Source organism: Adiantum capillus-veneris, chromosome 10 (genome assembly GCF_014529385.1).
Source record: "Adiantum capillus-veneris isolate H3 chromosome 10, ASM1452938v2, whole genome shotgun sequence".
NCBI lineage: Eukaryota > Viridiplantae > Streptophyta > Polypodiopsida > Polypodiales > Pteridaceae > Adiantum > Adiantum capillus-veneris.
Genome location: NC_140940.1, coordinates 133276559 through 133348647, shown reverse-complemented (window position 1 = coordinate 133348647; position 72089 = coordinate 133276559). Strand labels below are relative to the sequence as shown.

At 42.2% G+C, this 72089-nt stretch overlaps 1 long non-coding RNA gene and 1 other non-coding gene across 2 annotated transcripts; one reads left to right on the top strand and one right to left on the bottom strand.

Annotated features, from left to right (window-relative positions):
* The first annotated feature begins 20280 nt into the window (after nucleotides 1-20280).
* On the top strand, nucleotides 20281-20382 carry LOC147449689 (U6 spliceosomal RNA). Its single transcript, XR_015189571.1, has one exon. It is a non-coding gene; the product is annotated as a U6 spliceosomal RNA (small nuclear RNA).
* Nucleotides 20383-24849: 4467 nt separating this feature from the next.
* On the bottom strand, nucleotides 24850-47489 carry LOC147449688 (uncharacterized). Its single transcript, XR_015189453.1, has 3 exons — nucleotides 47206-47489; nucleotides 46365-47034; nucleotides 24850-25863 (listed from the first exon to the last, which is right to left on the bottom strand). It is a non-coding gene; the product is annotated as an uncharacterized LOC147449688 (long non-coding RNA).
* Nucleotides 47490-72089: the final 24600 nt, after the last annotated feature.

Below are 72089 nucleotides of genomic sequence, written 5' to 3'. Positions count from 1 at the left end.
GCGGTAGGGACTCCAGTCCATAGAATAAGAAAGATTCAGCAAGAGGTTGCAATCCTCTCAGATAGAAAGAAAAAGATTTCTCTCTTGGTCTAAAGATCAGAACCGGGAGAGATTGAGAAATTGGATTTTATCTCTCTACCCGGTTTATGTGCTTGTAACAGAACGAATTTCCCCATTAATAAAGATTCTCTTTGTGGGGGGGGGGGGGTGGGGGCGGGGGGGGGACCAACCCATCTTCTGGTCCCCAATGCGTTTCCAGATTCTTGAATATTTATCTCATGTGCAAAGCTAAATTTTATTTAAATTGTGCATTTATTTGAATACAAGCACTTCTTGTCCTCTGACAATGGTATCAGAGCAAGGTCCTCTAACTTTTCCTACAAAGAGGGACGATTCTTGGCAAACTCTAATGGCAGGACAAGGAGAAGAGCTTGCTCTTCTCAAGAAGTAGATGGTGGAAATGCAAGCAGCACTTTCCCGACCTCAAGTCAAACAGTTCCTCAACACCCCGGCAAAGGGTAAGGAGAAAGTTGCAGAACTAGAGCCCGCTCGTTATTCTATTGAACCAGAGAAAGAGACGGAGATAGGAACTTCTCAAACTCATGAATTCTCTTTCATGAACGACCAAGAAGGACCATATCTTTCCTCTCCGAACCATTCAATTGGGAGTAGAAGGGAAGAAGAACCAAAGAAACCCGAAGAACCTCCGCAACGAAAGGAGAAATTAGCCATCCCTGTGCATAAGGACTCACATACAATTTCAAAAGCAGGAAGCTCACACCATCATCACCATTCGAAGAAGAAGAAGTAAACGTCAATTAAGGCAGGCAATAAAGACATTAAGTTTGATTATCACAATGGCCGGCGTGACATCCACAAAGCCTTAACTTTTATTCGGCAATTTGAAGTCGCCTTTACACAAGGTAATTTCAAAGAACGCTCGAAGTTACTACATGTTAGTATATACTTAAAAGATACAGCGAGCAATTGGTGGCCAACTATGATCCTCAAAGGACGGCAACTGAAGACTTGGAAAGACTTCAAAACGCAATTCTATCGTTAGTTTCTTCCCCTAGATTTCCAGAAGAACATGAAGAAGGAATGGGATTGGCTCTCCCAGAAAGAGCACGAGTTTGGAAGTACATACGTTGACAAATTCTGAGAAGTCCTTCTCAAGGTGACTCCCTTTATGAAAATCTCTGATGAGGAGAAGATGCGAAAGTTTGAAGCCAGTCTTCAGACTCCTCTTCAGAGAAGCATGAAACTATATCCTCATAATACTTTGCAAATTATGATGGAGTCAACATCGATTGCTGAAGGACTCCACTCAAAGGGGACTCCTCGGAAACAGGAGTATAGCACCTATCACGCCAAGCAAAGGGCGAACTCTACTCAAGGCGAGGCTTCTTCTTGCAAGCGGCCTCAGTAGCAAAACCATAAGCATGAAAATAAGCCAAAGGGGGGCAAGAAAAGAAAGTTCCTCTCTCCCTCTCAGATAAAGGCTTATATGGAGGAAGGCAAGTGCTTTACTGTGGCAAGAAGGGCCATAGAAAGCTAGATTGCCCTCAACTGAAGAAAGAGCCTCCTCCTCCTCCATCGAACTCGGTACCTGATGTCCAAGGCAACACTTGTGAAGACAAAGGAAAGTGGCAATGTCTGAAGGGTTGGGGAAGTCTGAATGGACAGCGTGTGCTCATTTTATATGATCGATCGAGGCTTCACCGACAATTTTATCTCTCTACATATGGCAGGAAAGCTTGATCTCACTCCTGATCGCCTCTGTACTCCAATCAATGCAAGATCAGCCTTTGAAGGCTTAACAACAAATTCTACTCGAATCCAGGGAGAACTCAACTTACGAATTGAAAAATATATGGATAAGGAATCATTCCTTTTAGCTACAATATAGGGATGTGATGTCATTCTCGGCGTGCCTTGGCATTACCGAATGCATCCACACCCAGACTATATAAATAAGAAATTGACCTTTCAGCTTAAACGTCAACAGTATGATGTAATTGCAGATGCAGGTGACTGGCTAATTCCTATGATCAGTCATATTACTGCTAAAAGAGAAATAAAGAAGTGTGTTTCTGCTTATGTGATTTTTGCAAAAGAGAGAGATGTGTCCAACACTGAGTCTATAACTAAAGTAGATAAACACGCTGATTTTGCAAGATTTCTCGCGTGAAATCTCGTCAAAATCAAAGGGCAAGTTTCCCTACAAGTGCGGGAGCTTAAGGGCTTCGTAGAGAAGCGGAGCACGAAACAGAGAATTACAGCCTGCTGTGTTTTTACGCAGGTTTAGGGTTTTGGTCCCTTTTGATGCCTAAATACTGCAGAAGCTTCTAGAAAGCAAGGGGAGCACAATACAGATGTTTGGGGGCATTGTAGAGACTAAAAACAGAAATTTCAGCGCGCTGTAATTTCTCACCAGGTTTGGAAAAGTGCTCGTTTAAGTGAGAAAAGACACCTAATAGTTGGGAATTTTGTCCAAGATATCATTTGTTGCAGTTATGCTGCCGAAAATGGGCCAGAAAGGTAAATTTTCAGCCCAATTGTTTCGGGAATTTGTAGCATTTGTACATGTACTTTCCTATCTAAGCAAGAAAGGTAAATTTTCAGCCCAATTGTTTCGGGAATTTGTAGCATTTGTACATGTACTTTCCTATCTAAGCAATAATAAAGAAATACCGCAAGGGGTGCCGGTCTTTGGAACCAACTGGGTGTCAATTGTTTTGATCAAGGACTTTTAGCTACTAGATTTATCTTGTGTTCTGTCAAGTGGTGAATTCCTAACTACAGGTAAAGTTAGACAACAAATTTTGGGTGAAAGGTTTGGAATTACCGCCCTTTAGTAGTTCTACAGGCCGGTTTGATGATGCATTTGCCTCAGCATAAGGTACGGTCACTTGTACTACTAGTTGTGTAATAAGAAGTACATAATGCTTCGGCACAGAGTGCGGGGCCCTTAGGTGCGGTCACTTATACTATTGGTGCAATAAGAAGTAAGTAAATAGTCCTTCGGCAGCAACTAGTCCAAAACGACTATCCCGTCAAGGCGGCTGATGAGAGCTATGAAGAATAAACCAATGAGGCGGGAAATACTCCCAAGTGATTTGCCCAGCAGTAAACCGGAAGAAGAGCTGAGATCTAGCCCAACGGCGAATGAAAGCATGTTGTCTCTCCTGACTACTGGCGACCGCGGGACGGTGGCAAGGAATCCGAGAGCGGAGAGCGGAGAGTGTGAATAAGATCCATCCAAATCTGAGAAAGGGTTTCCTGTAGAGTGGCGGGCGCATCACCCAGAGCATGAAGGCAGCGAGCCTTCCAAGGGTGCCATAAAGGGAGACTGACCAATACTGAGAAGACCTCATCTCTGTGTTGTGCATCGCCCTGCCTTGCAATAGCTGGAAACATAGAAAGAACACCGCGGTAGCCAGTACCAATGAGCATGAAGACCGGATCAGAATCCTGCCCATCAAAGAATAAATGAGGTCCTAGATCTGGTAGCAACCACAATATTGAGCCCCAAGTCAAGAATCCATGGTGCACACCAGCTCAAGAAAGTAAGTATGCAATGGCTGTCCAAGCCCTGTGAGCAACGGGACAAGTCCACAGACAGTGAGCAGGCGACTCTGGCACTGGAGGGGAACAGCAAATGCAAGAGGCATCATCTCCAGGAAGACCTGCCCACGTACCCACACGTAAACTAGCATGAGCCAAAAGCCAGAGAAAGTAAACCACCCACCAAATGGCAGACCAAAAGCGCAAGAGGAAAGCATTGAGATAGACCACAGTGTAGCCGATATCGCAGCCGAGTAGGGATATCGCATTCATTCATAAGGGTCTCTCTCTCTCTCTCTCTCTCTCTCTCTCTCTCTCTCTCATTCATAAGAGTCAAGGAACCATACTCCATGAAGGTTGTGATAATTGAAACTTAAGTATGCATGTGATGAGTGGTGGTGCCTGGTGCAACGTGAATGGACCCGAGGGTGGCCAACCCCAAAAAAAGAAAAACCTAAAGAAGGTGCATAGAGGGCCTCATCTCATACTCGAAACAAAAAAACTCTCATTGATTGTGCTCTTCTTGCCATGCCCTCTAAACTACTCTACTGTATCACCGGTCCCATCACGTTTAGTACTTACGTCTTCTGCATCTCCTATACTAGGTCAAGTCTATTTTGCTCACACCTCTCTATCTGATACACCTTTCCCATCCTTTGTAGGCTTCCATATCGTACTTTGGAATTTATTGGAAGTAGGCCATTTGGCTCCAAAAGTACAAACTCGACAATCCTTCTAATCAGTGTTCGAGAAAAATCATTTTTCCAAACATACAAAATTCCCTTTCTTGTATTTTTCAATAGGAAATTTTAGAAAATTAGGTCTATTTTTCGAGTTTTCACACTAATTTTCTCTATTTTGGGGCGGAATTTCTCCTTTTCCCCTTGCCTTCAACCAACATTTTTGAAATTGAAAACAACACGATATTAACATTTTTCCCGAACACTCCTTTTAATCTAATAAGAAGAATAAAATTTCCGAGCACAAACTCATAATACCCAAAGCGCCAGATAGAAACATGTGTAAGGTTCACGCTTGCAACATGACTTAAACTTTTGCTCACCTTCTCCTTATTAGCTCACAGAAAACCAGCTTCTTGGCATACAGCAAACAAACCCACAATCACAATTTATCCAGCAGCTGGCAAATTCTTAATACATCAACTCCCCGATTCAAGTGGGCACTATCTCGAGAGATAACATCGAGCTGCCAAATTGGGGGTGTGAAAATCTGGGGTTTTATAAGTAGATTGGACTAAGTCTTTCAGCTCAACAAGTATAACATGTTGCCACAGTGTTAAGGGTTAACATTACGCATGCCTCTCGTGATCAAATATATGTGAGAGGTAAAGCTTCACTCACAGGCTTTGAAGGCATGGCCGTGACTCCATGTCGATATAGAGCTGCCATCAGCAACAAACAAGGTAAACAACTTTCTCTAAAAATAGGGGAGAGAGATTGGGAGTTAACATACCGTGAACCCCAACTGCAAAGATCAGGAAGAGAAATCGAAACACAGAGATAGCGGGTGAGGTGCTTCTATACAACACCATTGCGACGGTCACGGTTTGATTAGTGAAAAGTATAGAAGGAAAGAGAAAGAAAGTGTGTGTGTGTGTGTGTGCGTGTTGGGGTGGGGGGGGGGTGGCTCGTCACTATATGGCACGGTTCTAGCCAGGGGGGATCTAAGGCCCAGATTTGGCGGCGCGAGGCGGATTTAATCTCCATTGTTGGATCATGTAGTGAACTGGAGGTGAACTCGGGGTGAACTAGGGGTGAACTCGGGGCAACAATGGGGCCCCAAGTTCACTCCTAGTTCACCCCCCCTAGTTCACCCGCCTCGCGGGGTGTGGGTCGAACCTGGGACGTCTCGGTTGCCACACGAATGCCCTAACACCACGCTAGCGCGCGTCACAGTCCATGTTGGCATGGCACATGATCATATCCTAGTTTAGGCGCCCCTAGTTCACCCCGAGTTCACCCACCCCTAGCTTACCCGCCCCTAGTTCACCGTTAGTTCACCCTCAGTTCACCCACCCCTAGTTCACTGTGTGATCAGACGGCGGAGATTAAAGCCGCCTTGCCCCCCAAATTTGGGCCCTAGATCCCCTCTGACCCGGAGCCGTGCCATAGAGTGACGAGGGGGGGGGGGGGGAGGGTGGGGGTCGTCTATAAAAGGTCGCTTATGTCACACGGGCGGCTTCAGGACTAAGTAACACCTATATTTAAGAGGGGGAGGCAATGGGATCAAAGACGGAGAAGCCCACGTGCGAAAGCCGAGAAGATCACAGCCCCAAAAATCAAATAAAAAACTAAACCTGGACAGCCTGGGAAATGCATTTTATTTTATAATATAATGTTGTAAAAAGGGGCGTGAGTACACAATGCGTGCGCGGGTGAAGTGGTTAGCCTATGCGACCCTAAACTCGGACGGCCAGGTCTTGGGTTCAAATCGCCCCGTCGTGCCTCGTTTTTTCCCGCTAGCTATGTTTAATGCGCCTCGCCTTTTTGACGGCGTGCCTCGTTTTTCCTGTTGGTCGGGTTTAGTGCGCCTTGAGATCCCGCCCCACAGTCCCAACCGTCGATCCCATTATTCCACCGTGCATTTAATATGGGTGTCATTTAGTCCCAAGGCACGACCGAAGTTCGGTGACCAGCTTCGTTTCCTGGAGATTGTCATTGATGAATAGCCTGTAGGAGATCGCAGGTGCTTCCAACCTTCATCTCTTTGGAAGTCGGTCTATAATAAAAGAGTGGGTTTTAAAGTTCAAACGTTCTCCTTGGACAGGCTTGGACAATCCTTGACCCCTAATCACTACTACTACTACTACTACTACTACTAGATAGATTCCCCCCTCGGGCGCCGACCCTGAGGGGGGAAACAAACAAATCTGCATACCTCGAATCACATAAACCATAATCCAAGCTGTACACGAGCAGAGAGAGAAAGAGAGCGTGATAGAACGAGAGAGCACGTGCAGGCGCACCTCCTAGAGCGGAGTGCTACGCCAGCACGGCGAGAGAGAAGAGGGGAGATGAGAGAAGAAGTACATAGACACTGGGTGCAATCTCCCCCCGTGCAAGAGTGACCATTTCCCTCTTGCACGTATTTAATTTATAGATTTCTTGAATGGTCAAAATGAGTACAAACTGGCCGGTCGGTCATAAATGGCCAAAGCTCATAAAAGAGCACTTGAATAATAAAATGTACAATATATATACTTCCATTCGCATAGGACTAGCTTGGGCTAGTCTTTTCCACCTGTCAGCTGCAATAAGTAATAAAATATCAATTCTATAACATCTGATCATTTGCTGCAAGGCGTTGATTCGCAATGTCTAATTCTTGTTGCAGCAAGAATACTTGTTGCTCCAAGGTCGGTGCCGGGAGAGGTGAATCGGTGGTCCAATCGGAAGGGTTACTGGCGCCGTTTGTCTCCATCACGAGGGAGAGAATTAAGACTTAGAGTGATCAACTGAAAATCGTGATTCAAAGGTGAGGATGGCACGTACGAGATTAATGTCGTCTTCTTGGAGTGTATGTGTGTGTGCGCGTCTCTTGCTTAGAGATGGTGAAGAGAGAAAAAAAACAAACGTTGTGTGTGATGGTCTGTCAGTTTTTGTCCCCAAAAAACAAAACTGAATCTCTGTGTGTGCGTTTCCCTTGAACAAGCCCTCTGAAAAAAAAATCCGATGTCTCTTTGAAAAGCAACTTTTCCCATAGTAACTAATGGTGGGGGATAAACTTTAACTTAACTCTTTTTCTTTGCAAGCTGCACCTCGGATCTCTACAAAAAGTAAAGGTCAAGGATATTATGGCAAGGGCGTATCATAAAGTGATGGTTTGAGTGGTTGTTAATCAAGGCTCAACTATGCATGGAGGAAAGGAAAAGTGGGCAGTCAGAGTTGCCTTGGATGAGTTGTAACGGATGGAGGGCATGTTTCATGCAAGCTAAACAAGCAGCGGCTGCTCTTTTTTTTTCCTCCTATTTGTGGGGGTGATGTGTGGTTGAGGTCTGCACTCACTATTGCAATTTGGTGGTTTTGCTCATAGTCGACTGCTACAGCTTTGTTGTTATTGCCATTGCTACTTTTGCGTTTTTGTCGAGATGACAATTGTTGCTATTTTGCGTCATCTGCAGTATGTTACGACCGATGCAACCCAATTCGCTCATGAGCCATGCTGTAAAGCCCAAGCCCAAGAGCCTTTGCATGTTGCAGGCTAGAGAAAAAAAAGAAAAATTAGACCGCCATTGACAAGTGTGTTTCCCCTCCTCCTCTCTTTTTTTTTTTTTTTTGTTTGTTTGTGGTTTTCAAGTACACGAAGAGCAGCTCGACAATATCTCCTTCCAGCTTATTGTGCTATTAAATTCTATTATCTTCTTTTTCAGAGTCACATTTCCTTTACGCAGGCTTCTCTTGAGATAGTTTCCTACAATGTTAAAATCCTCTTCTTCTTCTAATGCACCTTAACAAATATTAAAAGAAATTGTAGTTTCTAAGTGCTCATATTTATCTAATCTACTTTATCAGATCTCTTCATATACACATCTTTATCTACATCACAAGTTCAAATACAATCTCATGTTTTATTAAAAAAAACTATACCAAGGCTACTTCACGGCTACTCACAGACCATCCATCAAAAAGGCTCATATATAAAGGTAGAGAACTTAGCTTGAACTTCCAAAATTCGCATAGATGTTCGAGATATGCTCTCATATCCATTCTAGTCGTCATCATTGCAAGCCCAAGAGCATAGAAATCTGGCTCTGATACCACTGCTACAAACGGAGGCGAGGAAAGCCCTGCAAAATACTAAAAATTACATCGTGCAAGCCAAAATCCGTATACTTGGCAAATAACGCGAACACCATAGCCGTTGAGAGAGAGAGAGAGAGAGAGAGAGAGAGAGAGAGAGAGAGAGAGAAACGACACAAGTAATGGGTGCAATTTCCCCCCGTGCAAGAGTGAGCATGTCCCTCTTGCATGTATTTAATTTATAGAAAAGTTCATGCTCAGAAATGAGTTACATCCAATTCACACTTGGGCATAAAATAGTCCTCGCTCATAAAGAGCTCAATGTAACAATTAATAGCGGTCTACATCTCAACTTATAACTAAACCATAAATACTAAGGCTTGCCACAGAAAATCCAATGGTGGCAGTTTTATTCCGAAACTGCTATCGCCTTATTGTCCAGCACGTGCCAATCACCGATCTGCTCACACAACACCCAACAAGTGATCATATTCCACAATTCAAATCAACATTGCAATACTTCATCAAAATATCAAATATTTCACAAATATCATCAAAATATCAATTCCATTACACCATGGACATGGTAAGCTCCCCCCATTCAGGTGCAACGTTGCCTTCATCAACCATCGCAGGTGCGTGCGTGTGTCCCTTGCTCTGCTCTTTCTTCGACCAGCACTACCCCTTGTGTGAAACACAAGAAGCACGAACACTGAAATCACATAAGGCTGCGTCAGAGAGCGAGAAAGAGAGAGAGCGCACTGGAATTGTAGAGGAGACTCGAGACTATGAAAGAGACAGAGAGAGAAGTGAGTCGGTGCAACACTACTATCCTCTACAATTCCAGAAAAAGCCGACTTGCCTCAAATAGCATTTGCAGAGAAATCGGCTGCCACCTTCTTTCTATTCTTGACACACACACAAAAAACTGTCACTCCAAAAAAAGCATCTTCATTTGATTCCAAACAAAACCCAAATCGTGCAACCCTACTCACAAGAAGTTTTGGACAAATTCTCACAATACTTCCCACTTTGTGACTTACCACAACATCATGAGCTTCGTATGCGGCACCTCTCGAGCGGAAGCTCATGATGTTATGCACTGCATGAAAAACAGTGAGAAAAACTCCATTTTCCTACACGAGAAAATGTTTAAGTCTTCTTGTGTAAGCACTAAGGCTGTGTGTTTAGACGAAGGCAATGGAAGAGTATGCAATCGAAGACTATTTCTAGGTGGATGTAAGACCATGAAGCTCTTTCATCCACCCTAATGTTCACACAGGTAGAAGGTAGGACGGACAGCATAGCTTGCATGGTGACTAATAATTGGTGTGTGTAGTACATTTGTAGGCGGAAGGACTTGTGGCAAGGGGGAGGGGGTTGAAAGAAGCATAGGGGGGTTGGAAGAGAAAGAGACTTTTTGTATCGTGACTATGAGGAGACGCTAACATTTTCCTCCGCTTATTGTGAACAACAACCTCCACATGGGCCTTTGTCATTGGATAATTGCATGATGCCAACAAGGCTTGAATCCTCCTCCTGAGTCCTCACCCCTAAGAGGCACATGCCTTTACCACTTTCCCCGCACACTATTCATCATGAATAGGTGCTCGGATCTATGGTGGGATGAACCAAACCCCTAAGAGGCACATGCCTTTACAACTTTCCCCACACGCTATTCATCATGAATAGGTGCTCGGATCTATGCTGGGATGAACCAAAGCTGTAGTCTTGTTGGCCTCGTGGCTCTATATCATGTGTGCAGAATGTGTGAGCACTTGGTTGTGAAAAGAGCTAGGTGTTCATCTATGCACTCCATGTGTCCATGTCATCAATGACATAATATGGTCCCTAAAAACCAGGGGGTCTGAATGAAGCATGAGCAGTGGGATATGCGGCCCTTGTTACTAATTGACACCTCCATTTGGGAGGTGGGATCAATGGCTCACGATCACCGGTTGATCGTGACCGTTGGATTGCCTACAGAATGCAAAAGATTCCCACTTTTTCGAATCCGGGACTTGAACCCACTACCCTCTCCCCCACGGGATTGACTCTAACCACTAGGTTAACGCGCGCTCGTTGGAAGGTGTGTGTAGGATAAGTTTATAGATCACTGTCATAATAATCAATATCTAATTCTCCTAAATGATTTTCTCATATTAAACTGATCATTTAATGTGGGAAGTGCCAGGGGAGAAAAAGCTAGAATATTGGTTAAGCTAGTAGACCGGCCACACTAGGGATCCAAAGGGGGGGCCATATGCAAAAGAGCCATGTGCAACAATGGGCTAAAAAGACCCTAAGGTTCAGCCCATTAAGACTTCCAAAATGCTAAGGTTCCAAAATTCAAAGGTTGTGTCCAAAGGTCAACCTTAAGGGAATTGGATGCTTTGTGTGTGTACAAAAAAGTCTTTGCAATCCCTACTTGGGAGGGGGTGAGCCTTGCATGTAGGGGATGAGAGAGAAAGCCACACACACACACACACACAAGCTCCCTTTACACAAAGGGAATGAGGGACACATGTCAGCTCCCTAGCCCAGATGCCCACAAGGTGTACCCAATTCCTATTGGATGGCCTTGGAGGTGGACCAATGAGAATTAGGCTAGAGTAAATCTGGTTTAATTAATTTAAAAACACTTAATAAAAGAACCAATGAGAATTAAGTCCTCTAGAAGACTATTGGACAGTCTCTAAAGGGGATCGCGGAGCACCTCAGACGGAGAGTGAGAGTGAGAGAGAGAGAGAGAGAGAGAGAGAGAGAGAGAGAGAGAGAGAGAGAAGGAGACACACACGATGTGGGTGGGGAGACATAAAAGAGTGAGCAGCCCCCTATACACTTATGCTATGTATAAGGTATACAAGTCAGTGGGCGCCCAGACTCTGGGCGGCCGGGCAAGGCACAGACGCCTATACCCCAACAACCTCCCACTTAAAGGCGACTGTGCTTTTAAGCAAGGGAACCTAGTCTAAAGACTACAAAAGGTGAGAGAAAACCGCTCTCAACCGATGCCCACTAGCTGGCTGTGATCGTGTGCATCCGGCTGTCCTGCTCCTGTGTAAGTCCATACACCACCAGACGTACCGCACACGTACTGCAAGTATGTATGCAATACCTGCATATCTCCCTCGTGCACTATGCCATTATCAGTCAACAAACGACTGACAACCCCAACTGCAAATGCTCCCACTACAGCTGCGATATCCGGTCTCAAGATCAGCATCTCATACATGAGACCACCGAATGCCGATGCAATGCTAGCGGGCCCTGCTAGCTCTACGGAGCATGCATCAACATATATATCCCTGGCAATAGGCATCTCTGACTGACAAGGCGTGTCAGCCACATGCATCTCCTGACTGTCCACAACAGACGCATCAACCTATCGTGCAACCTCATAGCAAACCAACTGCTCTAGGTGTCTGCTGGAAGACATATCCTGCACAACTATATCCCCATGCTCACTGTCGATCATAGAAAGGAATGATTGCATAATCGCCGATGTCTCACTTATGCTCTGTCCACTCACAAAATTGAGTTTGAACTCTGTTTGAGCAAGTTATGGCTAATTTAGGCTTTTCTTGGCAATTTTCCGCTTTTGACTTGTTTTGGGTCAATTGTGATCCAAATGGGATGAAACTTGAAATATAACCTCTAGACAGCTATTACAATGGATCTGTGTTGGAAAAGTATCAAAATATGTCCAAAATTAGGTCAAAGACATCATACGCGTATGATGTCTTTTTCATCAATTTGGGTCAAGACTTGATATTTATGCTTTCTACAGTGTTTGTAACAATCTTATCAGGTCAGATATAAAAAATAAGCAGTGGATGTGCTAAAAGACATTATACGCTGAGAGCGGATTTTTTGAGATGGGGCTCAACTTAAGGCTCCCACCAGACAACCACTCCGTGAGACCCTACACACGCATATTTCTTAGGGGCACCACCCTCTTTTATGGAGAAAGAAGGAAACCAAAATAAACCATATACAACACACACACACACACACTCACACCTTCCTTATGTCCTCTGCAATCATCCATTGCAAACATGACCACTCAATCTGCTGTGACTCACTAGAGCTCTCATGCTCTAACTGCGTATGCATAGACTCTTGCACAATGTCCTCCTGCCGTGACTCACTAGAGCAAGACCGCTCTACCTGTCTATCCTGCATAGAAGTATCTCGGACAACTGACTCTCTTCTTTGCTCAGTCACTAGAAAAGCATGCATGTCTGACTCTTTCACCTCTCTGTGTGACTGCTCAAGTCGTGCCCCAACTGTGTGCACAATGAGCTCACTACTCTGCACTCCATGCAAAGCATCCTGCAACCCACAAGCAAAAGAGACTCGCCTGCTCTCTCGCTGTCTACCTGGCTGCATGATCACAGAGACAACACCGTCTCTCGCGTGATCCACATGCAATGGGTAACCTGTACCACTCCTGGCACCTCTCGCAATCACTAGCGAACCCAAATGCATCACAAAATCTCGCTCTCGTAGCGAAATCTGACATCCACTATCCCGTAACTGTTTGACTGAGATTAAATCCTGTCTCAGATCTGGCACATAACGCACATGACGCAGGGTAAATCTCATACCACTGGGCAAGGACAAACATACATCTCTTGCACCCTCAATGTCATACACAACACCATCAGCCATGTTTACACAATCAAGTCTCCCACTAGAAAACGTGCTAAACCACTCACGATGCGACGTGACATGGAAAGTAGCATTTGAATCTAGTAACCAATGTGAAGACAATGTGCAATCCGATATGCAATCCGTAGACATAAGATCGTCTGAAGACAAGCTAGATGTAAATGTGACATCGTCGTCACAAGCATACTCAGTAATCACCGTACTGATCTCACTAGCATACTCCGACACTACATGTGCCTCAACTGTCAAAGCAACTGAGTCCATGGCATCACTACATACATCTCTGAGACTGCCATGTCTCCTACGATGTCGCATACGATGAAAACAGCGCCGTCTAACGTGTCCAGAATGACCACAATACCAACATATCACCTGTCGGCGTACTCGTGAATGTACATGTCTCACACGAGTCCTTGATGACTCAGATCTATCATACATATCATGTAATCTGCACCAAAGTGCTCTCGAAGTAGTCTCATACATAACAAGAGCATATACAGATTCCGCAAGGTGCAAAGAGAGTGTAGATAGTGCCATCTCCTCTAGCTCCTGCCACTGATCTTCAGACATGTTTGAAGGTCTACCTGCATCACCACTCAATGGTCGATGCAACCCTCGCTGTGTCAATGCATCAAGCATACACTCTCTCCATGCTACAAAGTATGACCCATCAAACATGCACATTTCAGAGAGATCATAATCTGAGTGATCACCTGTCTCTACCATGAGCACAATGTAGCAAACTAGAAAGAAAAACCACCTCACCAACAACACCTGGAAACTGTCTACAAATATAGCCAGAAACACAATGTAAAACCTGTGAAACACACTCCAAAATAGAGCTCCCGCAATGTCAATACAAGCCTCACCTGCTATAGTATCACACTGCAATCTGTGAGCTAATGACCAAGCCCACATTGTGCGGTATCGATGCATACACATGCACAAATCTCCCACCTGCAGAGAACACCGCACGCAAATGCTGAGTGCAACCCGCAATCTCTGCCTAGATCGCATAAATGATGCGCATAAAACTCCTGGGAAAATTTCGCCAGAGTTTCGTCAGTAAAACGGCCACAAAACAAGTAACCAAACTGACTGCACTCTCAAAACCATGAGCAACCAAAGCGCATCAAACCGTACTCCAAATGCATGCACCAAATCTCCACACTTTGCATACATCATTGCAAACACCTGCAAATCTAGTACACAAATATCTGCTCTACCTGTGACTGCCAAAAAACATGCTCGAGGCATACATTGCCGAGCTCAAAATGCAATCACATTAGTCTCCCTGAGCATCAAACCACATAAGGCATACATCGTATCCTCCCACCTGTGAGGAAACTTGCAGCAAATATCACTCTCACATCTGAGAGCAAACCATGTGTGGAATCCTCGACACACAAGAAACAACTGCTGCTGCAGAAAATTCAGCGTTCAGAATTTTAAAATTCTGATATGACGAGCGCGTCCGGAGCGTTCCAAAACCCCAAGGTAGACTCCTGGATCACATGTATCCGAGTCCGGGTGTGAAAGCTATGCCAAAAACCTCCGTTTCGACCCACAAACGCAGCATAAACTTCCAAAAGAGGGCTGAAAAATGCAGCTCCTCAACCGTAGCTTGAATGAAGTTTTTGATGGCTCGAATGGCTTCGAAAGGGGGGTAAACCGCAAGGACGCCTGGTGGAAACGCTCTCGGAAAGCTGAATTTGCCGATGCCGAAGTCGAAACCCTGTTTGCACTCTTGAAAGTACGTGCGCGTGGACGCGATTTCGGGAATGAAACTGACTCTCCGTTGTCGTCGTGACTGTGCACACACGCGCTCCCTCCGCACCAACGCTCTGATACCAATTGAAGGGGATCGGGGAGCACCTCAAACAAAGAGTGAGAGAGAGAGAGAGAGAGAGAGAGAGAGAGAGAGAGAGAGAGAGAGAGAGAGAGAGAGAGAGAGAGAGAGAGAGAGAGAAGGAGACACACACGATGTGGGTGGGGAGACACAAAAGAGTGAGCAGCCCCCTATACACTTATGCTATGTATAAGGTATACAAGTCAGTGGGCGCCCAGACTCTGGGCGGCCGGGCAAGGCACAGACGCCTATACCCCAACAGTCTCCCAAAGGGTCCAATGAGCATTCAGGAGCCCAATGGCTTGCCTGATTCCTATTGGCTAGGAGGCAAAGGGGTCCAATGAGAGTTTAGTTGAATTATTAAAGTACCTAAAGCTCTCGCAAAAGGGAAAAGGGGGACACATGTCAGAAGGCTATCGTTTATGCTGCTTAATAGTCATTGGCTTGACCTAGGGAGGTCCAATGAGGGTAGAGCAAGAGCAAATAGCAAGAGGGCTCGCCCAAGAGAGAGAGGGGGCTGATTTTTGCAAGGCATTATCACTCACACAATCTCATGTGTGAAGAAAGAGAAGACTATCTCTTCCCAAGCTTTAATAGAGAGCTCATCACCTACTCCAAGCTTGTGAGATAGAAGCCTACATCGACACACTCTTGACATGTGGATGCAAATCCAACCAAGAGCCAAGCTTCAATGCATGCTCATCTCCTCTACCAAGCTAATTACTAAGCTAAGCTATGCTAATATGCGTGATTATGTGAGGAGATGTACATCTTTCTCGTAAGATACTCCTTCTTCCTCTCAATCTACTCTCATACCCTGCTAGCTCTCACCATCTTCGAAGGTGTGTGAGGTCTTGGGTCTAAGACCGGGGATAATTAATGTTGTGTTTGCTAAGTGTTTTGCTTAGTGCATGAAGCTTTCATCTTCATTGCACTAGCTAGTCTTGAAGGAACACAAAGAATTATATTGTACAATGTCTCTCTTGATGGGAGAAACCATAATACAAAGCCTTTTGGAGGGGGACCGGCTCCATGAAAATCCGGTCCTCAATTGTTGTCAATAGCTTAATTTCTCTCTCTTTTGAAAGTATTGTTTATGCTATCTAACTAGGTGTTATGCTTTTTGTTGCTCTCTCCACCCAAACACTCTTGTAATTCTCATTAGGAATCTATTCTAATGAAATGCCCACTATGTTCATGCTAATTTCCGCTACACACAAGTTTTTAGCCCATTAAATGTTACAATCACGGCGTTGCGGACAAGTTTACACCTAGTTCACACCTAGTTCCCACCGAGTTCGCACTGAGTTCACACCAAGTTTGGTGTGGTGTGCAGGCCTTCCCCAGTTCACATGTAGTTCACACTGTGTTCACGTCGAGTTCACACCGAGTTCACACCAAATTTTGTGTGGTGTACATATCTCCGAGTTCACGCTTAGTTCACACCTAGTTCAAATGTCGATCAAACGCCCGGATTGCACCCGCCTTGCGGCGCCACCTCCCTGGGGAGGTGTCATTTAGTGACGAGGATATGTAACCGTAAACAAAATCATGAATCACGTGTGGTTATTCAATGTGTCTAGAAATAATTATAGACATTGATGCGTCTATGCATACACAAGTTTACATATTGAATCAAATGTGGATTTCCGACAATTGAGATGGAGAGCACTTTGCATGGATGGAGCATATGGCTAGTTTGAAACTCAAACCTCTCATCAAGGCGTGTTTTCAAGTACCTCGATGTCTACTTCCTTGTGCCTGTTTTTCTCCCTTCAACTAGGTTTTCCAGATTGCTCCAAATTGGATAAAATACAACTTAGTAACTATAGGGATCAACATTCTTTTTGAAGATAAACCTTTTTTTAATCTTCCCTCCCTCTCTCTCTCTCACACACACACATGCGCACATACACACTCACACAACACGAATGCATGTGTGGATGTTAGTTGGCAAGGGTAAGGAAGATATGTATGTTCTACTACATGACTATTAGAAGAGCTACAATTATAATACTCCACAAAATAACTCTACCCGTTTTAGTACATGTGGACTCTCGTATGGAAGCTAACCTCTTCAACCACCACTTCTCTTGTGAGATCCCAACCTAGAACATTGGCGACTTTGATAGTTAAGACTTTCCATCACACTCAAATTCCATTAACGACGCCTTGTCCCTATGCAGAGAGTAAGGATACGAGCAACAAAGGAGAAGAAAGTCCTTATGTTACATGGACATGGTCTACAAGGCCTTACTTGTGCGATCGGTAACCCAAAGGTTATGTCGGAGTTAGAAGATTGGAATTGACCTAAAACAAACACTTGCCTTGAATTATAGACTAGGTGCCGTTTTCCCCATGTTTAAGAGACACGGTCACCTTCTATAACACTTGGCTAGCCTTGAATCTAGTCTCTTTCCTAACTAACTTTTATGCATTTCATGTTTGTGAAAAGTACCCAACTAATTGCATCCACCCATCCATAAGATGGTGCCGTCAAGGCCTCCATCCTCCCCCTTTCCACCGCACAACTCACCTAATAACTGGTTGTTTAATTACTACCACATTATTTCACATACACAAACATTGTTCCTTGTTTAGTTATGACACGAGTTCGTTAAAAAAGCCCTTCATGGATCACCAAGATAATTGATCAATCAAGTTTTAAAGAAATAGTCCCTATTATAATCAATAAATTCAATACAAGACTCTTGCCTCTAACCACGGACTTCTTATGCTTAACCAGCAGAGCCTTTGCAAAGGTTTTTCTTTCGCTGCCCGCGAAGTGCACAAAATTTTCCAAATTGCTAATTGTAGGGGGCATCTCGCTACTCGCGAGGCATCTCGCGAATCGGGAGGCATCCCATTACCCACAAGGCATCTCGCTAACTGCAAGGCATCCCGCTATCCGCGAAGCATCTCGTTAACTACAATATTTCTTGCTATCCGTGAGTTCCATTCATCATACATTCAATAAATTTCTCATCAGATAATTTCTTCAAACAGAATCAAACTGTTTCTATTACTAAATCAACAGCATTTGATCAAGCAATCCTTTGTATATTCTAAGAAAAATTATGCTTATATCTTGTGATACTAATCACATTTTCTTAGGCAATTTATGGAAAATTCTAAGCTTAACCCCACTTAAGTCACTTCACATAATAATGTAAAATTATAAATTTAGTTACCGGATTAACATGAGGTTCGATTGTGACTCATGTTGGAGAATTGTTGGCTTCAACTTCTCCTAGCGATGAAACCTCCAATTGAACGTTGGTAGGAGTGAAGGATGCTTTCTTGTACACCATCTTCGATGGTGGGGACCAAGAATCCGTGTTACTCTCTTTGGGGCCATCGTTGATTGATTGAGGATGGGTGGAAATAATACGGGAATTGGGATTACAAAACTCCGTCATGGATTCTCTTAATCGCCGCCTTGGTGCGAGAGAGTTGAGAGAATAGTTATGAAGAGGTCGCATACGTAGAGTAGAAAGAGAGCGTTTCCACCATGAAAAGAGAGAAGATTCTTGCTTCCCTTCTTGCCGAGAGAGTGGAAAGAGAGCAAGAGAACTCTATAACTGAGGGACAAGCACGGAGATGATCATGGAGATAGAGAGAGCTTGTGAGAGAGAGAGAGACAGCACTTCAAAAGAGTTTCTACCTCTCTGTCAAAGTTTTTGTCTCTATGTAAGAGAGTTTTGACTCTGTGTAACTGAATCTGAGAGTGAGGGGGTCTTTATATAGGCCGCCAGGGTGGAGGGGAGATGCTAAAAATAGCGAATAGCTAAAGAAGACGAGTTCGCACATGTTCACCAAAAAAAAAAACACTTGGCTAGCCTTGAATCTAATCTCTTTCCTAACTAACTTTTATGCATTTCATGTTTGTGGAAAGTACCCGACTATTCAGGTCCACCCATCCATAGGATGGTGCCGTCAGGGCCTCCATCCTCCCATGTTTTACCCAACAACTCACCCAATAGCTGGCTGTTTAATTACTACCACGTTGTTATATATACACAAATGTTGTTCCTTGACTATTTATGTCACGAGTTTGTTAAAACAACCCTTCAAGCATCACCAAGACAATTGATCAATCAAGTTCTAACAAGATAGTCCCTATTATAATCAATAAATTCAATACAAAACTCTTGTCGCTAACCACGGACTTCCTGTGCTTAACCAACAGAGCCTTTGCAAAGGTTTTTCTTTTGCTATCCGTGAATTGCTAACTGTAGGGGCCATCTCGCTACTCGTGAGACATCTTGCTAACCGCAAGAAATCCCGCTATTCGTGAAGCATCCCGCTACTCACTAATCGCAAAGTTTCTCGCTATCGGTGAGTTCCATTCATCATACATTCAATAACTTTCTGATCATATAATTTCTTTAAACAGAATCAAACTGTTTCTATTACTAAATCAACAGCATTTGGTCAAGCAATCCTTTGTGTATTCTAAGAAAAACATTTGCTTATATATTGTGATACTAATAATATTTTCTTAGGCAATTTATCAAAAATTCTAGGCTGAACCCACTAAGTCACTATGCATAACAATGTGGAAATATAAATTTAATTATTGAATTAACATGAGGTTTGATTGTGACTCACATTGGAGGATTGTCGGCTTCAGCTTCTCCCACGATGAAACCTCCAGTTGAACGTTGGTAGGAGCAAAGAGAGTGTTTCCACCATGAAAAGAGAAGAGATTCTTGCTTCTCTTCTTGCCGAGAGAGTGGCAAGAGAGTAAGAGAGCTCTATAACTAAGGGACAAGCACGGAGATGATCATGGAGATAGAGAGAGCTTGTGAGAGAGAGAGAACTTCAAAAGAGTTTCTACCTCTTTGTCAAAGGTTTTTGTCTTTGTGTAAGAGAGTTTTGACTCTGTGTGTCTGAAGTTGAGAGTGAGGGGGTCTTTATATAGGCTATCAGGGTAGGGGAGAGGTGCTAAAAATAGCGAACAGCTTAAGAAGACAAATTCACACATGTTCACCTCCCAAAAAAAAGCTTGGTTAGCCTTGAACTCTTTTCTAACTAACTTTTATGCATTTCATGTTTGTGAAAAGCACTTGCCTAATCGGGTCCACCCATCCATAGGATGGTGCCGTCAAGGCCTCCATCCTCCCACTTTCCACCCCACAACTCACCCAATAACTGGTTGTTTAATTACTACCACGTTGTTTTACATACACAAACGTTGTTCCTTGATTATTTATGTCACAAGTTTGTTAAAACAGTCCTTCAAGCATCACCAAGACAATTGATCAATCAAGTTCTAACAAAATAGTCCCTATTATAATCAATAAATTTGATACAAGACTCTTGCCGCTAACCATGGACTTCCTCTGCTTAACCAGTAGAGCCTTTGCAAAGGTTTTTCTTTCACTACCCATGGAGTGCACAAACTTTGCCAAATTGCTAACCTCAGGGGCCATTCAAAGACATTTGATAAAATTGGAACGATACGGAGAAGATTAGCATGGCCCCTGCGTAAGGATGACACACACAAATCGAGAAATGATCCAAATTTTTATCAAATGTCCCTTTAGGGATAGCTAATAGTAATTTTTTGGGCATTCGGACATGAATCCCAATGCGCGATTTCGAAATCTCTTGTTTAAGAGAGTTGCATGCTTACTTTGAGGAAAGAAGAAGAGAGAACTCTATTCTCGGTCCTCTCTCTTTTTGCTTTTCCAAAAATTGCTCCTACTTTTCTTAAAATTGGTTGAAAGCCTCTCTAGCTTTCTCTTTGGTCAACTCTTATCCCAAATCATAGTCTAATATTAATTTACTCTTTAACCTTAGCAATATAAATGTCTCACATTAAACTATTGATCCAGGATATACAAAACACCGTAATTACAAATTTTGGAGTCCGATTAATCTGCTGTAAAATCCTAGAGTGTGTCTAAAGATTTCAGTGAGTCATTATGAAACATATCACCCAGGTCAAATAATCTTCATATCATGTCATACCATGTTGCACCATAATTTTGGGCCTTACGATGCCTCTTTTTTATTATCCTTTGCCTTGATGTAAAACGGTATCCAATTTCCAATCCAATTGTTCTGTTAGAAACCTCTATAACTTCACCAAATTGTGAACTTTAAATACTTTTGAAAAATACATGAACGATTCTATTGATAAAGGTTAGGCATGTTACACCTCTGCCCTATTTACTTTTAAAAATCTACTACATATGTCCACAATAGTACTCTTTGGTAGAAGTAACCTGTAAAAATTATTTGTTGGAGATTTCCACCAATCCATAGATGTAGTTGGCTACATCTAGTCTGTGAATCTATCATGTTAATTCTCATTAAAGAACTTGAAAAAGCATGTCGACACATATTTCATGCCAGGGATTCTTGAATCCAAAGCCAAGTCAGAATGCCCACCTAAATGTCAAAATGGGGCAAAGGTTTCCTTAGAGTCTATCATCTATTTAATAAAGCAAATCCCATTGCAATATCAATTTTAATTTTAATACAAGAAAGGGTGTCATCAACCTCCTTGCATTGGACTTCTCAATACATAAATCCATAGCTTTGTCAATTACATTGCCATTGCCTTGCCTCTTTTCTCAAGACATCCACTTTTTGATTGAGCATTGCCTCATCAAATCTTGTACAAGCTTAGCCATTGCATAGCTATGTGCCATCATTTGATACCAATTTGTACATCATGTTCCTTGTACTTTTGATTTTAGTTTGTAAAAAACTCCCTTAATTTTGCAAAGGATTATAGCTTTAGAGACGTTGGAGAGGGGGAATGGGGGAACACACCCGGCACAAACAAACGAGCCTCTCTATAGCTTAGGGCATTCACAACACCCCTATCCTCTTGGAAAACACCTTCAAACACACAACTCACACTAGCAGACCATCGCCTGCTCGATTGCCACTGCTCACACACTCCAAAAAACCACCACACGACGCACACATGTTGCCACGGCCTGTCTCCACCCTTACACACACTCACAACAACTCAATCTCACTCTCTCATACAACACACCGTTGATCCGGGGGGGCACACACTTCCACACAGCCGACACCGAGGAGAACCATGAAAGCAAGAGAAAGAGAAGGGGGGAAGGGGAAACAATAGCGAGGCGAGGCAATGACGACTCGATTGCACTCCACAAAACACCTTTACAAACTCACACTGCCATCACCATGGCCATTTACACAAGAAAGATGCAAAGGGCTTGACAAGAACACTCCTCTGTCCAAAAGCTCCACTTTGCAGGCTTCCAACGGGCTCCATAAGCCAAGAAAAAGCCCCTAATTTGATCATTTTTTGACTTTTATAGGGTGGGGGGTTCAATTTGGGAAATTGCTATCTAATTGGTCCATATGGCACCCATTTTTGGTATCTCTTGGGAAGAGGGGCACCGCCTTATTCCATCTGCTCTCTTCTTCTCTTTTGCACTTGGGGGGGGGGAGGGGGGGGGGCATTAGCGACGTCGCTATTGCCTCCTAGCATTTTTTATCTCTTTATTTTTTTATTTTTTACCCTATGGCCTCAACCTTATACTTATTTTTTTATTTTTTATCCTCTGGCCTCAACCTTATACTTCTCTTGCTTTGAACCGACTTTTCTCTCTCCTCTTTGGTCCGCCCAGCGTTTGCTTTGCTCTTGCTCCTTTGGTTTTTTGTCTGGCCACTTGGCCTTGCTTGGCTTTGCACACCTTGGAGACCTCCGGATTTTCCTTCTCTCTCTCTCTCTCTCTCTCTCTCTCTCTCTCTCTCTCTCTCTCTCTCTCTCTCTCTCTCTCTCTCTCTCTCTCTCTCTCTCTCTCCATGCTTCATCTCCGCGGGATCCTTCCCTTACCTGAGGGGGGAGGCAATAGCGATATCGCTATTGCCCCCCCTCTCTCCTTTAAAATCTCAGGGCCGCGGGACCACCCCTCAGTCGGACGGCCACGTCATCAACGGACAGCGCGTTACTGTGCCTCCTCACCGCCACACCGGCCAAAACACCACTGTTGACGCCGGCAGAGCCGCCTTCGGCCACCGCAACAACCACGCAGAGCCGGCGGCGTTGAATGCCATAGCCAACAAGCGCAAGGAACTCCTACTCCTTTCGACACCCCCTAATGGCGCCCCTTTGCGGACTTATACCCCATGGAATTGCGCTCCTCAACTGCATGTGGGTTTATTTTTGAGCCATGTGGCAGCACCGGCTTGATCGGCCTCAAAGGACTTGAAATTCTAAGCTTTCCTCCTCCACAAAAAATCTCCCCCATCTCATTTTTTCCCCTCAACTTGCCCTGTTTGCAGTACACCACATAATGATCCAATCACCGAATCGCAAAGCGGTGTAGAGTCCCCACTTTATCGGTCACTGCCCCGTGCCAACACCACTATATTCCAACTCCCCGGAGTCCGCTATCCACGGCCATGAAAAACTTAAAAAATCATCTGCAATTGTCCACTGTCCAAATGCTCCCAACTTCGTTTCGCTGTATCTGACCGACGGAATATCCGATTGACGTGCAGTCGACTTCGACTAGCTCCACATAGTGCACACTACCTTCGAGAACCTTGGCGAAGCCGCAAAACTGCCAAACAGCACATCCTCCAATGCGGTCAAGTGGGCTCAGACCCGGCCCCCGGAAAATCTTATAATGACCATATCTTGCTATCCAGAGCTCCGATTCGCATTCCGAGAAGACAAACATGCTCCACAACTCGAGTACTACACACATATCGACTCACACTTGCCTAAGCCACCTGTCTCCAATTTTCCTGTCCGTCGGGGATCTGCTACACACTTCAACTTTAAACCGCAATATCTTGAGCAGTCTGGACCGGCTCCGTTGGATGATCCGTCTGGACCGGCTTCTAGAGAACACTGAACACCACATTCTAGCACATAAAACCCACATCTCGGACACAGAAGGCCACCAACCTGCTTGGCTCTTTGCAGCACACCTTTGGCCTAAAAAACCGCTTCAAGCATACACCTCCGCTATCCTTTGGTTGCCTAGGGCTTTGGTACCTTCCCTAGCCTTCTGCTCTGCACTCACATGATGCCTCTGCTTGGCATTGACCATCTCCTAGCTCTGACCAACTTTGGCCGCACCAACGTGGTCTATATTAGCCTATTCAAGAACCTATTGAGCCTCACCTAATTCGAGTACTATCTGAGAAATCATTCAAACATTACAAGACTGAGTATGCTTTTATACAATGTCCAATGCATGACCAATTTTATTTTTTTAATGTTGAGCAACAAACTTGCCAACATCCCTGATATAGTTTTGGGGCCCACAACAAAATTTCAACCGTATCAATAGTGGATTAGTATCCTCCCCTTTAATAAATGCAAGCAAAAGTAAAAGAATTCAAAGGATGCTTCGAAAGGTTATTTTAACAATCAAGGATCTATTGAACCCTAGTTCATAGTTGTCAGCTAGATCTGCATCAATCAGATCAATTAACACAGGGCAATGATCATATAAGGTCATCATGACATCACTTGTCTATGTCCCAAAGAAGACCACCATTGGGTTTGCAATGGGTGGAATCTATCCAATCTAAGACTAAGATTGAATGTGTGTAGAAGAATGGTCGAGATACCCATCTGAGGTTGTCACGTGCTCACGTGCTTGTTTACTCACAATCTTCTATACTTGTACTTCCGTCGACCCTTGCTTGCTCCACTATTCTCCAAGCACTGCTATTGACGGTGACGCTCCCATTGTCAAATATTATATGGATATTCTAAGCTATTGTAGCAAGCGCTATTGAATCTATATTGTTGGGGCTAAAATGCCAATATTGCACTACTTGCTCCACAACACATAGCGGGGCCAGAACCAAATGGATCTCCTCACCAAGCTCTTGAGGCTCTCAATTATGAGCTCCACCTCCTATGTCCTAGCCGCAACCTCTGGCTCTAATACCACATGTAGGGCAAAGCTATGGTGGTGATAGCGCATAGAAGACGTGGAGAAAGGAGGGAGAGCAAAAGATAAGATTGGACACAAAACAGACACACAAAAATAGGAGTTTCAATTAGGTTTTCCTTATGCCTTTATAGGCATTACAACATGTTCACACCATGTGAGATTGCCCAAGTTTGGGCTGACCGCAACAGTAAAGAGGCAGACTAAAAACCTATTCGATTCGCAAACAACAAAAGGGGCCTTAGCTAGGATTCAATCACAATAAGATCCTCCCTCTCATCAATAACTATCTCTTCCCTCTTTATTTTTTGTTCCCTCTTTTTATCCTCCTACAACTGCTCTTTAGTGACATCCTCAACCCCCACTTCAAGCTCCTTGGGCTTTCTCCATGGAGGAATGTTGAGGATGTTGTAGGTCTTCATATCATTCATAGACATAGGTTCCAACATTTTGTTGAATCTATACCTGAGTCTCCTCAATATTATTAAGTCCTTATCCATTAGTTAGTGTCACTCCATGAGCATGGGTTGCACATATGTAGGCATCTTGGAAGAGCTCAATGAGGAAATCTGCAGCAACCTCCCGAATACAAGCAAGGACTCTCCTTGTCCATCTCATATCAATCTTGCATTCCTCTATAACCTCCCTGCAAAGCTCTGAAGAGGTAATCTTGGGAAAGCCAAGTTGAGAACCTTCATGGTCTTGAGATTTCTCTAAGGCATCTTACACCCTGGCTGAACTTCCTTTTGGTAACAAGACGCTTGAGTTGCATAGAAGATTTTCTATTGTGAGGCTTCTTTTGACCTTCATGTTGTGTGGAAGGCTTCTCATCATGAACTAGAGGGGGTGTAGGAGGCTTTTCGTTCTTCATTGGAGAAGGATTTTGATCCTTGGCTTTAGGAGGCTTCTTTTTCTTATCCGGAGGAGATGGATTTGGAGGTGGCTTTTTGCTTAGAGGTTGTCTCTTGCCTTTTCCACTTGGTGTCTTCTTATTCTAGGCTTGCTTTTGTTGTTTTTCAAACTCTTCTTTGGAAAAATTCTTTGCTCTCTGCTTTGTTCTTGTCAAGCTCTAGCCATAATAACCACAATTGAAAGAAACCTACATTGATTCACAAAATAAATTTGATGCACACTCACATGTTCTCTCTCTCTCTCTCTCTCTCTCTCTCTCTCTCTCTCTCTCTCTCTCTCTCTCTCTCTCTCTCTCTCTCTCTCTCTCTCTCTCTCTCTCTCTCTCAACCCCGCCCCCCCTTCACTCTCCTTCTCTCCCCCCCCCCTCCCCTAGGGGTTCACCCCCTAGCGTCTCTTTTATATCTGATATAGACTAATCATTTTAAAAACATAAAAATATTTTAAACGTAGTTAAGGATGCACTGATATTTTGAACCCTTTAGCATTTTTTTAATAGATATTCTAGTATCTTAATCAAAAAATTATGCCTTGGGTTCACCCCGTATGCAATTTTAGAGTAGCCCTTCCTTGAATTTTGTTCACAGGGTGAACCCCTTTGGGGTCACCCCTAACATATTTTGTCTTGATTCAAGACTATATTGTGAATGCAATCCTTGGACCTGGAGAGAGAGAGAGAGAGAGAGAGAGAGAGAGAGAGAGAGAGAGAGAGAGAGAGAGAGAGAGAGAGAGAGAGAGAGAGAGTTTGTGTGTGTGATCATGTGGTAGACTACGAGGGTACCATGAGCTATCCTATGAGGGCTCTATCGTATGACGGGACCTTTAAGGTACCAAGTGTACAATGACATCACCTCGTTTTCACTCCTTTTCTATACCTACAAAAAGATAGCACAAGTAAATAAACAAACCAATTAGGTAACAAAGGGATTAATAGGCAAGTGAATTACCTCTCAAACATTTACTTGAAAGCAAAATGTTGTGGGCAATTCAACCTCATTATTTTGGAGGTTCAATCTCAATTGTTGCGCCTGCACATGCTCCTTATGTAACCACACATCAATGTCTTGTATGGGGTTCTTAATGAAATCCTCCATGGGGTGGTGAGCTACCCACCAGCATAGTGCTCTCTTCTATAGTAGAATGTCATATTGGAATTTTGTGTACATATCATGTATTTGCAAGCAATTGAGTTTGCTTGCACACTGCAAATGATCCCATGCACCGTTTTGGTATTCCAACCCTCATCCACAAATTCAAGTACATTCTCTAAATCTAAGGCCTTCACCGAAAACATTACTTTAGATATTCTAACTTCAACATTTGAAAACAGATCAACAGAGACTACAATTGGTATGCCTATTATAATCCTACTTTGCTTGCTTGCTTTTATGGACCTCACAAGTAGCTCTCACTTGTGCGCTCGAGCTTGGGAGTGGCCATTCTCCGCTCTTAAAATCAAGTAGGGGAAGCCTAATTGTGGTTTCAAAATTTTTTCCCTTTTTGGGTGGAACTCAATAATGATCAAAGAACAATATCTCATTCTCTGCTCGTGAACTAGTCTCCCCCCTATAGAGTTCTTCATTGATTAAATTCATGATATACATCCAAGATATTCATAAAAAATTCCACTCAATGCCATTCCACAATGGTTGAGGGGTACACATCTGTGCAAGAAAGAGACTTATCCAAAATGCAATCAACTTACAGTTAGGGATTTAGAGGTTAGGAACTTATAGTTTGGTCTATGCAGTGGTAGGGAGGAGTTCTCTCAATCAATATGAAGTCCTTTATGCATGTAGACATCTTGCACAAGCACTTCCTTGATTCTTATTTCTTCTGACCAAAGTTGATGTCCCTCACTATGCCCTTCAAACTTGTCAAGTGTGTTTGTTTTGTGGTGTATTGTATCCTCTTGCGCTATTGCATCAATATCCACATTCTTTGTGTATGGATTTTGGAATCCAATTCTCAACTTTGTGAGTGTTGATATAAATGATTATGGATTCAAATGAAGTACTTAGTCACTTTGATCGAGAAGGCCCCTCCATGGAGAAGAATATGTAGAGATGAAGAAGAATATGCAGAGAGGAAGAATCAAAGATGAAGAAGAATATGCATAAGTAGGGAAGAAATGGCAAGAAAAAGTGAGAAAGTGACGCGAGAAAATCCAAACGTTGTCTAATGATAGTGAAAATTAAATGCTTGAAATTGAAAAGAGTTGAAAGTTAGGAAGTGACATGAGCAAATCCAAACGTTATTTAATGATAGTCAATAATATGCTTGGATTTTGTGGGTCCTTTTAAGCATGTTGCATGGCAAAGCAGCAATGTTTATTTAGTTGTAGCCACCAATTATTGCATGAAGTGGGTAGAGACTAAAGCTTTGAAGACTTCCAGTTAATGTGGCCAAATTCCTCTATGAAAACATCATCACCTGGTTTGGCCACCCAAATGAGCTGGTGAGCAACTAGGTGACAAAATTCTTGAATCATGTGGCATGAGAGCTGATGAAAACAAATATGGTTGTGCATAGGAAGTCCATAGTTTACTATCCTCAAGTAAATGGGCAAGCAGAGTCCACTATCAAAATTTTGCAAAACATTTTGAAGAAGATCGTGGAGCAACATCGACATGATTGGGAACAAAAACTACATTTGGCGCTATGGGCCTTTTGAACAACCTACAAGACAACATCTAGTCACAACACATTTTGGCTAGTTTATGGCATAAATGTCCTCATGCCTATGGAATTTGTGGTGACAATTTTATAGAGTGTCGTTAATAAGCCTTTGCCGATGGTAGACTCATAGAGATGTCAAATTGAAGGACTCTTGAATTTTATAGAGTGTTGTTAATAAGCGTTTGCTGATGGCAGACTCACAGAGATGTCAAATTGAAGGACTCTTGAAGTTAGAAATTTATAGGCTACATGCATAAGTCATCAATGACATAGTTCAACTCCACCATAAGAAGTTCATAGATCGGCATTCAAACATAAGGGCTTTGAAGGAGAATATGCCGGTACTCCTTTTTAGCACACGTAGTAGATCAATGCGTGACAAGCTAGCTTTGTAATGGATAGGGCCATACTAGATTGAGGAAGTGATTGTCAATAACACCTTTTACTTGCAGCAACTAGATAATGCGGTTTTGTCAAAGCCTATGAATGGCTATTGGCTTCACCCGTATGTCACCATGATGAAATCCCCACCAAAGCCGAATGCATAAGTGATAGTTGTCATCAATTGGCTAGAGCCAACTGGACGTGAGATGGGGGACTTGAGACTATTACATTTTCCAAGTACAAGTGGATGTCTCATTGAAGATCCATGTATGCATGTTGATCACTTGCCATATATTTGGCTTGAATGTGCCTAATACAAAATCATTTTTGTGCTTGATTAAGAGCCATCATGCACTACCCTCATCTATAAATGTGATTACTACACCTCCCTGTTCATGTACATGCCATACGTGAGGACTTGTGATTGTTTCCTCGGCTGATCACACCATAGCCTCCTGAGGGTTGGGGAAAAAGAGGTTTACATCACTCTAGAGCACATGCCTCAGTGTTTGCAGTTTCCTCTCGATGGGCTCTACAAGAAAATAGAGATGTCAAAGATCACTAATGCCAAAGTGGAAGACTACTTCACACACAAGTAATTGGGTGAGTATTACACTCGCCATGCAAAGGCTACAGGGTTCATGAATCTTTTTGAATGTCTATCAAGTTGTCGGATGGACCAGAGTATTGCATGAGAAGCCAAGGCTATTGAGGATTATGATTGCAAATCCAAGAGGAAACCAATGCATTTTAGCCAGATCATCACAATTTGATTTTAGATAATGACGTGCCGATTGGGATGCCAAGCTTGTCTAGAATTGTTGTGCAAAAGACGTTGCTATAACTTCCTACTCCCTCTGCAACAACATTGAACAAGGAAAAAGAATTTGCGATACCCATTGATGTGGATGTGCTGGAGATCGAAATCTAACCCAACCCCACATGCTCTCACATCAACCCCCTGTCATGATCCCCTCCACTAAGGCTACCACTGTTGTGTCGATGCTGATGAACTTCAAACCCACCACGTAATTTAGCAGGTGAGAGCCTACCTCCAAATGGTAGAAGAAAATTGCCAATGACTTTGTGGTGAAGGCCAACATGGCCAATCTATAAGCCACGGCTTGGCCTGCTTCTTGCCAATCTTAGGTTACCTTTTCTAGGGATTGTACACAAACTATTACTCCCACTACTATAACTGCAAGTGTTTCTCTTACTTAGAATCAAGTTAGTAATATTAGTCATACCCTTGCCATCTCTCAAATTGTCGTGCTAGTATCTGTGAGATCCCCAACCCAAACCATTGGGGCGACTTTGATAGATAGACTTTCCTTCACTCCCAATGTCGTTGATGACACCTCGTTTCTATATAGATAGCAAGGATACGAGCAACAAAGGAGAGAAAGTCCCTATCCTATATAGGTGTGGTCTACTTGGCCATACTCCACATGTCTGGTTGGTAACCCGAAGGTTATGATGGAGCTAGAAAATTGGATTATTCTAACAGGTACTTGCCTTAACTTATAGATTGACGCCTTTTTTTCCATGTTTAAGAAGCATGGCCGTCTTCCACAAGTAATAGCTAGCCTTGAATCTAACTCCTAATCCAATTATCTTTTATGCATCATATACTTGTGAAAAGTACCCGACTAATCGGTCCACCCGTCCATAGGTTGGTGCCGTCAAGGCTTCCATCCTCCCACTTTCCACACCACACTCACCCATCATCTTGTTATCTAATTACTACCACACTGTATCACATACACAAGCATTGTTCTTTGATTATTTATGACATAGTGTTCATTAAAAAAGCCCTTCAAACATCACCCATACAATGATCAATCAATTTCTAGAAATTCAGTTCCTAGCATGAACAATGACTTCAATTCAAGACTCTTGCCGCTAACCACAAACTTTCCCTTGCTTAACTAGTAGAGCCTTTGCAAAGGGTTTTATTTTGCTAACCGCGAAGTCCAAAACTTCTCACTACCCGCGAGGCATCTCGCTAACCGTGAGGCATCCCGCTACCTGCGAGGCATCCCGCTATCCGTGAGGTTCCTTCAACATACAATGAACGACTTTCTCTTCATACAAATCTTCAAACAGAATCAAGCAATTTCTATTGCTAAATCAAACAGTATTCATCAACAATTCCTTTCTTTCTCTACAAGACCACATGCTTGTTTCGTGTGATATAATCACCTTCTTTGGACAGTTTATAGGTAATTCTAGGCTTACACACTAAGTCAATATGCATAATGATGCATAATTATGAACATAGTTACCGGATTAATGATAGGTCAAATTGCAACTCGCATTGGAAGATTATCATTCATAGCTTCTCCTAACATCGACACCTCTAGTTGGACGTTGATTTGCGCAAGAGGCGCTTCCTTGTGCACCTTCTTCGACGGTGGGATGATAGGAGCTTTGTTGGAGCTTTGTGATACTTTGGAGCCATCGTTGATTAGTGGGTGTGTATGAGAGCAAAACGAGAATTGGGATTAGCAACCTTCACGATGAATCTTCTTAATCGCCACTTTGTAAGAGAGTGTGAGGAGAAGAGATATGGACAAGAAGCGTGCGTAGAGAAGAAGAGCGTCTCCACCATGGAAGAGAAGAGATTCTTCTTCTTCTTCTTGCCAAGAGAGTAAGAGAACTCAATAACCAAGGGACAAGGCGCGGAGATGGTGATGGAGATGGAGATGGATAGGTTGAGAGAGAGAGAGAGAGAGAGAGAGAGAGAGAGAGAGAGAGAGAGAGAGAGAGAGAGAGAGAGAGAGAGAGAGAGAGAGAGAGAGAGAGAGAGGAGTTGCCGAGAGAGACATAAGAGGACTCGTAAATCCGAGGGACAAGCATGAAGGTGGAGATGGAGAGCTTGGGGGGGAGAGAGAGAGAGAGCTCTTCAAGAGGGTTTTTGCCTCTTCAGAGGGGGTTTTGCCCCCTCTGAAGGAGGGGGTTTTGCCCCCTCTGAAGGAACTTGTATTAATATGAAACTTGGTTGCAAGCCCTTTTGGCGATGAGGCATAGGAAGCTTCTGTCCTTAAATGAAATGAGAGAGAGAAGAAGCTAGGTTTCCCTCTCAAGCCCCATTGTCACTCGTAGGTGGTAGCAGTGGAAAACTTGAATTGACATGAAATGAGAGAGAGAGAGAAGAAGCTAGGTTTCCCTCTCAAGCCCCATTGTCACTCGTAGGTGATAGGGACACTATGGAGAGAGAAGGGAATTCCTAAAGCAATGATAATTAGGAAGCTTTCTAGGCCTAATTGGCTTAGATTGATGTAATTAAGCCGTATGGATCAGCCTAATTGTCCTAAGATAAGACCTATGAGTGCCTTGAGAGGCTTGGAGCCCTCTCACTTGCTTGCTCTTACTAGAAATCATGAGAGATTTCATCAGAGTTTGGTTCCTTGGGCACTCTATGTGTCAAATGAGGCTTGAGGACTACTTAAATAGAGCTTGGGGGTGCATAGAGGCTCTCACAGAGCTAAAGCAATGACTCTGGGCTCTGTGACCACACTTTCAGCCCTAAAGTGGCATGCAAGCCTCACACAGCAGATTCATTGAACCTGGCCAGTTTCCAGTGAGACGAAGTGGGCAAAGGGGAGCCATAGGTGGTTGTGGACTGAATAGATGGTGCAGGAGATCTCCCATTTTTGAATTTGCTCTAGGCCCCTGTTTTCAGCCTTCAACCCTCACCCACAACTTTTCTGCCCCCATCTTGGCCCTAGTTCCCTTACTAAACCCATTTACAACCGCATTTTGGAAGTAAATTGACCATTCCGGACACATTTGAACCTTGTTTGAGATTTTTTAAATTTCCCCTTGATCTTGGAATGATTCCCTAGGCTCTTTTGAACTCCCAACTTCCATCTTGGCCTTGCAGCACTTTAAAACCGTGATTCTAGCCTCATTGAAGCTTTTGTCATTTAGATTTCGTGGTGATGAATATGACTAGAGTGATCAGTTCTAGTAATATTTGTTTATGGTAAAGCTAAGCATTTCATCAAATATTAAATTTGATGCCATTACCCTCTTTTTAAAATCATAGTTGTCCTCAACTATGTGTCTATTTTAAGAACAAGGAAGCCCATCTGTGCTGGTTGGATCCACATTATAGCACTGTCCTTCCCATACTAGATGGCGAGACTAGTAGGCGTTTAGGAGACACAGTCATCGCTAAACTGACCTTGAACATGTATCCATTGCTATCTTTTTAAACATTTTATAGCATGTCCTTCCTTATGGGGTGACAAACCCATAAGTGCTTAGGAGATACAATCATCGCTAAGTTGACCATGGTTGACATAGTGTACACTGAAAACTTAATGCATGCAAACATAAAAACATAAAGAATAAAATGTACTAACCTTTTATTTATCGCGCAAATTATACATAGGTTTATACTCTTGAAGAAGAGTTAAAGACTATTTGAGTTGTGACTCTTGCATCTAGCATGCATCCTCATTTGGATAGTTAGCAAACTTAACCAGGTATCTTCATAAAACTTTGCCTATCCTTAAGACCTTATCTTCATGCTTAAGGATCCTTTCAAGCCTGAGGATTTCAACCTGCTCATGAAATTCTGGTGTATCATCTTTGATTGGGAGAGATGGTGGCGTTCCCTTATAGGGTTTGAGCAAGCTCACATGAAAAGCATTATGTATATGCCAATGCTCAGGCAACTTTAACCAAAAAGAGGTTGGATTAATGCTTTGCAAGATCTGGAATGGTCCATAATATCTATTGGCCAACTTTGCATAAAATTTTTGGGGACCAATAGTATATCCTTGCCAATCTTTTCCAGTTCTATACTTGAGCCAAGCTTTGGAAAGTTTAAACAAAATCCAATAATCTTGCTTTAAATCAAGACGGTGACGATGCTTATTGGCTGCTTCTTTTTGTTTCATTTGTGTCATTTGAGGTGCTTCCTTTACCTTGGTAAAGGTTTGACGCACATCACGCACATACTCATCTGTAGCAAAAATGTTATCCTTAGTCTGTAGAATGGGAGGAAACTTTGAATAACCCTCAATTATTTCAAAGGGGGTTTTACCTGTAGAAGCATGCATCATATTATTATAGGCATACTCTACTAATGGTAAATACTTCTTCTACTGATTCCTTTGATCTTCTGCATTAACATAACATTTAAGTAGATCGAGAATAGTGGAATTCACAATTTTTCACTCTGCCCATCCGTTTGAGGGTGATAAGTATAAGAGAAGTTGAGCTTTATTTCCACATTCTATGCTAGATTGCGCCAAAATAGACCAGTCATCCTTGCATCCCTATTTGAAATGATACTTTTGGAGAATCCATGATACTTGAAGATATGGGACATAAATAAACTGGCCATATGAGGTGCCTTGATAGTCAATTCTTGTTTACTGTCAATTTTTACTGCAACATGGAGGCTAAGTGGTATACGTGGGCCCATTTTATAAACCAAGTTGAGGGTTCGTGTCTATTCTTGTACTAGTTCGTTCATGCATGTCTATTTTTTTGATCGAAATTCTATTCCAGCTTTGTCAGTCTGCAAGGAAAGATTGCAAAATTTTTGCCTCTTCATTATCATAGCCTTGTGAAGTAGAAACTATAGGCAAAATTCAAAATCTTCATTTGGAAGAAGAAAGCAGCATTTCATGCCATAAGACTAGGCCCCTTACCCTGGTGATGTTGGATTCTTCAATAGCAATTGATCAAGGAGTTGCCCACAATTGTGATTCCACCTCTTCACAACATGATTGGTCTTGATGGCAATGCCAACCAATTAGCTTCATTCAGTCCCATTGGCAACAAATGATTATGGCTATGAATGATGCAACTCTTTCAACAAGTCATCATTAACTCAGGTCCAACTGAGCATTCACAACAACAATATCTTGAACCCTTTTGAATTCTTGCGGACTTGCCGGCCACTGGAACTACCAACATACGTCGCAGACAGGGGCACACCTGCACACCTAGCTTTGTTTAAACTTTGGGCTTATTACTTGTAGGCACCTGATCCCAAAGATGACCATACTCAAGCCCGAACACTCTCATTCCAACTTGTGCTTGGCCTTCCAACACATTATAATGTAGGCATGGTGCTTGATCTGCAAGATGACTGGCAAATCAAACTTCCACAAGAAGATTTAGACATTTTCTCATGTAGGAAAATGGAATCTTTCTCACTATATTTCATACAGTGCATAACATAATGCGCTTCAGCTCGGGAGGCACCGCATACCTAGCTATGTGCGATTGGGGGTACACATTTTCTCATTTAGGAAAATGGAGCCTTTCTCACTATATTTCATACAATGCATAACACAATGCGCTTCAGCTCGGGAGGCACCAAATACCTAGCTATGTGCAATTGGGGGTAGGGACCACCGACCTGCCGCCACTAGGCCGGCGATCACCTACCCCCAACCGCACCTAGCTAGAAATGCGGTGCCTCCCTCATTAGAAGCTCATGATGTTGTGGTAAGTCACAATGTGGGCATTATTGTGAGAATTTGTCCAAACTTCGTGTGTTAATTTCATACTTCATGTGAGAATTGCTTGACACAAGAATTGCTAATTGTATGCATTAAATGTTGTGGGTGATATCGATAGAAAAGACTTGTCCTCTTGTAAGTCACTCAAATCCAAGCTATTTTGATTCCCGACGTCAATGTCAAGATTCTGTCCTGAGTATGTCTTGTATGTTTGCACAATAGGCAGAATCAGTGTGAGATTCACTGTTGTTTTTGCTTTGTTGAATGAAAAGAAGGGAAGTGGGGGGGGGGGGGGGGGTTGTTAACCCTTTTGTGTAGGTTGCCTGTCTGTGTGTCTCTACTTGTGCATGCTTGAGCAGAGTAGGTTGGGGATGATCTCGTCGCTGGGCCTCATGGACTTTTGAGCGCACGTGAGAAGGAGCTCTTTGCTGTAGGTTTTGAGTAGCTTGTGCAGGGCAAGCACTCTTTGTGCTCGCAATTGAGTAGGTGCTCGATAGATTGAGCAGGGTGGTGTTTGACAGCGCGATGGGTACTGCGTGAGCAGGCGACGCCCCCGGCTATGAAGGGGGAGTTGTTTCTGTTCATGTGGGCTCTCATGGAATTTGGCAAAGATTCGAGCTAATGGAGCATGTGCGAGTATGAATCTTCCATGTTGGTGCATAAAAAGCTTAAATCAGGCTCGAGCAATTGGATGCAATCAAATGGGCCATCAAATAGAATGGCTTGCAATGGTGCATTTCAGTCTGTAGACGACCTAGAGATTTCTTTTCTATGGCTTTGGTTGGTTCCAATGCATGCTTGTAGGGAGCTTGCACAAGCATGGTGTTGTAGTTTGCGGTAGCTCTTGATTTTATGAAGCTTTCTCCTTCTATTTCTTACAACGCCAATAGTCTCCAATGCTTTTTACATTTTTTCTAGAATTTAATTTGGGTCTTCATATCGTTATCTTCTTGAGGCACCCATGATATAAACTTGCTTAAGCATCAACGTATATATATGCACTAGTACGGCCGGCCGTCTTCGGCGGCCTCTCTCTCTCCCCCCCTCTCTCCCTCTTTATCGTTTGCAAAGGGGCTTGTTTTTGTTTTGGACTTTAGCTTTCAGGTCGCAGATTGCGACACGTGTAAAGGGCTCCCCCTTCTGCCATATTATGTTAGTAGATATATAGTCTTGTTAGTACACACCTTGTCTACCCTCAGCACTAAAGGGTACAAGGTCTTAAATGAAGCCTCTATCGTGAGAACGATGGTGCACGAGTCCACACACACATCTCAAGGCACGTCCGATTGTTCGATTTACGAAAAAGTAAACTCAGACAAAAAAAGTAAACTAAGACACGGACAGTGACATCCAAGTTTACTTTAACATGCATAGGTGTCCCATGGTATTCATTATGCATGCACGAGCATAGTGGATAGGCTGTGAGAGTGTGGAAGCATGGTGAAACTTGGGCGGGCATCGTCGACTCCCATTTGTGTGAGTCCTCCATTCACCTCGAGATTCTCACCATGGATCACATGCCGTTGATTCCACCATAGGGGATCCCGTGCCCTTTAGTGATGAGGCTTGCCTACATCTCTTTGTTTCCTCTTACTTTGGGTGCCTTTTTTTCATTTGGGATTCTTACGATGTATGTCCACATTCTTACCTTAAGTTACAAGAATTAAGAAATGAAATTCTACATGCCATATGCTCTAAGGTTCGTTTCTTTTTATTTCCCTTGCAGTGCGTTATTTTCTAAATTCACTTGCTACACTCCTTATTCTCTCTTCTTTTTGTCTTGTCTTGCATCTTGTCTTTGAAACGGTTTTAAAAAAAATGCTATGATGAGCTTGATTTGAATTAATCACCATAAATTACGAAGCAGCCTTGGCATATCCTTTGCACAGGGAAACACAACAAGGACATCCGACATCCTCTACTGCTTCCTTCTGCTAAGCATATGCCACCAGCAAGTATCTAACACCAAAGTAGCATCTAGAGACTCATTTAAAAAAAAAAAAATAGCTCATTCTTGGAATGCCAGAGGGCTCTCAACATGGTTGCTCTTACTATACAAATATCCATTCGGAGGTCCTCACTTTCTGGGCTTCTATATCCCATGGCAAGGTCCCGCCTAAAGAAGGGAGTGCCCAAATGTGGATACATCCACTTATAGATTTTGCTCGTGAAAACTCTGATGATAGGGCAATCCCAGAATAGGTGCGGGAGTGTCTCATTTAGGTACTTGCATCTGACACAAGTACCATCGCCTAAGCCTCTCGCTTTGCCTTATCCTCGGTTGGCAAGAACCCAAAAAGCACTTTCCAAAGAAAAACCTTGTCCCTTTCTTCACTTCTGGCCTTCCAAATACTTTCGACTACTTTGGCTCCATGTGCTTGCTGCCCACTTTTTGGACCAGATCTTGTTGAGGTGATCAACCCAATCCTTGGAAGAGCACAAATAGGAGACAAGGATTAGGTTCAAGAGTTTTTCCAAAAGCCTTCCAGTGAGGATCTCCTCCTGGAGAGAGAGATTGATGAGCAACTTTAACTACTCCACAGATTTTCAATCCCCTTTTTGATAGTCTGACAAAGACTCCAAGGTGCCAAGGCCTTTGTTGTTGAGATTCCTGGCTATTTCAATCCAACGGTTATTCAAGCCTAGACCTTCAACAATGGGTCCCCAAGGAGACCAATGACTCACCGTTCCTTTCCAGTACCTAGTGTCCCCCTTCCACAAGAATGTAGCAGCGGCTTTACAACATTTTTCAACAAACTTTCCAGTAAAACCACCTAATTGAACTCTTACACCGATGGGGGGCAAGCCTATTTTGAATGGTGAGGTTCATCCATGGACCGCCTTTAGACCTCATGTGGGCTTCCATAACCATTTTCCTTACCATACAAGCCCAGCTCTCTTTCGAAGTGGCAAGGGTGCGAAATAGTTTCTCACATATTTCTATATCATGAGTAATTGGGTCAAGGATGCATGAGCCGCCCTGTGCCTTTTATTTAGCAACTGCCATCCACTTTCCCCATTGCCATGGTCTATCTGTAGTGAGTTTGTTCCTCCACAAGAACTCCTTTATTGGCTTTAGGAAGGAATTCCACTTTTTTTTTGGGAAAGATATAGGAATGGTGACGCAAACGAGATGTATGGGATAAAGAAGGTGTTAATTATTATAGCCATGCAATGAAAAGGAGTCAGTATGAACTCCCAATGCTTCATTTTCTTTTTAATTCTTTTTAGAGTCCAATTGAAGGCTTGCTTGTGAGTAGTTCCTTCCCAGACAGGCACACCCAAGTGCCGGAAAATGTTACCTGTCTTAACAATCTCTCCAAACCATCATGAGAAATCAAAGTCATCATCCTCCGACAACGAGATAAGTCTTGATTTGTCGATGTTGCATTGAGACCCCGGCGCTATCGTTATTCACTTCTACTTAGCAACGAGTCATCTGTGAACATCTTGATGAGCAGTTGTTCACCATTTTGGATCTGAAGCCCCTTTAATCTCTCCTCTTACTATTGCTTGCTCCAACGGGGCTATTAAAGGGTGGGTGCAAGCTGCAAACCACAGCAATGCTAAAGGGCATCCCTGTCAAATGGATCACTTGACATCAAAGTAGCCAACTATTCTTGAGTTAAAGCAACTCTAAGGAGATCCCTTAACCAAGAATACTTAGCGCTTGAAAAATTTGTCACCCAAACCCCAAGTGCTACAATATTTCTTGCACAAATGACCAAGTTATTCTATCATCTGTCTTATCCATGTCCAAACTGCAGCAATATGCATTCTTGTTTTGTGAACTTGGCATATTCCATACCTATCATGGCCGCCAGGATGTTATCATATATTGATCGGCCTTTAATGAGTCCATGTTGATGGGGAGAGATGATTTCGGCTAACATAGGAACCATTCTTTTAGCTATAAGGTCAGCCAATACCTTGTACACCACCATCATCATTGTGATAGGTTTCTAGGGCTTTAGTTGCGAGCAGGCTACTTGCTTGGGGATGAGCTTAATTAACCCTTTCTTTACATCAGATTCAAGCATACCTCTGGTAAACGCTTTGTTGACCATATGCAAGAAAGAGGGGCTGAGAGAATTCTTGACAAAACTTCACCCTAATCCCATCCCATCCTAGTGATTTTTCTTTCCCCAGCTATTTGAGCGTCATCTAGCATTCCTCCAAGGTAAAGGGCCTCTCTAAGTATTTTTCCATGGCCTCCTTGATCATGGGAGAGGGAGAGTCCTCCTTTCCAATAACTTGACTGAGATTATCTAACATCACTTTTCCCATGTCATTAGGGTTAGTGATGCGTACTCCTTTGTTGTTAGTCAAGGAAGATATGGTAGTCTGTCGTTTTCTTAGCTTGATAGCTCTAAGCGATGTATTATTGTTAAACTCCTCAATATTTAAGCTCCTCTTCTTGGCCTGTAGCTTGAGGAGATTAGTCTCCTCCAGTTCTTTCCCATGCAAGGTCTGTATCACCCTGAGGACGGTTTATCCCTAGTTCTGGATTAATCTGGTACCTGGGTGGTGGAGCTGCACTAGCGTAAGGCCTTGGTGTGGGCTGAGCATACACTGGGTTGTTATATCTATGACAATAGTAACACTCATGTGTCTCATAATTGGTATATATTTTTTTCAATGTTACACCACTTGTTTGCTGGCCTTGCTATGGTAGGTTCTATTTGTCTTGGTACTCTCATTTGCGGTTGACGCTGAGGTTGCCTCATAGCTAGCTTCATTCGTTTCATGACATCTTCTGCTATGCCTTCAACAGAGTTTGGATGGTTTGACCTTCTCGTTTCACTTGATTTAACAGAGGAATTTTTTTATCCCATTTTGTGAGAAGATGTATTGCCAAAGATATCACAATTGTCATCTAAGTCAATAGCATCTAGTATACACTCGTTAAGAGTCCTATGATTCTTGCTATATAGGCTCACATGAAGAGTCTTGTTAGATAGACCTTCAAGGAATAATGAGACCAGTCTTTCTGGACTTGGGATCTCTCTCACAGGACATCTTGAGATGTATTGCCTCATTCTATTCGCACAATCTCTCACGGTTTCATGTGGTTTCTGTTTGAAGTTGTATATTTGAGCAACAGTGTTATGTTTGATTCCCAGTTTTGAGAAGGCCATTATGAAACCCTCTTCTACTTACTCAAACTTTGAGTACTTTTCTGGTTCTAATGTTTGAAACCAAGATAAGGCCTTCCCTTCCAAGGTCAAGCCAAATCCTTCATACTGGGTATAAAAGTCTACCACTTGTTCCGCCCTGAGTACTTGTTTAAACGATGCTAGGCGATCATAAGTATCGCCTGACCCATTATATTTCCGTACCCATTTTTGAAATTGTGATGGTCGTACCTTCCTTGAGCTCTCTTTTCTCACAGTAGTCCCTATGTGGTGCAAGCTGAATGGCATGTTCGACTCAACGGCTTACTCTTTGGAGGTTCCATCCAAGAGACAGTTCCTCTTGGTTCATGCCTCACTGATCCTTGTGGATTCATAATGTGTGAACCCGATCCTTCTTGACTAACATGAATCCTACGTGGGTCATTCGAGACTCTAGGTTTGGCTGTAGGAATTATATGTGACAGAGCAATGGTAATGGTGATGCCCTAAAGCGTATGCTTTGGCAAGCCTGCTCCCATTACAAGCTCAAACTCAACACTAGCCCTATCCACAAACTCTGCAGTAACTGGGTCTATTAATTCCTCTTTAATTTACAGAGTATTTGAGAGATTTTTTGAAAAAATCTATATGGATGACCTATGTGTTCACTCAATTATTCGGATGGAGCATGTAGAATGTTTAAAGAAAGTTTTTGAGAAGTGTAGGACTTACAAGATAAGCCTAAACTCTGAAAAGTGTGCTTTCATGGTTAGACAAGGAAAAATTTTGGAGCATATTTTCTCAAAAAATGGCATTTCAACGAATCTAGAGAAAATCAAAGTGATAGTGGAGCTTCCTAAGCCAATGCGAGGCAAGTGCAATCTTTTATGGGACACTGCGGCTATTATAGACGATTTATCTATATGTATGCAGTGATTGTAAAACTGATGTACGTTCTCATTACGATTTTCATTTGGACAGATGAATGTGAAATCTCGTTTCAGAAACTAAAAAAAGCTCTAACAAATGCACCAATCCTAAAAGCACCTGATTGGGAGAAAATCTTTCATGTGCATATAAATGCTTCCAGTTTTGCTATTGGTTGTATATTGGCTCAGCCGGGCAAGAAAAAAACTTGATTTCTCTATTTGCTATGCTAGTAGGCAATTGAATTCGGCAGAAAAGAATTATACAACCACGGAACGTGAAGGTCTAGGTATGATATATGCTGTAAATAAATTTCAGCATTATCTATTGGCAAATCAATTTGTGTTCTTTGTTGAAGATCAAGCCTTATTATACTTGGTGAATAAGCCATGCAACAATGGTCAAATAGTAAGATGGTTTCTTATCTTACTAGAATTTGACTTTACGGTGGCTGTAAAGAAGGGCACTACACATTAGAGAGCAGATCATTTGTCACGAATAATCAATGGAGAGGCTCTTGATGGTGTAAATGATGATTTGCCAGATGCCTATTTGTTTAATATTGAAATAGTTTCAAGATGGTATGAACGAATGATTCCTTTTCTTTCAATGGGAGTTTGGAATCAGGACTTACACCCAACAGAAACATCTAGTATAATTCATCAAACTTCTCGCTATCAACTTATAGAGCAGGTAGATTATATCGCCAAGGCAAAGTCCAAATCACGATTGTGTATAGATCCTAGTGACTATGAAGACTACATGCATAGTGCACATATTTCTATGGCGGGTCTTCATTTTTCCCTTGATCAAACAGTCAAGAATAGAAATATTAGGTGTATATTGGCCTACGATATATACGGATACGAACAATTTTATCAAATCATGTCAACAAAGGCCTCCCATACCCTTTGCTACCTTATTTCAAGTAACAATAGCACCCAAATGGAGTAAGTACATAGTTGACTATTTGACGACTCGTACATTACCCGAACATGCAAATCTGGCTCGATGCAAAGCCATTGAAATTGAAGCCCAAGAATATGTAATCATTGAAAACCAACTCTACAAAAGGGGCAAGGATCAACAATTGAGACTATGTGCAGCAAAACAAGAATATGTTCCTATCTTGCAGCAAGCTCATGCTGGGCAAGCTGATGGACATTTCTCAATTGAGACCACAGCTAAAACCATAATGATGTCAGGTCTTTGGTGGCCAACATTGTTTGGTGATGCTAAGGATTTTGTAAAACGATGTAATGAATGCCAAAGGGCAAAACAACCAATCAAAAGAGATAGCATGCCATTACGACCCATGATGGGAGTGAGAGCCTTTGCTAAGTGGGCAATTGATTTCGTTGGCCCGATAAAGCCACCCGCTTACAAAACTCATGCTCAATATATTATAGTGGCAACAGACTATTTACATGATTTTGCATATATGGATGTTGATGCCATAATGTACACATTGTGCATATATTTGTGAGCGGTTGCCATCACGTACACGTACCTTGCTAGGGCTCCAAGATATGGTGTTGCCGATATTTTGGGATTCTAAAAGAAGTACAATATGTTTTTGGAATATGTATATGTGTTTTGCATATGGTAGGATACTCATCTTGCCTAGAAAGGTTGATGCGGACATTCACTGCCCAAAAATAGTAACTAACATGCGTGGCGGTCATAAACGTGCAAATGATCATGAAAAGTGGAAAAATGATGATCTATACTAAATTTGAGATCAAGAGGAGATTTTCATAAATTGAGGGGTTTTTCCTGGGCTGTTTGGCCCTTTTATGCTAAAAATGGACTTTTTTAGGCGATAAATGCAGCTGGCATGCGTAAATATCATGGAAAGTAACCAAAAATAAAAATCTGATGCACAAACTTGAATTTTATCATGAAAGGAGTAATCCCACAAATCTAGGGATTTATCTGACTTTGTTTGGTATTTTTAAAAATAAAAATGGCATTTTTTGGCGTGAAAGGACTAAAATTTGATACCTCAATAATTTTGCAATGTAAGCAAGAAAGGGGCGTGCTTGCTTAACTTGCAAAAACCTACAAATCTCCCTTTTCATCAATTTTCACTCAATTGCCTCGCAGGAAGAGAACAGTGCTGTCCCACCTCGCTTGTTTCATGTTTTTGAGCTTATGAGGGTATGAATTTGAGCTTTCTGTCTTCAATTTCATGTGTGGGTGTGGTTAAAAGAGAGCTTAAGTCTCTTCAAAATCAGAACGAGGGTGAATTTTGATGGAGAAAGTTTTAGCTTTCCAATTTGCAAATTTATGTTATACGGGTAAAATTAGAGGCGTGGCCACTAGTTTTTGATGAAATAGAATTGATTTTTGTATAGGGTATGAGTGTGTGTGTGTGTGATTTGCACTTTATGGTTGAACATGAGGTGTTTCCTTTTGCTTTAAAATCAATGTATTTTTGTTTGTGAGTTCGTGATTTGTTTCACCTACTCATTCAAACAGCCTGTCTATCATCAAAAAGGGTATTTGCGGTTTGGTTACCACTTACGTCCACAAAAAATTGTAGCAATTCCATCATCATTGGAAATAGAATTTGTGATATTTTCTTCGCAAACACTCGTAGGGTGAGGCTACTTGGGAGTGATATTTTCTTTGCAAACACTCATAGGGTGAGACTAACTTGGGAGTGATTTGAGTGTTTGTGATTTGTTTCGCAAACTCTCACAGCCATAGGTTTTGCACCTTCCTAACTAAACAAGACTTTTCTTGACAACATAATTCTGGCTCTCTCAGCCACCTTAGCGCTATCTACATGCACTGCATCATCAAGACTACTTACTCATCACGTATGGATGTGTCATCATCGACATTGGGATGGCTACGTCCCTATCATCCATAGGTGGAATCCCATGTCCTGGCATCACCTCATCAACATCAAGCATGAGCATATCAAAGAACTCCATACCGTCCATCTTTGTGAAGTTGAAGCCCAAGAATAGGTTATCATTGGAAATCAGCTCTACAAAAGAGGCAAAGATCAACAATTGAGACTTTGTGCAACAGAAGAAGAATATGTTTCCATCTTGCACCAAGCTCACGCTGGGCAAGTCGATGGACATTTCTCAGCTAGAGACCACACCTAAATCCATAATGATGTCAGGTCTTTGGTGGCCAACATTGTTTGGTGATGCTAAGGAGTTTGCAAACGATGTAATGATTGCCAAAGGACGAATCCACCAACCAAAAGAGATAGCATGCCATTACGACCCATGATGCGACCGAGAGCTTTTGCTAAGTGGGGAATTGATTTTGTTGGCCCGATAAAGCCACCCGCTTATAAACCTCATGCTCAATATATCATAGTGACAACAGACTATCTAACCAAGTGGGTAGAAGCGAAAACGACAATAAAAATTGATACTCGCACCACTACCAAGTTCTTGTATGAATTTGTTTATACAAGATATGGGCTACCCATTGAAATAGTAAGTGATAGAGGAGCACATTTCGTCAATGCAACCATTGAATATCTTTTGGATGAATTCATGGTGATTCATAGAAAATCAGCTCCTTATCATCCTCAGGCCAAAGGTCAAGCGGAGAGCACCAATAAGATTTTGTGTGCTATCCTTACCAAAATAGTCAGCGAGTCCAAAGCTAATTGGAAAATAAATTGCATTCAACAATTTGGGCTTTATTGTGTTGCTTACAAAACAAGCATAGGAACTACACCCTTCAACATGGTGTATGGATTAGATGCCATTTTGCCCATGGAGTTTCTCATTCCAACATTGCGGGTTGCGAAGACCTTAACCTGGACTGTTTATCCAATAGGATTGACCAACTTGAAGAACTAGGAGAAACACGTGTTTGAGCACTAACGGACATGTATGCACTTAAACACTGACAAAAACAATTTCACGATCAAAAAATCATCTCCAAAGAATTTCAGGAAGGTGATTTGGTATTGGCTTACACTTTGAAACAACATAGTTCTAAGCTCACCAAGCGGGGTCAAGGTCCATACATAATTGATTCACTTTCCCCGAGTGGTGAATGGCAGTAACAATCTGGAATGTGAAGCTCTGGTAGATATAGGAGCATACATAAATACTATGCCGTACGGCATATTTAAAGCTATTTCTGACCTCACCTTGGTTACCCACATAGGTTTTCTGGCGTCCTTTGTCAATGAACATGCAAATTATATAGGCTATACTGATGTTCCTGTAATGATTCGTGACATTCCATGTGCGCATCGTTTTTATGTTATGGATGCTCACTTTGAATTGGAAACTGTGACATTAGGATAGCCTTGGCAAAGAAAGTATAAAGTGTATCCGGATTGGAGTAATGATCGCGTGTACTTCGCAATAAACAACAGGGTCACTTATCAAAACTTTCTCAAGAATGATGAACTTGATAAGGTCCCTATTGCCTTGAAGTATTCTCAGGCTGCAATAGCAACTTCTCCAGCCCAGGTTACACAAGAGTCTCTTCAAGTCCAATCCCAAGCCAAAACGACCTTCCAGCATGAAAAGCCAGAAGTGGTGACCAAAGTAACAATCAGGCCAAAGTTTGCCGACTCAACAGCCGCCTCACCATTAACTTCGGTAGAGTCATCAATACCACAACCAAGACGACAAGGTCCAGAATGCCCACAAGGCTCATTTGGAGACCTAGAACTACACAAGGTATATCTCATAGCCTACCGTAACCCAGCAAAAAATTACACAAAACCCTTGTCCGCAACGAGAACTTCTTCAAAGGTCAACCAAACTCTTGGGCACCGGTGCGTAAGGACCTGCTTCTTCTTACCAACCTCGGATTATATGGAAGCCCAAAAGTCCACCAACAGGTTCTCTCAACCAACGTACACCAAGGCTCTTACACAACTCCATGACAAAGCCCAACAATCAAAGCCGATCTACAAGCCCCACAACGCTATGTCTGGAAGCCGGTTCAGGTCAAACGAATCACTAAATCACAAGAAATAAAACCAACAGGTCACTGTAAAAATATCTGGGTACGCAAAGATCAACTACCGTTATCACAAGATGATCGTTCACCCTGTTTCGCACCCAAGGTGAAAAACACACAGCAAGTTTGGAAATGGGTACCAGAAATGGTGACGATTGCCTAGCCACAAGAGACTTCAACAAGATCTATACAATCTCAGCCGGCAGCTTCTACGGCCATAATTCATCCTCCAGCACCGCCACCAATGAAATCTACTCCAATAATCGAGGTAACACCCAAGCCAACTCTAATGCACAAAATAAATGCACCTCAGTTATTAGCAAAGCTTGACATAGGCTACGTCTCAAAGCTCTCAAACTTCAAGTTCAATTGTTTGGGGTTGAATCACTTTTAATCCCACGCACTAAACAACTTCCAAGGAAATCTCACAGTGCATGTCCTTGAGCACCTTGTTAGAGGCAGCAAAGGGGGCTGGAATGCTACTGTAAAAAGAGCATTAAGCCATCCACATAGTGTCTCGAGACACCGGATGCCGGAGGTTGAGGCAGGAGGATGGGTGGGGCACCAACTCCCAGCTGAAAATCAGGAGAAATAGTCCCATAAGCTTAAGTGAGAGTCCAATAGTCGGCACAGGCAGCAATGGTAGAACTCTGGAACCAAGGAGATGGGAACTCCGGTGATGAAGAAGAGGGCAGTTGCTAAATAAGTGCCAAGGAATGGGGCCGAAGTCAAGGGGCCAGCGTAGGCAGCAAGTGAAGTCTTCATGAGGCCAAGGAGGTTGTGCTCCAGCTGGGAAAGGAGAAGACCAAGCTGAACAAGACCAAAAAACACAAGGTGTATGAACCTCCTACTGAAAAACGCTGGGCATCCAATGTTGACAACGCTGGAGCAGCAAAAAACCCAAGCAGAGGAGAGTGGCTTGAGGGTAGGCACTGGGGATTGAGAAGAGGAGCGCTGGATAGTGAGGCAAAAAAAACGCACCTGAGCACCCAAAAAACGTTGGTGTAGAAAAAACGCAGGTGGGGCAGCCAATATTCTTCGTGATAGAAAGCTCCTCAAGGTGATGGTGATGGTGATGGCAGACCTGCAAAGAAACTCTGCTTTGATACCATGTCAGAGTGGGCAGCGGAAGATGAGAGGAAAAGACATGAGAGTAAGACACATAGAGAGAAGAGAGAGAGGAGTGACATAGATGGGAAAGGCCGGCAAGCATGATAACTCCAGTGGCATAACTCTGCAATGACAAGACAAGAGAGAATGTGGAGCCCCCACCCTATATATATATGGGTGTAGGGGGTAGGTCGGGCAACCCAAGCAAAATCCCACGACCAAACACATATCCCCACGTGGAAAAACCTAAAAAGGGGCCAAAAGGACCAGAAAAGTTCTCGCCGGGGGCTAAATGCTGGTAAAGCCCTAAAAGTGTGCCTGACGTCCCCATCATGTAGGTGAACGGGTGGCCAACTCACAACCAAGGGCCAGTGCACGTGAATGGTGAGAAGCTTGTAAGCAAGGTGCGAAGCATCTGGTGATGAGAATCTAACACCTCATCCCTGTCTTTGTGGGTTTTGTAATTTTTCAACCAGTGGCTAATTCCCCATTCCGTCGTTCTCCCCCTCTCTCTGTCATAGCCCACTTGCCTGGGGATCATTTTTCACATATGTAAGTTGCATCATGTAGCACAAACAAACCTTTTGAATGCCATAACTTTCTAGCCATAGACAGTAGTAGCAATGCCCTGTGGCTTCCTTTGTCCACCACGGTTATTAATTGACACCAACATGAGCCTCTCTTTCCTTTAATGAACTTGCTTGCCTCTTTGAGCTAATCAACATTCCATTGTACTCTCTATGTTTCTTACATTCTTTTTTTCAAGCATGTTCAAGGTGCTATGGTAGGTTGTTGGTTAGTGAGAGTAGTATTAATTGTCTCTTTCACACAACTCTTGTGGTTTAAACCTGGAGATTTCTTTAGTTGCCCTACCTCCTGGTAGCCCTTATTTGATCGCATATTATTAGATGTTTTGCTAGTTTAGCCTACACTCTATCATTATAATTTTTTTTAAAGCTCTTACTTGATATGGTGCTAGAGGTTGTGCTTACCAAAAGTTCGTTGGGTTGCCTACTACCATACGTTTGCCGATTCGGCATTCATCTCGAGTCATGATGGAGTTGATTGTCTGTGCAGGTCCATCTTATCTGCTAAGTTCCTTGCTTCAAATTAATTCTCCTATTCACAATCTTTTTTTTGGCATTACTCTATCAACTAGGTAGAGACATGGTGTCTAAGGTCAAGTATCAATCCTCTCATGTCAATTTGGAGCATCGTGAAATACCTTTAAATTCCAATCGAAAACCTCTAGTTTTTCCATTTAAACATTTTCCGATTACTTCAAAAAAAAGTTCTAGCCCTAGATAGTCTTGGTGTCAAGTCATGTCTTTTTCTCTCTCTCTTCCTCCCTCTCCCTCTCCCCCTCTCCCCCCCCCCCCCCCCCCCCCCCCCCCCCCCCCCTCTCTCTCCCACACACATTAGTAGGGTTGGGCTAGAGAGAGAGAGAGAGAGAGAGAGAGAGAGAGGGAGAGAGAGAGAGCTCTTGGACTTGCATGGTGGTAGTGGGAATGTGCAATGGTGATCGATGGGTGCAAAAGGCACTGGTGCCTTGTGTAGGAACCTTGCATCTTGTTGTGTGTGTGTGTGTGTGTGTGTTTGTGTGAATCTCTCTCTCTCTCTCTCTCTCTCTCTCTCTCTCTCTCTCTCTCTCTCTCTAATTATAGTGTACAATTTTTTTGTAGTACTCACTATATTGGGTTGAAGACATCACGACCTCCACGTCAATGGACTCCATCGTCTTTGGATAGACTAATAATCTATGTGTTCATGTATTCCCTATAGCAAGTCAAGGAGATTAGTGTATCTTTGTCTCTCTATCATAAAAGTTGTTAAAACTAAATGGGCACTCAAAGAATAATTGTAGCCCCATCAATGTTGGTACGAGGGTTACCAAATGGCGAGCGAATATTTTGAATCGAGGAAGAAACTGAGCGAGTCTTTCCAAACATCAAGCTAACAGAGAGAGAGAGAGAGAGAGAGAGAGAGAGAGAGAGAGAGAGAGAAGGATTTTGAAAAGATTAAAGTAAAGAGAATAAAAACTTGAGGTCCACATGTGAATAAAAAGGGAGATAGAAAAAATCTGTTTTGGCAAAGATTGAGGTAAGAGTTGCGTCCCGCCTCGCTGCTGCTAGGCATATAGTGTAAGGAAGCCCTCTTCAATGCAAAAGGTGGATGTGCTGCAGGCGGTCGAGGACACTTGTCTTTGGGTGTCATTTAGTATGACCACTAGCTACCGAGAGTCAAACAAGGAGACGACCTGTTGGACAAGCAGCTAGCGCTGCAAAAATTTCTATTTCGTGAAATTCTGTAGAGCATCGAGCGCTTGGAGGTGGGGGCCTCCCTTGCACTGTATGCACTGCAGCAGCTCGATGGGATGTGGCTCTAAAGGGAATAAACATCATGGCATCCACATGTGGCAATCAATGTGTGTCTTTATCTAATTTAATGAGTTTTTTTAATGTTAGTATCCCTCAGAGACAAACGTGACTACTTTTATCTATTTGCCTAAAAATTTAAACAAAGTATCAACTAGACGTAGAATTTGATGATTTTGACATCACCATTACATCCGGAACGTTCCAAAACTCTAAAAACGACTATCAATATGCCTCATTCTGACACTCAGAGAGGGAGAAGAAAAATCATTTTCGTCCCTGAAAACTACCTGAAAGAGGCCGCGCTGGCAGGGGCTAATTTTGGGGGTATATGGTAGTAAGATAGAGGATATATTCATGAGTGCCTCCAACATACAATGAGACAGAGAGAGAGAGAGAGAGAGAGAGAGAGAGAGAGAGAGAGAGAGAGAGGAAGAGAGACATAGTCTCTCTCTCTCTCTCTCTCTCTCTCTCTCTATATATATATATATATATATATATATAGAGAGAGAGAGAGAGAGAGAGAGAGAGAGAGAGAGAGAGAGAGAGAAACAAAAATCAGGAGATAAAGAGAGTGAAAGAGTTAGAGAGAGAGAGAGATAATATGGGAAAGCTCAAATTCAACAAAAAAATGTAGAATTATAAGTGCATTGCAGTCAACTATAAGGATATGTAAACAATAGCTCCTCCATGCATAGTATTGACGAGAGAGAGAGAGAGAGAGAGAGAGAGAGAGAGAGAGAGAGAGAGAGAGAGAGAGAGAGAGAGACTTTCTCTACTAGGACAAATAGAGTGACAATATGGTCCATACTAGCGGTTCTTACTTCACTCATCATATGAGCCACCTTGAGGCATATTGTGGTTGAGGCTTAATTCCTCCACCATTCTTACTATGTGTATAGTTTTCTACACTCTATGAGACATGCTACTTTGGCATCTCCAAGGATTTTTGTACACATAATAATACAAGGACTACTATTCCAAAAATTAAGTAATGAGGAGAGAGAGAGAGAGAGAGAGAGAGAGAGAGAGAGAGAGAGAGAGAGAGAGAGAGAGAGAGAACTAAATCATAGAAGCATGGAGGGAGAGGGGGGTGAAATACAGAGGGAGAGAGAGAAATAGAGAGGCAAACTTGGCTTAAGAGTGAGAATCTGAAGAGCTGTTTACTCACACTTGCATGTAGGAATACACGAGCGTTCAAAGGTTCATAATTGCATTATTCAAAAACATCAATCGGATTTGCCTTATAGAGAATCCATCTTTCAACATTATTGGTTGTATATGTCTGGTTGTAATTAGTTTCAATGATAGAGATAAACAGAGCTTCTTCTATTCTATGCCTAAGGTTACAAATGTGGGTGCCATATTGTCCTTTTTGGGGAGTTTTAATTAGCTAATTTTGAAGTTGGGGCATGGAGTGTTTTGGGATTTCCATACATGGTGCATACATTTTTAAAGAGACACCTATTGCATTATTCAAAAGCATCGAATGAATTTGCCTTATAGAGAATCCACCTTTCCACATTGATGGTCTTGCACATCCATGTTGTAGTTGGTTTCAACTTTATGAATTTTTCTTATAGAGAATCCACCTTCAAAGTTGATGGTCTTGTACATCCATATTGTAGTTAGTTTCAACTCTATTGCCTAAGCTCACCATGTGGGTGCCATATTGTCCTTTGTGAAAAATTTAGTTAGCTAATTTTGAAGTTGAGTCATAAAGGGTTTGGGGATTTCCATACATGGTTAAAGAGCGACGTAAGATGACAAAGCACTTGTTGTTGTAGGTCTAGATCTTCAACTTCCCTTTAGAATTTACGAAGTATGCATTGCCAAGATCGGCTTGGTTGATTTTATGGCAAAAGTGGGGAGACTATAGCATGTGTAATTGCATATTTGCATGCTATTGTAAATGCAAAACTTTGGCATGCACATTTTGGGCACTTCAATTTTGGGTATCTTTTTTATAACACTATAGAAAACCATAAAGCATGTTCATGAGGGTTGCATATTGTGGAAAATGTAGCATGCTTTCTTTTCCACATATGATTTAGTTAGAGCCACCTACAAACTTTTCTTTGTGCATAGTGATGTATGTGGTCCTATGCACACACACGATTTTCAACAAATACTTTGTGACTTTCATTAATGGTTATTCCATGCATGCATGGGTCTAAAAAAGTCTAAAGTGGTCTTTTGTTGCAAACTATTTGTGTATATGGTTGAGAATGTGTCAAAAAATGTCACACTCTCCCTTTTGATTTGGAGGGGGGAATATGTCATAAAGCATTCACTGCACTCCTAGCTAAACACGATATAAAAAACCATTTGAAAGCACCTTATACATAGCAACAAAAGGGTATTACTGAGAGGAAAAACATGCCTATAATAGAGATGGCATGATGTATGGTGAAGTGTCCCAACTTTACCACATGGTATTTGGATTAAGATTGTAATGTGTGCCACTTGTGGGATAAACAAAGCGTGTTTTGGTTAACCATTAGTTAGTAGTTATGTAGAAGATATTGTGCATACATTGCTAAAAAATGGTAGCTCATGAGATATATTTGACATGTTCTTGCCTCTTTCTAGTGCCAATGGGCAATCATCTCATGTGGATCATAATGAGGTAGTAAATCAGCCTATGCGAGTTTTGAATGATGTCACACAAATCAAGCAGTTACCTTTGTAGATGTATGTGAAGTACTTGCATGAGGAGAGACCTACATATGAGCATATTAATGGTTGGTGTAGACATGTGCATCGTTCTCTAGACACTCATTCAGGTTCGTTTCATGTCTCTTATGCATTGGATTTCTATGCTTTGATTATTTCTAGTATGACCACTTGGTCTTTGTGTGACTTGCCTCATGATGTCAAATTTGGGCCTCGTGCATTAGTTTTTGGGCATTCAGATCAAACAATGTGATAGAGATATTTCTTTCTCTCAAGCAAACTACATGGAGATGGTGCTGCATAAATTTTACCTTGAAGAAGTCTATTGCAATCATTTGGAGACATTAGTACAAATAGTTGGTCTTGAGGAATACAAGTTCAACGCATATATAAGAAGACAAGTTTGATGTCTCTTGTTTTTAGTAGATTGTTGCTTGCCTTATATGTATGTGCTTTGACGTTGGTGGACATTTACTCTACAATATCATAGGTGAGTAGATTTATGCATAGCCAGGGTCTAGCATTGGCAAGATGTTAAGCAGATCTTTTGCTACTTGAATGGCACTATACATCTTGGATTTTTAAAATGCCAAATCGGGATCATTGTAGCTAGCTTTGCATGCTTTTCTAATCTCATGGTGGGGATCTTTTGCTACTTGAATGGCACTATACATCTTGGATCATTTTAAATGCCAAATGGGGATCATTTCTACCTTGTTTTACCACAAAGGGGGATCATTGGAGCTAGCTTTGCATGCTTTTCTAATCTCATAGTGGACTAGATGTTATGACACTCACATATCCAAAAGTGTTTGTTGCTTCATGGTTGCAACTCATGCATATCATGATTGAGCAAGAAGCAACCAATTACTGCCACTTCTAATTGTGAAATTGAGTAAAAAGAAGCTTTCGCAACTATAAATGAATGCATTTGGTGCAAACCCATTTTGGTTCATTTTGGTGTTGTTCCACCAACACTATCTCCATTGATAGCCAAAGCGCTTTGCAATTGCAAGAAATCTAGTGCTCCATGCTTGCACCAAGCACATAGAGTGCACTAGTAGTATGTTACAGAGAGAGCATATGCAACTGGCTTATATGCCTATGCAAGTTAAATATGTTGATCTTTTCACAAAGTTTGTGCTTTGTGAGATGTTTGAGCTTTATCCAAAGCTTTGTGCTTACCATCTTTTGTGGCTTGATCACAATTTCTAGAACCGCGTGGCACTTCTCTATGCATGGCTCCCAAGGGGACTTGTTATTATGTTATGGTAATGATGTGTGTGAACACATGTAGAACCTACTAGGCAATTTTTCCCTCACTAGGAGGTTTTTCTCCCTTGCTTGTTTATTTGCATATGACCCTAGGACTCTTCTTATCTTTGTACATTGACATTAATAACCCCTCATTGTTGTGTGCTCTTACACCCTCCTTCTCCAAGCTATGTGCATGCATTCATACAATTTTATGTCTACCATGGCCATCGGTCTCATGCCCCCAATCGTACCTAGCTAGGTATGCCGTGCCTCCCGAGCAGAAGCTCATGATGCTGCGCTAAGTCATAATGTGGGAATTTATTGTGAGAATCTGTCCAAAACTTCTTGTGCAAGCTAAGAGGAATTTGTTGAGTTGACTAGTTTTCCCCTTCCAAACAATACTATGAAAACATATGTATCTTACACAAGATTTGCAGACATACCTTCCTTAGCTACAAAAATACTAGAAGAAGTTGAACCAACTAAAAACCAGACTCTTTCTCCTCCTCCTTAGCAAAATGATTTGGATGCTCACTGATATAATGACCAAATTTCTTATAAAAGTCACACTCACCTTTTTTCTTTGGCTTCTCCAAATCAACTTTTGGCTTATCAAAAGACTGCCCAAAACCAAATTTAGATTATGTACTTCTCACCTTGCTCTTGCCTTTGTTTTGCCTTGCAAGAGATTAATCTATTTTATCCACCTGCAAAGATTTATTCTTTTTTGAATATTCTTCTTGGCAACAAACCCACTAACTCTTCAAAGCGAAGAGTAATATGTATAGACAAAGTTACAAAAGTATGAAAGTTTATATAGGATGGCGGCGAAAATTAAGTGTCCTTTTGAAATCATCTCCTCATCCAAAACCACCTCATCAATATTGAGCAATTTCTCCCAGAGATCCTCATCTTTGTGAGATGATCAAGCATATTGTCAGTTTTTGCATCTCAAACTTATCTAATTTCATCTTCATATATTGTATCTTGGCCTTGTCTGTTGATTGGTACATGGTCTGCAAAACCTCCCAAGGATCTCTTGAAGTCTTGTAAGAATGGAAGTGTGGCGCAACTGATCACTTTGTGAGTCAAGAGAAATCGCAGCCATAGCTTGAGCATCCTCAGTGTCCTATCTTTTCTGCTCTAGAGAAGGTACTGTAGGTCTAGCAAGAATAGTTGCACCATGCCTCTCACCACATGTAGGCATCATAAGTGCAATACTACAGGACATGTCTAATCACCAAAAATGTAATCTCACAAGACTTTGTCAACCAACACATTTCTGACCATGAAACTCCACAAGGAGTAATTAGTCCCATCTAACTTATCTTGAGCCATGAGCACTAAAAAATGTCTTTATTTGTGCTCTGAGCTAGGTATACACAAAGAGATAAAAAAGAACAAAGAGATACTCAAATAACTCCGGCATGAATGGCTTCAAAAGGGGTTAAAGCACTAAGTCTTTTGGTGAAATTACTCTCAAAACGCCAAGGATGCATCCACAAGAAAATATATAAAAACTGACATGTAAATTGTGATTGTGCATGTGGATGCAAAAACGCAAGTAAAAGCTCTGGGATCAACATGCTTCTCTATATTGAACTAACTCATAATAAGAGGCTACAAGGTTATAAGAAACCCTAGGAGATAAGTTGTTAGATCACACCAAATATCCAAGGCTGTCCTATTCACACAAACACTGCTAAGTCAACAAGCTAGAGATTGAATGGATGATTGTGAATAGGGAAATCTTGAAAGTTTTTGCCTTAGTTTACACATCCATGATAGATGAATGACCTCCTTTTCAACTAGTTTTTTGCTCTTGTATATATGTGTGTGAATTGGAAAGAATTTGCACGCAGATGGAAATAACTCCCACACTAACATTCCCTAAAGCTCACTCCGATGTAAGATCTTGCAAAGTCCCCCCTCCCCCCCCCCCCCCCCCCCCCCCACACACGCACCCACATTACCAGAAAGAGAGAGAGAGAGAGAGAGAGAGAGAGAGAGAGAGAGAGGACATAATGTGAGGATCCTTCACTAATATTATAAAGTACACTACAGAAGTCCTAAGGACAAGGTGGCTCGGCCCAAGAAGACAACTATCACATGCTCAAAAAAGGTATATAACCTCTTGGCCCCTCTCCTGCTCTTACAACAAGAATCCCTAAGGAGAAGGCAGCTCGGCCCAAGAAGACAACTATCACATGCTCAAAAAAGATATATAACCTCTTGGATCCCAACGTTTCATTACCTTCTCATTGGCAAGAATCTAGCAATAGTAGCATGGACTCTATGACAGTCGAAGAAATTTTCACCTCCAACTACTACCCTACATCGTGAAGAAAGAACCTCTCTCGTCTCATCGTGTGATGAATCGAGAAAATCGGCCTTTTGTGCCAGGGCAACCATATGCGCCGCAGAGAGTGCAGTCTATCAAAGTCATACTTGACTATATGATGCATCACAATGTTACCTTTGATGTGTGGATTTATGTACTTATTTAAGTTTATGGTTTCCGCTCTTCACATGTTGTAAATATTATAAAAAGACAATTTCCTAATCCAAGGTTGATTCCCTTTTTCATTTGGGTTTCCTTTTTCAAAAGTTATGGCAAACATCTCTTTCTCAACTTTTACTAGTAAGGTGGGTGAAGATGTTGTAGATTTCCTTGACAATCTAGAAATTGCATCTGTTATCTCAAGACGAGATGACAATGCCTCTCTACTAAAAATTTTACCCCTACTGATGAAGGGAGAGGCAAAGTCGTGGTACAATGCCTTGCCACAATCCACCAAGGAGGGGTGAGAACTTTTAAGAGCTTCCTTTATGAGAAGGTTTAGCGAGGGCACCTCATTGGAGAAGCTCTGGAAAACTGTTGATAGAATTGAAGCGGGGAGGCTTGCTTGAGTATGCAACCTATGAGTCTAAGTTTGTGGATCTATGGGAGCGATGGTTCGCTTCGCTGCAAGAGGGAGAAGTGGCACCATATTTTCTCAAGAAAGATCGCTTCATCATTGGTCTTTGGGCACCGCTTAAGGAAAAGGTGAGAGGAAGGCTTCCTACTATGTACAAGCTAGCAGTCAAAGCCTTAAGAACAAGAAGCTATGTTTCCAAGCCAGGGGAGCATAGAAGGAGGAATTTGGTGGGTCCCGAGCACCTCCAGTGACACCAATACCACGCTCATTCAAAGAAATCCACCTCAAGAGGAGGAGGAGGACCAGCATGCATTGGTAAATTGGATCAACAGTCAATTGGAAAACCTATCAGTACACTTGGTGCAACAAGGGCGCACACCAGCCAGAAACTCGGAGCAAGGGAGGATGCAACGATGGCAAGCCCAAGAATACCATTGCTACAATTGCGGCAAAAATGGACATGATATGTATTACTGTCCACACCCTAGGAGGTAGAATTTTAATAGAGGGCCAAGGCAGAATCAACTCTCACCACAAAGAGCAAGACCACCACAGGTGCAACCACAGGTGGCACCACCTATTCAAATTCTACAACCACCTATGCTACCACAACCGCCACCAGTGCAAACTCTCATCCCACCTTTACCCCCACCACTAGCTGGCAACCGAGCAGTAATAAGTATTATTGGCCTTGAAGGCAAGGTCAAGACAAAGGAGGAGTATGCCAAAGAGAAAGTGAGAAACAAAGAGAAGTATAAGGAAGATGAGATAGATGCTATGGGAGTGAAGCGTGCTAGGAATGGCAAAGCATCTCAAAAGTAAGAGAGAAAGAGAACCAGAAGAGAGTCTAGCAAGAAGGTATCTAGACCCCGACGGATAATCAATATTGTGGCCTTCACACTTGGTAAGTCTACACAACCATATGACTTGATAAATGATGTTGTTATGCAGGGCCCGAAGATCACATGGCCCCAACTACTTCAGCTCGCACCAAATATGAGGTGGTAGTGGACAAGGATGGTAAGCACGAGATGACCAAAGCCAAAGATAGTTGGGGCTATCTCTGAAAGAAAGTTGGAGGACATCTTACCTATCATAAATGCCCACATCAAGGGGCAACAAGTCTCCAATGTCTACATAGATGGAGGGACTCAAATCTGTGTCATGAGTGAGCAAATGATGCACGAGCTTGGTCTGGAGGTAAGTAGGCCGGCACCATGTCGAGCCAAAATGGAAAATAATATAAAATTGCATTGTAATGGTATTATCAATGTAGTTAAAGTGAAGGCATTTGACACTGAAGTGGAGGTGAACATATTTGTTAAGCCAACCAAGGGGGAAGGTTACCCAATCATTTTGGGAAGGTCTTGGCTCATGGCCATGAGGTTTAAGCACGATTGGGGCATGAGAATCATCCAAATGAAAGATTCTAAGGGTAGGCCGATAACCTACAACATGAAGATGGGGCGGCAATGCAATGTAGATCTAGAAGCCTCAGAGGGTGAGTTTTCTAGCGACTCTTCCACCACCTCGGAGGAAACATCTACAACCACGGAGGATAGTAATAGTAGCATTGAAATAATGGGAGTCATACTCAAAGACCCTAAGAAGATGGAGCAAATGGATACACCATCATCGAGTCAAGGGGAGCTACCAAGTATACCATTTTTGGTAGAGGAAAGTAAATTTTTGAGAATACGTTCTATTGAGTTAGGTGATGAAGAGCATAAGAACTATGTTCTAATGCTAAGAAATTTCACTACCTTGTTTATTGATGAGTATGATAAGATCAGTGGCATCACAGTAGTGCAGCACCACATCAAGCTTAAAGAGGGAAGTAAGCCCGTGGTGTCGAAGCTCAGACGATTGGTGTAATTCAACAAGACTCCCTTCTTAAAGAGGTAAGGAAGTTGTTGGAGGTAGGCTTTATCTACCCTGTCACATTAGGTTCGGCCCTTTAATCTGCCCCAACCTAATCAAGGTGAATAAGGAATAGCCAAATGGGGGGTTGCCATGTGGACTAAATGTTGGGTTTGTCAGAGGCCAAAAGATACGGGTCAAACTAGGGAAACCTTTCTTGGCTATGGAAACCTTCTCATGCAAGCCATTTTTCTCCAGCCACCTCTAAGTGCCCAAGCTCCATGGTCAATGTCTTTATCACTCCACACAACAGCATAAGAGTGTAGCAGCGCATCTTGCCCACATTGTGCACCCTTACCGTCCCACTCTTTCAAGCTTTCGTTGAGCAGCCACCTTCTGCAATAAGTATGATTCAAAGGCCTCGATCAAGGATAGAAGCGTTCAGTACTAGCAATGGCCAAGACAAAAACTGCCACTAGACAAGCATGAACTATGCAAAATGGATGTGAGTGACAATGCGGCCAAAGCACATGGGGAGCCCACAAGGTTTCTTGCTTTGGCACATTGGCTTACAGTGCCACCAATGGAAAGGTCGCATCGTGGATCTTAAGCAATGTAAAGATGGAAGCAAGATGGTGAAAGTTCAACACATCTACAACCAACACAACTACTCTGAGGATGATCAAAAACGCTACCCTGCAAATTGTAAGTCTATGCTTTCTTCGTGATGTCGATTTCTTTTTCCCTCAACTTGTACTTTCTTTGGTCATTCTTATCTTCATCTTGATCCTTTTGCATATCATTTTGGTATTACAAACATCTTTCCATCAACATTTGTGGAATGGGAGCCATTGGAAGCTCTCATAGGAACTTTTGAGGCACACCACAATGATATTGGGAAGCTGCTATATTTAGGTTGTTCAGCTTCGGAGCTTCTTGAGCGTAACATTTTCTTCTACAATGCCACGTACATGGTGCCCACCTCACGCAATGGATGGGGAAACTTGGAAGTCATACCTTCACCTTCTCTCTCTACCTTGGAGTGGCCGATCCCTAACCAAGCTGCGAACCACAACAATGCTAAAGGGCATCGCTGTCAAATGGATCACTTGACATCAAAGTAGCCAACTATTCTTGAGTTAAAGAGCAACTCTAAGGAGATCCCTTAACCAAGAATACTTACCACTTGACAAATTTGTCACCCAAACCCCAAGTGCTACAATATTTCTTGCACAAATGACGAAGTTATTCTATCATGTGTCTTATCCAGGTCCAAACTGCAGCAAGATGCATTCTTGTTTTTTGAACTTGGCATATTCCATACCTATCATGGCCGCCAGGATATTACCATACATTGATCTTTAATGAGTCCATGTTGATGGGGAGAGATGATTTCGGCTAACATAGGAACCATTCTTTTAGCTATAAGGTCAGCCAATACCTTGTACACCACCATCATCATTGTGATAGGTCTCTAGAGCTTTAGTTGCGAGCAGGCTACTTGCTTGGGGATGAGCTTAATTAACCCTTTCTTTACATCAAATTCAAGCATACCTCTGGTAAACGCTTTGTTGACCATATGCAAGAAAGAGGGGCTGAGAGAATTCTTGACAAAACTTCACCCTAATCCCATCCCATCCTAGTGATTTTTCTTTCCCCAGCTATTTGAGCGTCATCTAGCATTCCTCCAAGGTAAAGGGCCTCTCTAAGTATTTTGCCCTGGCCTCCTTGATCATGGGAGAGGGAGAGTCCTCCTTTCCAATAACTTGACTAAGATGATCTAACATCACTTTTCCCATGTCATCAGGGTTAGTGATACGTACTCCTTTGTTGTCAATCAAGGAAGAGATGGTAGTCTATCGTTTTCTTAGCTTGATAGCTCTAAGAAATGTATTATTGTTAAACTCCTCACTCTTTAAGCTCCTCTTCTTGGCCTGTAGCTTGAGGAGATTAGTCTCCTCCAGTTCTTTCCCATGCAAGGTCTGTATCACCCTGAGGGTTTATCCCTAGTTCTGGATTAATCTGGTACCTTGGTGGGATTGCTCTTTGCTTGTAGGATTGAAAACGACATTTCAAATGCAATGAAGTGCACGTATGGGTCACATAGAGCAACTATCATGTCATTCATGCCACTACACTTGTTTGTCTTCTTTTTTCATGCAGGTGAAGTACATCGTTGTAAGACCCCTAAAAATCACGTCTCTAAAATTTAGGAAATTTTCCTAAATTTTAGGAGTAGATTGTATCTGGTGTATTATGAGCTTTTCTTTCATAGTTTCATTATGTAATGATCAGAACTGGGAAAGTTTACTCAAAAATGCATAACATGAGCAGTTGAGAAAAATTTAAATGATGCCGGTGTTGGAATTAGGGTTGCAGAGAAACACACACAGCTTGGAGAAGACGAAGGAAGCTCAAGGCACACAATAGAGAGTGTATTACTTGGTGTGCAATGGAAAGATGGATAGCCCTAGAGTGATGGGCGTATATACCATCCACGGGGGAAAAAACCTCCTAAAGAGGGAAAAAATGCCCCGGTGGACCTAGTGTGTTCACACACATCACTACCACATGTATTTAGTAACAAATCCCCCCTGGAGTGATGCGGTGAACGAGAGCTGGCACATGAGTAAAGGGAAGTGCCATGCCCTGAGGACAGGATCAGTCCACAAAGGGGAGTAAGCCCAAAGATTTGCGGAAAGCTTCAAGCTTCTCACGAGACAATGCCTTTGTGAAAAGATCTGCAAGGTTGTCCTGTGTTAGCACATAAGCCAATCTGATCTCTCCTGCTGAGAGCCTCTCCCTGACATAGTGATAATGCACCTCAATGTGCTTTGTGCGAGCATGAAAAACTGGGTTCCTTCATCTTCTCCAAGCTGTGTGTGTTTCTCGTCAACCCAAATTCCAAAAATTGGTATCAGAGCAGGTCACGTCCTCCCGGGCTTAGTCGCCAGCTGCTCCAGCACACGCTGCTCACTTTCTCCAAAATCTGCAAAACAGGCTTGGGATATTCTAGCAGGTCTTTATGCAAGCCGCAACGAGGCTAAAATTTCTTTGTTGCGTAAAGAGCTGGAGTCGAAGATTATGCATGAGGAAGATGATATGGACACTTTCCTTGCTAGTGTCAAGGATATCAATGAGCAGCTTATTTCTGCAGGTGAAGTCATTTCAGATAGTTCCCTTGTGCAAACTGTTCTTGATGCCTTACCAGATTCCTACCAGACTTTTGCTAGTACTTGGAGACTTATGACCCAAGGAAATCCTGAAGTTGTCAAGTTTGATGCATTATGCACATTGCTGTTGCAAGAGTCACTTTCCAGAAAAAACAGGACTAGGCAGCGTGCAGTTGAACAGGCTTTTATTGCTTCTCAAAGAAAGGGTGGTAACAGTAATGCAGCCATTTCTTATGGTTCTGCTGCGAGTGGCAAAAATTCTGTTCCTAATGTTTCTGCTGGCAGCACTTCATCTGGCAATTCTGGTGATAAGGGCAAAAAGAAGATGCGTTGCCATTATTGTAAAGCCAATGATCACTTGATCAAGTCGTGTCCTAAGTTGAAGGCCAAAGAGGCTAAGAAGAAAGAGGGTGGTTCCACTATAAATGCTGGTTCCACTACAAATGCAGCCATTGTTGAGTCTTCTGTGAAAGGAGACTGTGTTGCTGATGTTGATGCAGAATGGGTGTTTAGCGCAGAGTGCACTTACAATCATGCTGTCCATGATGCATGCTTGTTAGTTGCTGCAGATTCACATGTGTGGTATTTCGACAGTGGTGCTACAAAGCACATTACCTCACATCGTGAATTGTTTACCTCTCTACACTCTGTCCCTCATGGGAATTCAGTCACTTGTGCCAACAATGCCTCTTATCCAGTTCAAGGAGTTGGAAAGATTGTGCTCACTACTGCTAATGGCAGTTCCTTTACACTTGTTGATGCACTTTATGTACCTGGTATCAAGAAGAATCTCTTGTCTGTATCCGCACTTGCTAGACTTGGACTTGTAGTCAAATTTGTGGATGACAAATGTACAGTTCATGATCTCAGCTTTGGTGATGAAATTGTTGCATTTGGCCTTTTGTGCCGTGGGCTGTATAAGCTCACTTTGTATGACAAGTGTGGACAAAATTTTGCAAATGCTGTTGCAGATTAAGGGGCTATTTCAGATGCAAAACTTTGGCATGCACGTTTTGGTCATCTGAATTTTGCCAGTTTGCTGCGTTTGCAGAAATCTGATATGGTTGCTTCTTTGCCGCCTCTTGAAGCACCTATCAAACATGTTTGTGAAGGCTGTATTTTGGGTAAGATACAGCGTTCTAAATTTCCAAAGGATGGTTCAGTTCTGGCCACATGCAGGTTGCAGCTTGTACATAGTGATGTTTGTGGGCCCATGCAAACTCCGTCCTTGGGCAATTACCTGTACTTCGTGACTTCCATAGATGATTACTCCAGGCATGCATGGGTATTTCCGCTTAAAGCGAAGTCCGAAGTTTTTATGTGCTTCAAACAATTTCTGGCTATGGCTGAAAATGTCTCGAAATGTACTATGGGCACCCTCCGTTCCGATCGAGGGGGGGAGTATATGTCTCATGAATTTAATGCATTTATGGCTAGTCATGGGATAAAACACCAATGTACAGTGCCTTATACACCTCAGCAAAATGGTGTTGCTGAGAGGAAAAACAGGTCACTGACGAAAATGGCACGATGTATGGTCAAAAGTCAAGCTTTGCCGCATTCTTTTTGGCTTGAGGCCATTATGTGTGCCACTTATGTACTTAACAGGTGTCCTACGAAAGCTTTGCAGTCTATTACTCCATATGAAGCATGGCATGATAGAAAACCTTCTATTGAGCACATGCGTGTTTTTGGCTGTTTGGCATATGCTTTGGTGCCACAAGTGCAGCGCAGAAAATTGGATGATAAGGCTGTCAAATGTATTTTTGTTGGTTATAGTGCTGAAAGCGAAGGTTACAGGTTGTATCATCCGCAAACAAAACGTATTCTGGTTTCTCGGGATGTAGTGTTTGTGAAAGATTATGTTCAGCCCTTGCTGTCATGTACTAGAGACAGTAATGTAAGCTCACAGGACATTTATGACACTTTGTTGCCTCTTTTCAGTGGTGGAAATACGAATGTAAGTTCCAATGAGGCAAATGTACAGCCTACGGGGGTTTTTGAAAATGTTCTAGATCAGCCTATTACTGATGTAGATGTACATGATGTACTTGATGAGGAAAGGGCTGAAAATGAGCAGGCTAGAGGTATGCCAAAATGGCTGGTGCACACTTTGTGTGACAGTAAATTGGATGCACCTTTGTCTAGTCGTACTCGTTCAGGCTCTCGCATGCATCTTATGCATCAGATTGTTATGCTTTGGCTGTGTCTAGCTTACATGATGTTGAGGAGCCTCTGACTTTTGATGAAGCACAAAATTCAGAAAATTGGATGGCTGCCATGCAATCAGAATATGATGCACTTATAGAAAATGACACATGGACTTTATGTGATTTGCCTCCTGGCAAAAAGGCCATTGGTACGAAGTGGGTTTACAAGTTGAAACGGAAGCCGGATGGTGAGATCGATCTCCATAAGGCTCGACTTGTTGCAAAGGGTTATGCACAGCAAAAAGGCATAGATTATGAAGAGACTTTTGCTCCCACTTGTCGTATGACTACTTTGCGTTTTCAATGTGCATTGGCAGCTCATTTTGGTTGGGATGTACATCAATCAGACATTGTTACTGCTTTCTTGAATGGTGACATATTTGAGGAAGTTTATGTAACGCAGCCTTGCGGTTTTGTCATAAAAGGACAAGAGGACAAAGTGTGCAAATGTAACAAGGCTTTGTATGGGTTGAAGCAATCTCCTCGTGCTTGGTATGAGAAAGCTGACACTCATTTGGTCAAACAAGGCTTTCGTAATAGTCCAACAGAAAGCACATTGTATGTAAAGCGTGAGGGTGATGTACTTCTCATTGTGGTTCTTTATGTCGATGATTTGCTGATCACTGGACCAAATGAGAGACATATTGCTGAATTTAAGGCTGATTTGAATGCTACTTTCAAGATGAAAGATTTGGGGCTGTTGCATCATTATTTGGGTATACAGTTTAAGCAGTGTGATGGTGGTATTGCCTTGTGTCAGAAAAGTTACATAGAGACATTGCTATGTAAGTTTGGACTTGAGGATTGCAAACCTATTGCCACTCCCATGGAAACAGGTTTGAAGTTGACTCTACATGATGCTGGTGATCCTGCTGATGTCACTCTTTACCAAACTCCTGTTAGCTGCCTCATTTATGTATGCAACACGAGGCCGGATATTCAGTTTGCAGTCTCACAGGTCAGCAGATTTATGCATAGCCCAGGGTGTAAGCATTGGCAGGCTGTCAAGAGGATTTTCCGCTACCTTAGGGGCACTTTACATCTTGGCTTGTTTTATCCCAAGGGGGGGTCATTGCCGCCAGACTTACATGCTTTTTCGGACTCAGATTGGGCTGGTTGTTTTGACACACGAGTGTCCACAAGTGATTTTTGTTTCATGCTTGGCAGTTCATGTATATCATGGTTGAGAAAGAAGCAACCTACTGTGGCCACTTCGAGTTGGATGAGTACAGGGCAGTCTTCACAGCTACGGTTGAGTGTGTATGGCTCAGACGCCTTATGGCTGATTTGGGTGTTGGACAGGACACTGCCAACACTATCTACAGTGACAGTCAGAACGCATTGGCAGTTGCAGAGAAACACACACAGCTTGGAGAAGACGAAGGAAGCTCAAGGCACACAATAGAGAGTGCATTACTTGGTGTGCAATGGAAATATGGATAGCCCTAGAGTGATGGGCGTATATACAATGCATGGGGGAAAAAACCTCCTAAAGAGGTAAAAAATGCCCCGACGGTCCTAGTGTGTTCACACACATCACTACCACATGTATATGGTAACAGCCGGCCATTGAGCTCAAAAATTAATTAATACATTAAGATTAAGGGTGAATATAGAAGTGTAAGATGTGCTTTAATGGCAGATACGTGATCAAAATGATGCTAAGAGTAACAAAATTGGACGATGGAGTGAGATTGTATCTCGTGTAATAGCTGTTAATGCTGCCAATTGCTACAGAATGATTCAAGCACCTTAATGTCAAGTAAAAATAGGCTAAACTATGGACAAGGGACTATAGGAAGTACCTCCAGTGCATTGACAACATACTAAATAGGTCAATAAAGCCCAGAATCTGCATAAGTTTGGCAGATTAGCTATGTATCAAGAGGAGCAAAGTAATGCTAAATGTGAAGTTGCTCACAACACAAGCAGGTCAAGGAGCTCAAGCACAACCCCTGCTTAAGAATTACGATTTTTCTCCCTCTCCGTGTGTGAGAAATCTTCAACACACACACAGTGCAGCTGGAAAGCTAGGATTTGATCTTCTCCTTCATTACCACCTACACACACACTCACACACACTCTCACAAGAGCTAGAAGAGCCTAATTACTTAGCCTAATCATATCAATTAGTAGTAGGATAATTACTCTTCTTCCCCATCTCCAACGACAAGAAGGAGGCAGTGCAAATACAACTGCATAGACTACAACTTGTTGCAACAAGAAGGAGCAGTGATTCCTCACTCCCTTGCGTCCTTGGAGTCTTTTTCGAATCACTAATCAAATAATTAAGCATTTGATTTGCAAGCTTTCCATTAAAGCTTGAGAAATTAGGGTTTGATTAGTACATAATTAGTGAAATTCAAGCATTTAGATTATCAATTACATCACAATTAGTGGTTCCATTAGTGTTAAAGAGTTTAATTATTAATAGGAAGTCAATTAGAGTGTTAATTAAGAAGCATTAATCTAGGATTAGTCTCTTCTTGATTCACTAATCATGGAATATCTCCTAAATGGTTAATAATTAGGTCAATTTCTTTCAAGGGGTGGTAGTCCACACCAAGACCTACATTCTTCATGTTCAAGTCTTGACCTAATTCTCAATAGATTAATGATTAGATGCGAATTAGTAGAATCTATAATTTATTGCAAAAAATTAAAAGTTAGTCTTTTTGTGCCCAGTTCGTTGAGGGGGCATTAATAAGAAATTGATTAGGCATCTTAGGGGTGTCATATGTTAGGTTAAAACCCTATTATATGGGCTTCTTAGCATATGCCTAGCCCCATGAAAAACTCTTTTTTGTGATATTAATTAACCACCAAAATTAGAGGATTTTACATAAAAATTCAGCATTTAGAACTTTTCTATTTGTGTGAATTTTCTCGTCTTTAAGAGACCGCATCATGTCATCCTTATAAGGGAAGATAGGTATGATTAATTGTGCACTTAATCGCTCATTTTGATGAGGTATGTTGAATTGTTAAATGCTATGTTTTTCTCCCAAGTGGGGGAGAAAAGTTTCATTGCAGGAGTTAAGTTATCCTCTTCTTGAAGGAAGAGAGAAGTGGACTTGTAAAGTCCCATTTGGTTGTGAAGGTTATTTATGATTTTTGGTTATGCTATGAGTTGTCGTCATGCTGCCAAAATTTGGGTAGCTATAGATGTGTTGGTTTGCATTAGCCCTTGTAATGCAAGTGGGAGGTAAAGAGACTACACGAGTGAAAATTGCTTATGATTGTTGATGAGGTTGAGTCATGTCGATGCATTGACTCTTGAATTGAATTCTAGGAAAGGTAGGCTATCCTAGATACTCTAGACCTTGACTTTGGCCTTGTGTATGCTTGGTAAAAGCTTTGTTTGCAAAGTGGTTTATTTGATTGTTGACATGCTAAACTATGAATTGTAGCCACCCTCGGTGGGACAAAATGAATGAATATGCATCTCATTATAGCTTGGCAGACTACCTTGTATGGGCAAGGGGAGATTGGCAAGAGTAAGCTTGTTCAGGCAAGGTTATCTTGATACCTAGACCTGTGTGACTGGGTGACTACACAGTGCCCGAAGCCTGTGAGCGTTTGGCTACCTAAACGCATTGGTAGGTCTTGATACCCGACCACCACTGGGTATCTGGGATCATTTCAGAGTTTGGGCCCTTGGACTGAGGTGAAGCGGCCTTACCATGGCTCCTGTTGCTTAAGGCATGGTGAAGGTACTCTGGCTCGCTCATATGAAGTTATGTCCGTAGGGGAGAGGGTGGATGGGTGGACCGGTTGATCCCACATGGATCCAGTTATCTCCTACATTTCATGTTGATAATATTGTATTAACCATTGTACATATCATGAGCTTATGAATATAGTTGGTTGATTTAGCATTTTAACCATTGGGTTTGAGTTACAAGAGTATTTCTTTCTCTCTCTTTCCTTCCTTCCTTCTTCACTCTTACCCCCCCATGCACATGGAAACTGGCTTGAGCACGTGTATATGTCATTCTCTCTCTCTCTCTCTCTCTCTCTCTCTCTCTCTCTCTCTCTCTCTCTCTCTCTCTCTCTCTCTCTCTCTCTCTCTCTCTCTCTCTCTCTCTCTCTCTCTCTCTCTCTCTCTCTCTCTCTCTCTCTCTCTCTCTCTCTCTCTCTCATAGTCTCACCTCATCCAATGGTAGCACTAGATGCTAGGTGCCTTTGGATGTAGTCCAACTCAAGTCTATTCATAGGCTTTCCAGTTGGATGCGAGAGTCTTTCTCCCTAGAAGAGTCCACTGCGCTATATTGCCAGTCGGAAGTAGATGTGAGGGTGGAAACACCATCGACCCATCTCTTCTCTCCTAGACCCCCTGGGGGGTGGGATCTCTCAACAGCTGGTATCAGAGCCTTGTGTTGACAGTTGGGCTCAAAAAGGGGGATAAGAATTGGGTTGGAAATGCATGCATATTGCCTACTGCTTTGAAAAGACATGTTTTCTTAATGTTTTTATTTTATGAATTAGTAGATGATGATGTATGTGTGCCTCTTTAATTCTTGCGATTTTGAGCAGTAGGTTGCTAGTATATAATTTGCAAATCCAAGCAAATGTTTTAAACTATGCAATTATGTGATTCAATGTAGCATTAGGAGTTATAGAATTGTTAGAATAAAAGGCTAAGGAAAATGGTATAGCTTAAGAGACCAGGGGTTGTTCATTAATCTAAGCTATGCGTATGTATGGATCCATTACCCCTAGAACTGAGAAGCCGGTACACCTAAGGAGCTGCAATATTAATAGTGGACCTTCGAGGAGGTTGTCTTTGACTTTACTACTATTGAACTTGGTAGGAAACCTGGTTGTGAAAGCCTATTGAACATCGGGCACTGTTCTGACCTCACACCCTACTTGGTTAATCCACAAGACTTAGTCTTAGTGTACCATAACTCTTAAGCATAAAAATAAGTAATGAAAGAACTCATCCTAGCATGATTAGTTGAAAAATTAAAAGTAGATTAAGACAAAGAATTCATCCCAGCACAATTTAGTAGATTAAGACAGGAATTTATATCGGCACAATTTAGTAAAGTCTTTTCAATAGGTTTAGATTTGACTATGAAGAAAGGATGTTGATTGATGCAAGTGTATTCAATTTATTAGTGAGAATTTATTAAAAGTAAGATAACTAATCTAAGATTTTTGTCATATAATAACAGTATGACCGAGTGCCATGCTGAGGGAGAGGAGGATCAGTGAAGTTCATCCATCTTCCCCCTACTATGAAAAAAGCACAATTATATAATTCCATTCTTTGTTCAAGAGACATATTTCATATAAAGTTTTCAAATACAATATCATATGCCTCCTCATGGTCATCAAAACATTGTCTAGACCTCTTAGCTACCATAATGAACCTAATCAATAAAAATGAAATTCTTAGAAAAAATGAAATTGCTTGAAATTTGAAAATCACAACTTGAAGACATTATTTATGTACAGTCCACTTTCTCCATTTACATTCTCCTCCTTGACCTAGGCCATGTGCTCATGTGAGGAAAATTTCTAATAGGTCTAATCATACGGATTTGGTGGTTATCAAACAACTTGTCAAAGCCAACTACTTGTACCAATGCATTGATCTTGGCCATTACTTTGGCCATTCTAACATTACCATTGGTTCCTTTAAATAATAGAAGTCATGTAAATCTAATTTAACCCTAAGATGCAAAAGCCTAAGATTTCTAAACCACACTAAAGGACAATCATTGAGGGTGATATGGAGTTGGTAGAACTCTTGTCTTGGTATTGTGAGTTGGGAGCTATTGGTAACTTCCCATTGAAGTGGTTGCATTGCTGCAGGAAATTGTGCTATACTAATAGTCTCATAAAATCTTTCCTTCTCTTGTCTTCTAGATCGCTTAGAGATATTGTCGATGACAATGCTAAAGACCGTGTAATTCGTGTCAAACATCTGTGATGAAATCATGATTGTTCTAGTTCAGGAGCTAGAGGCAAGAAATGTAGAGCTCCACACCAAATTAGCAATATATGAGGCAAACCACTAGGTCGGTGATCCCCTACCCCCAACCGCACCTAGCTAGGTATGCAATGCCTCTCTCAAAGAAGCTCATGATGTTGTGGTAAGTCATAATGTGGAAATTATTGTGAGAATTTACTACCCTGGCTCCTCTCTCCAATTGTTGACGATAGCATCAATTTGACAATCTATTGACTATGACATATGACGTGGAAGGCTATAGAATTAAGCTTGACACTTAAAAACCTCTGTAGATCCCACATGCTTATGCATTTCCACTACCCTTTCAAGTGTCACCTTTAATTCAAAGCAGTGTAAATCATTTAAACTTCCAATGTCAAAAAATTGTGATATATTGCCGTATAATATGCTTAATTGCATGAAATATTTAGGCCTCATCTGCATCTTCCATAGAAACAATGTTAGAGCTCTAGGAAGCCACCTTCTACTCCATATCATCATCATTGCACTTTTCATATGCCTAGGTTTCATGTGTCTCAAACAACCCAAAGTGCTTTTGAATCAATATTGTTGCTATATTTGAGGGTACATGGATAAGACGCATGTCGCAAAAGACCTAGACAAGGATTGTAGCATGGGTAGGGTATTGGTGGTTCTTGTTCTTTGAGTGCACAGAGTCAAAGGCACTCAAATTGCATTTATAAATGCCACTTGATGTTGCCATGAAAAGCACCCTTGTTGCCACATGTTGGAGTTCTAATTTATCCCCACCAAATTCATTCTACAAAATTGTTCCATTTACCTTCTTGGTCACTTCAATCTACCAAGGGTCACCAAAACACCCTTTCCTATTTGCATAATCCACCCTTTGATGGAAGGCCTCCCTCCCTTCATCACTTGGCAACAAACGTTGGTGGTAAACCTTTCTAAAAACTTCCCATCTCCTCTTTGTTGGGAGCTTATCCATGGATCTAAGAGAAGTGTGCACGATTGGTAGGGGAGAGACTCACCTAACTGATTGAGAGAAATTTTGGATCTACATCTCATGATACTGTACCTAGATCTACAAGTCCATCATTTGTAAATATGGCACACTACATCTTGTTTCTAAATTAACTATCCATCTTTTTCACATATGTCTTGCAACACTTGCAGGATCCTCCAATTGGTGGACCATCAAGAACAGCAACAGGAGTAGAGGGTGGGAGACGACAACACATCTTTCACCTCTATCAAGACAAGGGTTCTATGGTGTCTAGGTGGGACAAGGGTCTTAGAGCATGACTTTGCCACATATCAAGCATATAGTCTAGGGGTTTCTAGGGCCAAGGGCCTATATCTGCATGATGGCTCCATGGAGATTGGCATGCCACACTCCCCATGTTCTTACATTGGTCCTTTCAATAATGTCTGAAGCAAGAATTGGTTGATCCCAGGTGAAGCAAGTCAGTAAGGTTTGCTAAGTACAAACAAAGACCGACAAACATGGTTAATTGAGCAATTCTGCAAGGTTAAACAAGGTTTCATAGGCAGAGAAGGCAAGACAAGCAACAAGCACAATTTCTTGACTCAAACCAACAAGCACTACAAGAAAGAAGGGGGGGTAGGGAGAGCGGGCATTGCTTAAGCATTGCTTATGCGACACCCTATGAAAATTTTAATTTCTGGTGTCGCATAACCACATCATCACTTATGCAACGTGATTTTGCATCATAAATGGAGTCGCTCATGCCATTTATGCGGCGCTTATTGTGATGTTTGCAAACCATCACTAGTCGCTTAAGTGACGCCTCCAAGCGTAAAAAAACAATTTTGAAAAGTTGCGGGTAGATTCATTTTGCAGAGCTCCCCTTGCCTCGCCGTTCTCCCCCCCCCCCCCCCCCCCCCCCCCCCCCACCCACCCAGCACGCACACACACACACACTTTTTTTCATGTAATTGCTATATTACTAGCGGGAAGCCTCAAAAAGAGGAAAAACCCATAAGAAAGGGAAGAGTATACAAGTGAGCAGGGCTATGCATTAAATGAATGCATGCCTAAGTAGAACTCTAGAAACAAATGGAGAATAAGTCCAAATTATCTAAGGATATGCTACCCATCTCAAAGGAGAACTATAACATCTTTCCCAAGGAGATCTTGAATGTATAAAGAACTCTAGAAACAAATGGAGAATAAGTCCAAACTGTCTAAGGATATGCTACCCATCTCAAAGGAGAACTATAACATCGGTCCCAAGGAGATCTTGAATGTATAAAAGATTTCTGATTGAGGTTGGTGAAACATTAATTGAGTTTGAAGTTCCAAATACTCCAAAGTGGCCAAA